Source organism: Schistocerca nitens, chromosome 5, assembly GCF_023898315.1.
Source record: "Schistocerca nitens isolate TAMUIC-IGC-003100 chromosome 5, iqSchNite1.1, whole genome shotgun sequence".
In the NCBI taxonomy this organism is placed as follows: domain Eukaryota; kingdom Metazoa; phylum Arthropoda; class Insecta; order Orthoptera; family Acrididae; genus Schistocerca; species Schistocerca nitens.
In genome coordinates, this window is record NC_064618.1 from 588,561,753 (window position 1) to 588,633,841 (window position 72,089).

Here is a 72,089-nt window from a genome sequence, read left to right on the forward strand (position 1 = left end):
TTCTACTGTATTTCCTTCCCCCATTCTTGTCAATCGTTCCCTAATGATCTCCCTGAAACTCTCAACAACCTCTGGTTATGTCAGTTTATCCAGGTCCCATCTCCTTAAATCCCCAACTGTTTGCAGTTTCTTCAGTGTTAATCTACAGTTAATACTTATTAGATGGTGGTCAGAGTCCACATCTGCCCCTAAAAATGTTTTACAATTTAAAACCTGGTTCCTAAATCTCTGTTACCGTTACATAATCTATCTGAAACCTGTCAGTATCTCCAGGCCTCTTCCATGTATACAACCTTCTTTCATGATTCTTGCACCAAGTGTTAGGTGTGATTAAGTTATGCTGTGTGCAAAATTTTACCAGGTGGCTTTCTGTTTCATTCCTTACCCCCATTCCATATTCACATACTACGTTTCCTTCTCTTTATTTTCCTACTATCGAATTCCACTCACCCATGACTATTAAATTTTCGTTTCCCTTCACTATCTAAATAATTACATTTATCTCATCATACATTTCATCAGTAGCTTCGTCATCTGCGGAGCTAGTGTTGTACAGGCGTGGGCTTCATGTATATCTTGGCCACAAGATTGTCATATGTTATATTGTCATATGTCTTACTTTATTCTGTGATCAAAGTGAGAAGCTGTTTCTAAAGAACGTAAAGTATGTAAAATGCTATGCTGGAAGGTAACTGAGCCATAGTTATCACCGTATTGTATTCCACTACAAGCCATTGCTAAACCTGGTGGTAACGTTTACCTTGTGCCTGATGATAAATAGATTAATAAAATTATAGTTCTTATCCATAATAGGCCTGAGAACCTGGACTAACAAATGCAAAAAATTCATGGTGTAAAATCTCTGGCAAGCATTGATATGAATAACTGCAAATGGAGGTCCTCATAAGAGAGGAATCTCGCAGATACACTGTGTTTATATGTGTAAGTAGCAGTTACCAATTTCGTGTTCTGCCCTTCGGTTATAAACGTCAGTTCGGATGTCTTTATTGCCGCCATAGGCACTGTGCTGGAACCTGAAGTGTTAGAGATAAGGAACCCTGTATGTCAATGATTTACTCATCACAACACCGACGTTAATTTAATAGAAAGAGTATTAAGGGGGTTTATAGAGGCAGAAATTTCTGCAAATCTTCAAAAACCGGAACTTGGTGAGGATGAAATCAAATTTCTTAGACATGTAATTTCACTTACATCCTTAGGGACCCTTTTTTGCTGCACATTGTTCAAAGAAAATTAATGTTTACTGCTACTTTCCTAACATACATACATCTACATCTACGTTATTACTGTTGTATACGCATTAAAGTGCATGGCAAAGGGTTCAAAGAATCATCTTCAGGCTGTCTCTCTACTGTTCCACTCTCGTACGGCGCGCGGGAAAAACGAGCACTTAAATTTTTCTGTGCGAGCCCTTCTTATTTCTCTTATTTTATCGTTATGATCATTTCTATCTGTGTAGCTGGGTGCCAACAGAATGTTTTCCCAATCGGGTGAGACAACTGGTAATTGCCACTCAAATTCAGGTATGATGTCTGTGGCACTATCTCCCCTATTTCGCGATAGTACAAAACGAGCGACCCTTCTTTGAAGTTTTTCTATGTCATCCGTCAGGCCTACCTGATGCGGATCTCACACCGTACAGCAATACTTCAGAACAGGGCGGACAAGTGTGGTGTAAGCAGTCTCTTTAGTAGACCTGTTGCACCTTCTAAGTTTTCTGCCGATGAATCTTAGTCTTTGGTTCGCTCTACCCACAGCGTTATCTATGTGATCGTTCGAATTTAGGTTTTTGTAATTGTAATCCCTAAGTATTTAGTTGAATTTACAGCCCTAAGATTGTGTGACTTATCGCGCAATCGAAATATACCGGATTTGTTTTAGTACTCATGTGAATTGCTTCACACTTTTCTTTATTCAGGGACAATTGCCACTTTTCGCACTATATAGATCTATCTATATCCGAATCCAGCTCCAGCTACTGCCGGGTCTGGGTGCTGATGAGTCCTCTCCATTTGGCTCAGTCCTCCCACCACTTTTCTTCCTCCACTTGCTGCCAGGTCACACCTCTCCTTTCTATAGATATTCTCACTCCCATTTTCCACCGTGTTCTTGGGCGCCCTCTAAGTCTTTACCCATCCATGTTTAGTTCTTCCATAATTTTGGGGAGTCTCTGCCCATGCATCCTCTTAACATGCCCATACCATCTTAATCTCTTTCTTTCAGTTTCTTCTCTCATACTTTCTTGTTTGAGGTCCTTTCTAATCTCTACATTCCTTACTCTGTCCATTCTTGTATTTCCCTTAACTGCTCTGAGAAATTTCAGTTCCCCTGCTTGCAGTCTGCTCCAGTCCCTTTCTGTCATTGTCCATGTTTCTCCACCATAGGTGACAATAGGGATGTAATAATTCTTATACATAAGGAGTTTTGCTCTTTCTGAAACTTCATTATTCCAAATCAGGTGTTTTATTGTTTGGTAGAAAATGCCTCCCTATTAATTTCGTTAGTTATTCTTCCATCCCTAGATATTTCACTCCCTAAATAAGTGAAACTTTCTGCCACTTTGAGGGTAATATTTCCGTTGATTCCTTCCTCTCTTCCAAATACCATTACTTCACTCTCATCTTTATTTATTTTTAATCCATACCTTTTCATTTTTTCCTTCCACGCATCAAGCTGTAACTGTACATCTACCTCTTTATCACCCCATATTACCATATCATCTGCAAAAATCATCTTTTTGTCTTTTTCTTTTACTATATCTTTAACTGCCCTGTTCATTCCCTCCATCACAACATTAAAAAGTGCAGGAGATTATTTCGAAGTATTCAGAGTTCCCCAGTGGTGTTCTAATTCTACAATTGTGTCCTCTGTACATTGTCTTTATAACATTAATGTATCCATCTTCTATATCTGTTTTCTTAATTTCTTCCCAGAGTCTTTCCCTGTCAACTGAGTCATATATCTTTTCTATGTCTATAAAAACCATTATCACCCTTTTGTTATACTCCCAACTTTTTTCCATCAGTTGACAGATAGAAAATATCAGGTCAATCGTGCTTCTTCCTTTCCTAAACCCATGCTGTTCTTCACTCAGCTCCTTTTCTATCTTTTCACTTATTCGATTTAGTAAAATCCTTTCAAAAATCTTGGCTGTATGACTCATAAGGGTTATTCCTCTGTAGTTTTTACAAAGTCTTTTATTGCCTTTCTTGAAGATGGGAACAATGTCTCCTCCAGTCGTCAGGTATTGTACTATTTCTCCACACGCTTGATAGTACTCTATACAGCCACTGCATTCCCACTGGACCTGCTGCTCTTATCATGTCCACTGATACTTCATCAGGTGCTGGGGCTTTCCCACCATTCATCTTCTTCACAGCTTTTTCCATTTCTTTCCGTGTAATTTGTCCTAATTCTGCTTCCTCACTTCTCTCAATTTCTCTATTATTTGTTGTTTCCTCATGTACCTGCTCCTCAGCGTTTAACAGCTTCTTAAAATGTTCTTTCCAGAGATCTTTTATATTCCCTGGATCTTCAATAATGGTACCGTCCTCTGTTTCCATCTTTCCTGGTACTTCAGAAGCCTTCCTTTTATTTTTCATCATTTTATAGAACATTTTCTTATTGCTCTTCACATCTTCATCAAGTTTTTTTGTAAACTCTTCCCATGCCTTTTTCTTTGCTGTTTCCACTATTTCTTTGCACTTCTTCTTTTCTTCTATATATCTTTTATGGTCTTCGTAATTTTTAGTTTTCCACCACTTTCTCCATGCTCCATTTTTTCTTATAACTCCTTGGATTGTGGTATCATCCCACCAACTTCTTTGTTGTATTTATTCGTTTCCAGATGTTCTGCCACATACTTTTTGTGTTGCTTCGACTAAAGTGTCTTTCAATAAACTCAATTCTTTTTCTACATCACAGAAAACTTCTTTTGGAAATTTTTGTGTGATTAATTCTCTGTACTTTTCAGCACATTCACTCTCCTTCAGTTTCCAATCCCGTATCCTCATCACTTTCTTCTGTTTTCTATTTTTCACACACTGGTTCATTTTCCGTTGTCCCACCAGTAATCTATGGTCTCCATCTGCACTCACACTTGGAATTACCTATACATTTGTTACTTTCTCTTCCCATTCCCTATCTACTAGAATATAATCAATTACAATCTTGGTTCTTCCATCCCAACTGTATGTGGTGATAACATGACTTTCTCTCTTCATAAACCAGCTGTTTGCTATTTTCATTCCATTCCTCTGGCACAAATCCAGGAGTCTTTCCCCTTCTTCATTTCTGTCTCCATATCCAAAACATCCCAATACTTGCTCAAATCCCTTTCTGTCTTTGCCTACCTGTGCATTAAAATCTCCCATCACTATATTAGCACTCTCTATATGGTTTTCTAACACATTTTCAAAGTCCATCTCCTCTTCTTCGCTACATTCCACTTGAGGTGCATAAATCTGGATTACTTTAAGTGTTTCTTTTTGGAATCTCAGGTTTAAGATTATGATCCTGTCTGATATATATCTCACATTTTCAATACAGCTTTGTACATTCTTATTCACCATCACTGCCACACCATTTATTCCAGACCTGTTAGTCCAACTCCAGTACAGTTTTCCTCCTCCTCTCAAATTATTCTCACCTTTTCCCTTCCACTTTGTTTCGCTTAATCCCAATATATCTAACTTCCTCTCTGTTAGTACATCTGCCATTTCTCCCATTTTTGCATTGAGGGTTAATATATTAAGGGTGCCAATATTTAGGCTATTTTTTAGCCCAGTTGGTTTCATCTTCTTGAACTGATGAATATCATCTGGTCTCCCACCATTTGCACTAGTAATTGAAGAAGCAGTGGGGTCAAATCCTGAGTGGTTCGTTCTTAGGTTCGTCTGTGTTTTGAAAGCAATATATGAAGACTTTCCTACTGACTTGCTAGGCCTAACGCAAGAAAGGATTTTCTGTTGGGGTGGTCTCCTTTAGCCTTTTGAGTTTCTCCTGCACCACAAGGCAGTGGTTCCCTTCTCATTTAATCCCCAGAAAGGAGGGTTGCCTCATCTGCCAGCTACGCCGTTCCGAAGTCTTCCTTCTCTGCCGTCGCTGCCATTAAGGTCTTCACCCGTAACACTGGGCATGGGTTCCGTGTTATACCCCACGGGATTGGGTCCCTGCCTGAACTCAGCCATCCTAGCACTCCGGTCTACTGAAGTGTAGGATGCCCACCCCCGCGACGTGGACGCGCTAGACAGGAATTACTCCAGTGGAGGAATAGGGAAGGGCACCCTACCTACCTGTAGCCGGGTTAATGATTGTGTATGGTGCCACAATCAAAGGATATATTATCTAAATCATTCTGCAATTAGTTTTGGTCATCTGATGACTTTACAATACAGTAAATGACAGCATCATCAGCAAACAATCTGATAGGGCTCTTCAGATTGTCTGCTTTGCTGTTAATATAGATCAGGAACAATAGAGGGCCTATATCACTTCTTTGGGAAATGCCGGATATTACTTCTGTTTTACTCGATGAATTCCGGCTATTCTGTGAACTGTGACCGTTCTGGCAGGAAATCACGAATCCAGTCGCACAACTGAGGCGATATTCCACAGTCAAGGAGTTTGGTTAGAAGACGCTTATGAGGAACGGTGTCGAGACCCTTTGGAAATCTAAAAATATTGGATTAATCTGACATCCCACATCGATAGCACCCGTTGCATAGACCAGTACAACAACTTTTAAGAACTTGTATGGTCTGTCAGAAGGACAACCATCGAACATGTATCATCAAATGGAACTAAACTGCTTCAGGTCATGTCGTTTGACGTCTCCAGCTACCTGCCTCAGGATCAGGGTGCAATAAAACACTTGGTCACACTTTGCAACATAATTTCCTATAATGTTGGGTTGTACACAATGAACATTACCACAGGAGTAGATATTATTAAAAGCATAACAAATTACTGTGTGCTGTGAACTGGTGAGCCTAACACATTACTGTCAGACAATGCATGTAATTCTATTATTGCAAAGTGGAAAGCACTCGTATGGGAACATCAGATGAAGGAGAGTTTCGTTTCAGGATGTCATTTGGAGGCAAACCCCGTCTCCAGAGTGTTTAGAGAATTTAATCGGATCATTTGTACTCGTGTTGCCATGCAGGAAGCACCCTAGGTTGAGTACTTCAGGCTTTTCGAACAAATAGTCAAAATTTTACTGCACAGCTCTACCAAGTACACACCAGTTGAATTAATGCTTAGGAAATCAGAACGGAACGAGTGGATCGACCCATTTACCCCAATCCGGAGGAAGGAATACTCCTGGGAAGAAAAAATTAACGTTTATTACATAACAGTTAACGCTAGCCAAAGGAAACAGTACAGAGATAGAAAATTGACGCAAACGCAAGAATACCATAAGGGAATAAAACACTTTTGATGACACTCACAAAGCCATCCCATTTAAAGAGGAATAACCAAAAATGGGAACAAATTATTTCACATCCGTTTAACGTTGTGCTATCTATTTGCGTACCCTCAATCAAATAACATTTAGGGATCATGCCCTCACCAGTACTTAAGGAAATATGTACAGTAATATGAAGACTTCACGGGAAGAAGGGCTTAATTCCATTTTATAGATTTTCAGGAGAGCGATTTTAAGGTTGTAAGTGTTACTGTTTTAGTCTTCATTGAAATAAATTTTTGGAAATTATACAGTGCACTCAATAACAGTTCCTTAGTATTCCATAAGAGTATTATAATATTTTCAAAAACTGGGCCTGATATATCTATATGTCTGAATGTGGGTTTTTCTGTTTCTTAGTCTAATCTGCAAATGAAATTACGGAATTCGGCATATGATGTAATACTGAGATCATATTTCACTTATAGCTATCATGAAACTACCAGGAAAAATTTCTGTTCACCTGTGCATCCTGCCATCTTTCATACAATGTGTTCATGAGTAATAGCTTTTTAGGAATAATAATGTTTACAAGTTTTCATTTTTTAGTTTGAATTTACTTGAGTAAACTATCGTCACTAAGAAGTGAATGTGGTAGTTTAGTGTCCCAACTTTTGTATCCTTATTAAATTACCTTGTATGGCACTTCCAATTATCATTAAATTTATGGTTTCAACACGTACAGTAAAAATACAGTTAATGGAAAATTCGTTCAGATATTAAGAATAAACCACAGGTTGAGGTAGTAGTAGAAGTAGTTGGAGGTAGTTGATCTTTTACTGAATCTGTTGTAGGTAGCCCAGGTGAGTTTGACAACCGGAATAAATTAATAGTTGGTACCTACTACCCTTCTATCAACTCCAACTTAGATGATACAGCTGTGGAAAGTTGAAAGTGAACTTCAGGCTCATTTCAAACAGGTACCCCGTAAATACATTTGGTGATGACTTCAATCTACCCTCGATATGTCGACGAAAATTCATGTTTGAAGCCTGTGATGGGCATGAAACTCGTCTCAAACCGTAATAAACGCTTTCTCTGAAGATTAATTTGAGCAGTTTGCTCAGGACACAATTGCCAGTGTAAATGGTTGCGAAAAGAAACTTCACTCATACCAATAAATATTGTTGAGGATATAGGGAGGATCATGAGCGTTGCGGGGATAGTGACCACGAAGTTGTTATACAGAGACTGAAAACCGTAAAACCTGAACTGACCAAAAATACACGCAAAATACATCAATTTAAAAAACAGATAAAAAACCACTTGACGTCTTCCTCACAGTCCCCACTCCTAAACTACGTAAACATAGACGAGTTGTGGATTAAGTTCAAAAAAGTAGTAACGACGGCAACAGAGACACGTATATCAAACCAATTAATAGGAGATGGAAGTCGGCCTTTATGATGCACAAGGGAGGTTAGTACCCTGTTGCAGAAGAAACCAAAAACGCACGCCAAATTTAATAGAACGGAAAATCTCCACGATTGGCGGTGTTTTATACAGGCTCAAAACTTAACGTGGACTTTAGTGCGAGATGCTTCACATGACGAAATTAGATCTCCAGTTCTGCCAGAAAATCCAAAGAGATTCTGATCGTTTGAATGTACGCCAACAGCAAGAAACAATCGGTATCTCCACTGTGCGATAGCAATGGTAACGTTACTGATGACAGTGTATGACAGTACTGCCGATTAATAATAATCAAAACTGGTTTAACCCTGCACAGTATCCTCTGGGAGGATTTTTGAATTTGAACGTGTGTTTCCTAACAGAAAGAGGGTATCGAACACGAAATTAATGAGGGTGGTAGTTGGTAAACAACAGAAAGACTAAAATTTGCTAAGAAATTTCAGTAGCAGATTTAATAAAAATGAAATAATAAAACGGTCGCCAGCTTAATTAGGCATAAGAATGTGTAAACATTATTTTCAACGGATTTGCATATACTCTTGCAGAAGTGACTTTCATAGATTCTTTCTCAGAAAAATCCAATGAACACCTAGAATAACCAGACGAAACTACACAGTGGATAGCAGTAGCACTCAATTGCAAAGACTGGCCTTCGCAGAGACAAAAAAGAGACTTTATCCCTGCTGACTACAATAACTAGTTCAGTCTTTAAATAATTCAGCACAAAAATTGTTCTCAAAGTCTAAAATGAGACTAACTAGCAACTGACCAGCACATAATATCACAAATGCAATAAAATTCACAATACTCACATTTCATATGCATTTCACGTTGAATGTTTCAGGTTCATTCACAGAAACCTACTCTCGGTTTGACTTGTTCTGTTGTTAACTATTATAGTGGAATCCTACAAACTGACCAATCCTTTATCCACAAATAACCACACTTTACAGAAAATCCTTGCATAGTAATAAATGCTGAATTACAACCCCACTTAACATCATTTAGCCCTCAAAGCTTGAAAACAATATACACCAGGAATATTTTTATCTGGATTAGTAAGTTCAAATTAAAGCAAAAATTCAAAAAGTTTTAAGCTTTTGTGTCTCCTTCGTCATTTGTGAAGCAAGTGATTTTAACTGATCACATTTGGATTCATTGGTACTAACCATTTGGCACTATTGAAATATTTCATAGTTAAATTAGAAACTTTTCATCTGATAAATATTATGCGCCCCTTATATTATTCGTGAAGCGAGTGGTTTTCGCTTACAATCTTAATGTTCCTACACATTGAAGAATGACACTTGGAAAGTAGAAACTATTCAGAGTAACTTGGAGCTTTTCATAAATTCAACGGAAAATAAAATGGATTAATATCAGTCTTTCACAAGCAGAATACTCGGACTTTAATACTTTGAGGAAAGGACCCTGCTTGGTTAATTGAAGAGGAAAATTTCATGATTCAAATACCAGATTTTGCAACACTTGAATTATTATTGCAAAATTGAACACACCATCACACTGGTTCATACTGATATACAGTTTTAACCTCCTGAAGTTGTTGGAACAGTGGCGCAATAGCGGTGGCGAGCACGTGGCAGCGACCTGGTCTCTCATCTGGTGGATTATTTCTCTATTTCATTTCTTCTTGACGACGTATATATTAATTTTAGAGCCATTCCCAATGTGAGAGCACCCTTTTATAGCAGTAACCCCATCCGAGGCCGTTCCATCACGGACGAGGGTACCGAACGCCTCACTCAGCAGCTGCGGTGTTGACTCCACAACTGCTGGCCACTGACTCCTCCTGTGCTCTGTCGCTTCCCGCTCGGCCTGAGCGCCAATTCTACCTTTTATCTCGCGCCACACCATTTCCGTAGCGGAGGGGAATCACTATGTCTTTTATATTACATAATACCAAGTCCCTAAGTATGAACCAGTTTTTACATTGCAGTTTCTCATACATAAACAAACGTATTTAATAAAATTCCATTATTTAAACACACTATTACGTTAAACAATTTATACATGATAAAGTAACACCTTCCTCCAATGATCCAAAGAACTTAACTAGTAACGAGTAAAGACTTCTTAAATAAAGTTGCACTGTGTGCTCACAATCGATTGTGATGTTACAAGTGTCACTAATGCAGAGTTACTAAAACAAAACAAAAATTAAATTTCCCAGAATTCGAATAAAGAATAGCTGCCAACATGAGTAACTTAGAAGTAGATATCATCGGTGATGCGAAAAACTAAAATCACTTACTACTGGCGCGTCTTCTGGCCCAAACTGTATACCAGTTACGTTACTTTGGGAGTAATCTGATACAATAGCTCCATGCTTAGCGATCACATACAACCGCTCGCTCCACGAAAGATACGTACATAAAGCCTGGAAAGTAGCACAGGTCAGATCAATAGCCAAGAATGGAAGTCAGAGTAGTAGTTGATTCAACTAAATACCAAGGTTTTACAATTAAGAAGAAATTTAATAGGTACGATCAGATACACTGCACAACAAAATGAAAGGAAAACTTTTTAGAAATCTCGTAAGTGACTCTCGTTCCAACGCATATGTTCGTAATTTGTCTCAAAGGTGCCTACAACTCTTTCTCTGGAATGGGTCAAAAATGTGTCGCTATACGACGCCATCATCGCACTAAACGACGCGAGAAAAGACGTTAATGTGAACTATAAGGTGAGACTGATTATGTCAAATTGGCACCAAATTTCACCAAAACTCTGCCGAGTGCCAATGTGGAAGTGTCACAGGACGGGAAAGTCATCACACCCCCTGTTACACAAATTTCCCCCTCCTTTTGACGCCACTGCGGTGGAGATTAGAAATGCGACGCCCAACGTTGAAATCACGCGGCTTTCTTCCAAGTTGTCGAAGAAAACATTCCAAACCACCAGCACTCAGAATCGCTATGAAAATGCCTCAAGGGGTGTCATAAACAGATTCAGTAAAATGATCCATTCCCTTGGGGCGATGTTTCCCACAACTTTCACCGTCGAAAACTACAGTATGCAGTGCGGTGAGCAACAGGACCACGTTCTTGACAACATCCGACACGGCTGCCACCCCTTGGGCTTTTTCAGCCCTATGATAGGGCTCAGTAGGGCTGGCTGCATACCATTGAACATGATCTGACTGCCTTTGAAGTGTGTACTGAGACTGCAGTTTTTACTCTGGTATACAGGGTGGACCAGCTACTAACCGTTCAAGGTCATTCGACAAAGTTTGAACGTAATGCGAAGCAACAAAGGACGTCTTTTCCACCTCCTCCAGTGGAGTTATCGGTGTGGGAGAGAGGAGAGGGGAGGGGGTACTACTTTATAGTTTTCGACGGGAAGGTAAACTCCAATCTTCTTATTTTTCTCTGGTTCTCTGGACGGTTGAATCTAAAATGAATAAAGTTTTGCTTTTTGAATAATTCAGATTATAATTTGAAATTATAAGAGTATATCTAAACAAAGATGAAAAATATGAAAGTTTGTGTAATATCAGAAGAGGATAATATTGTGCTTTGCGTGGCTCGTGTTCCTGCCATTATATATTTTACACCCTGTTTTTTAGCGTACTTCCATCTCACTACGTTTATTTAAATTACTACTGTCACTGAGTTGCTGCTTTGCCTGACCGTGAGCGGGGTTAGCAGCGCGTATCGATATATCCCCTCTCGTAGTATCTTTGCTCCACTGTTATTACTTCCCGCTCTTTGTTGTAAGTTAGTTGGTCGCAGTTCGGGTGTGTCAGTCAATTGGAACGCATCTGGAGCGCAGCCCAGACCTGCTAGTCGGGGAGTTGCAATGCGGCACTAGTGCTGTCGGGTTGGAGCTGTGAGGTCTGCGTCGACATGGCTCACACGACATTTTGCGTCACGCATCACTTGCGCCGGGCAACGGTCTTTGTGGATCGTCGGTCGGTCGTCCAACCGGACGACGCGTTTTGGCTCGCCTATCGTTCAAGAGTCGGCTGTGTTTGTTTGTGTATCGAGTCCCGATTTGTCTTCATGTTGTCGGCATACTGAGAGGAGTCGGTCTGTTGTTGCGGACGAGGGAAATTCTCCGCGCGGTGCAGTTGGCTGGGGCCACTGGCAGTCCCTGCGCAGTGTCGGAGCGTGTGTGGAGCTACGAGCTTCGTGGTTCGCCGACTCAGAACGTCAACGTTGAGTAGTGGTTTCAACTACCCAAGCCACGTCTATTCTTGTTGTGGTGGTTCGCTTCAGTGGTTTGCTGTTGTGGAGGTTTTCTGGTGAGCAACACCAAGTGGTTCTACTGCTGGGATTTAGTCGCCATGCAGTGTAATTAACTATGTTGGTCGACTACGATTTGAGTGCAGCAGTGGAATTTTGTCTTGTGGCCGTTAGTGTTCAGGTTATCTGTCCTGGGCACTGACGTAAATTCAGCCAGTGTTCTTTTGAGCGAGTTAACTATTACCGTATTTCAAATTCAAGTGTACCAGCGGAGTTTTCTGCCTAGTGGCCGTTAGTGTTCTGGTTACCAGCCCTGGCCACTAACATAACTTCAGGCAACGTCCTTTCCTCACATGTTGTCGCTGTCCAATATGGTGTGTAATTTTGACAGCTAATACGTACTCCATTGTGGATTATCACGTTTGTAACATTGCCAGTTGGTGTTCTCATGTACTGATTGACGGGAAGCAAGTTGTTGTGTCGGTCGGTCCGTGGCTGCCCCCTGGTTGGGTTCTGACCAAGTATAGTTGGGCTCACCACCTGTCTCACGTAAGTGAACGAGGGCAGAGCGACCTCTCTGGAGGCCTTCTGAGTGCCACCATTGTTTAATTGTCTGTTGTCAGCGTTTTCAAATTTTAGGCTTATGGTTATTGTTGTTTCCAAAAATTTTGCAAAATTAATTTTTAAATTTACCTTTCAAGCTTAAACACTGTGGCATTCTGCCTTTAAAGATTGTCGTAATATATTTTGAAATTTTGAAGTTTGATTGTGGCCCTCAGCCATTTGTGTTGCACCTTGTATATGTTGCCTTTTGGGTTTTAAATTATATTATTGCTATCTTAGTTGGATTTTTGAATATTTTAAAAGATTTCTTGTTGGCCTTCTGCCTTTAAAGGTCTATGGTAATAAATTCTAAAAATTTTGAAATTGTGGCCCTCAAACATTTGTATTGCACTTTGCGTATGTTTTTTTTAATTATTTTTTTTTTTTTTTTTGCTATCTTAGTTGGATTTTTATCTTGTTAAGATTTCTTGTTGGAGGCCTTCAGCCGAGGAGGAGTTGATAAATTACAGTAAATGACAATTAGAAGCAGAAACTGACTTCAACCCTTGGCCCTTTCCACAATCCTATTACCTGTTCTGCCCAGAGGGTTCAGCGGGGGTTTCAAACATGAACTGGAAATTCTCTGAGAGAGTGAAAAATGGTTTAAGGAAGGCGTCAGCAGCTGTTCAGTACAACATTCTTATAATTAAGGCAAGACAAGACACTCTTGGTATAGTCTAAGCAGCGGGGAAAAATCCAAGGATGAGTCAGGAACTGCGTTAGCTCACGAATGGATTAAAAAAAATTAACTTCAAAAGTTGGAGTACGGCAGTACTGGCTGATTAAGAATGCAGTTAGTAGGAAATGAAAACAAGGTATACCATAACGAATGAGAGAAACATGTGAATATCTTGATACGGTTGTAGAAAATACAGTGTTCTAGAAAATTAAGAATAGCTTCAGAGAAGTAAAAGTATTAATTTACGAGGTCGAATAATTGTAATAAATACAGAGACAAAGAAGACAGAGAGCGTAAGTACTTTGAAGATCAGTATAACGAAGAGGGACTGTTCCGAAGTGTGACAGAAGAGGAAAAGAAAATATATATGAAAAACGAGGTAATCCAGTAATGCGGACAGTTTAACAGAATACTGAATGATAAGAGCTGAAAGAAAGTCAGCAGTAGCCGAAGATATACTTTGGTGTCCAAAATTAAAACAACAAACGGAAATTTTACAAAGTTGCTTTTATTTAGCTTCGAAGTAAATATTTGACAGTAAAATAGTAACAATGTAACGAATATATAACACAAACAACTGGAACTTGCAAAACGGTACACAAAAATGTTCTTAGTTTTTCCCAACTTACCAAATTTGCACACACATTCCAGCAACTGGTTAATGTGCTCAGTATTGGGTGTGACTACCTCTGGCAGCAATATGGGCGTAAAACGACGGGCAATACTGTGAATGATGTCATCAGTCCCATGTCGATGCAATAATGCCCATTATCTCTACAGAGCTGCTCGTGATTCTAGAAGAGTGGTTGGTAAATGCTGACGTGTTGCAACCCTTAGGGCATCACGACGTGTTCTATGTGATTCAAATCGGGAGCGTGAGCATGCAACGCCATGCGTGCAATAACTTCCATTTACAGGAAAACAACCATCTATGCTCTATGAATACGAGCATTATCGTCCGTCATTATGGAGTCTGGGTCCACAGTACCCAGCAACAACCGCTCTTGAGTTCTCAAGATCACCTCAGGATACTCGACAGCAGTTAAATCTTGCCGAATCACCTGTAGAATTTCAAGAAGACGCGTTAGAATGGTCAATATAATCTCTGTCCACTCTGTTAGGGATACTCCTCGAAATCGGTCTCTTTCCACAATGTTTCGATTCCGAATTCGTATTCTACGTTCCCTCCAGATACGAATCGGAAGAGAATTACCCTCCAGATCAAATCGCTACTCATCTGTGAGAACTTTGGCCTACAGTTCGAACGTCCAGGTGGCATGTTGATGACTGTACTCGAGACATTCCCTTCTGTGAATACGCGTCAGAGCTACGCCTGTAGCAGGTTTCTGATAATAAAGGGTACCCTTCCAAAGCCTTCGGTACGTCATTTGCCTCGATGAAACACGTCCAGTGGATGCTGCGAGGTCAGATGCCAGTGAACGTGCAGTGCTAAGGCGGTACCATCGCGCCCTTCCATCTAAATAACGGTCCCCTGTTTCTGACGTCACGCGTGGTCGGCCCTGCCGTCGTCTTCGGAATGTAGTTTCACTTTTTACAGACTGTCGCCACCGCCTTACTGCACCGTCTGTGGCTGTGTACACGGCGATCACGGATGTGTGGCTACCCGGCAAACCCTACCATTTTTGATCGGTGCCATGACATCATCGTTGGCGTGATTGTCCGTCAACGGGCATCATCTTTGCAGAACGCACATCTGTTGACAGTTTGTATGATTATATCGTAAATAAGACACTGGACGGGGAAACAGCAGTTTGTTGCTTTAATTTTGGACACCACTGGCAGGGGGAGAAGTAGGAATTACGTTATTGGAGTTGATAAAGAAATCTATTTACCAATAGGTTAAAAACAGCTATTATTATCATATTACCAAACAAGGAACGTGCGATTATTGTGAAATCTAGGGGACATTTAGTCGGAATAGTTATCCTAGCGAACAGCTGATGCGAATGAATAAAAAGATAAATTCAAGGCACACTAGATCTTTATTCAAATGAAGTGTTGAGTGCTGTTGACAAGGGATTTCAGATCGATTCCGTACTTCTGCATTTCCGGAAGGCTATTGACACTGTACCACACAAGCGGCTCGTAGTGAAATTGCGTGCTTGTGATATATCGTCTCAGTTATGTGACTGGATTTGTGATTTACTGTCAGAGAGGTCACAGTTCGTAGTAATTGACGGAAAGCAATCGAGTAAAACAGAACTGGCGTTCCCCAAGGTAGTGTTATAGGTCCTTTGCTGTTGCTTATCTATATAAACGATTTGGGAGACAATCTGAGCAGCCATCTTCGGTTGTTTGCAGATGATGCTGTCGTTTATCGACTAATAAAGTCATCAGAAGATCAAAACAAACTGAAAAACGATTTAGAACAGATATCTTAATGGCGAATAAAGTGGCAGTTGACCCTAAATAACGAAAAGTGTGAGGTCATCCATATAGTGCTAAAAGGCACTCGTTAAACTTCGGTTGCATGATAATTCAGTCTTACATAAAAGCCGTAAATTCAACTTAATACCTAGGTATTACAATTACGAACAACTTAAATGGGAAGGAACACACAGAAAATGTTGTGGGGATGGCTAACCAAAGACTGCGTTTTATTGGCAGGACACTCAGAAAATAAAGGATATGGGCTGGACATCATTAAAAGAAAAGCTTTTTCCGTTGCGACGGAATCTTCTCACGAAATTCCAATCACCAACTTTCTCCTCCGAATACGGAGGTATTTTGTTGACACCGACCTAAATAGGGAGGAACGATCACCACGATAAAATAAGGTAAATCAGAGCTCGTACGCAAAAAATATATGTGTTCATTCTTTCCGCGCGCTATAAGAGATTGGAATAATAGAGAAATGTGAAGGTGGTTCTATGAACCCTCTGCCAGGCACTTAAATGTGATTTGCAGGGTACCCATGTAGATGTAGAAAATCATATTGGTTTCAGGAAGAAAAAAGTCATTCTGACACTACGCTAATAACGGCAGGTAGATGAAGTAAAGGAAATGATCTCTGTTTAGCATTCGTGGATCTACACTAATCTTCGACAATGAAATAAGGAATAATATTCTTACAAGCAATAAAAGATTGGAGCTTAAGTACACAGACTTCCAAATATTATACGTCTACAAATGTAGATGTTGAAGAAAGAAAACTTAGCATTAGGAAGGGTGAAAAGTAGATTGTCGACTACCATGATTGTTAACTTGGTACTTAGAAGAAGGAGCGAACGATGTGAAACTAATTTCGGAAAAAGAAGAAGAAAAGTGCAAGAGGAGCAGTTACTGATGCAAAGGTTTGCAGAACATACGTTTATTTTGGCCACGTGCAATACTTGGTAGACGATGAAACTGATGTAGAACATAGCACAGAATGTGGCTCAAGGATAGGCAAATGAAGGGCGAAGGCACTGAAGAGCAGTAGGAAGCAGTAGCAAGCTTAGTAACAAAATGGGGAACAACACAGGAATGGGAAAAAGTGAAGGAATTTTACGTTCTAGGAAGCAAGATTAAGCAGGCGAACCGAAGGAAGGAAAATGTCAGAAACAGATTGTTAAAATGGTGCAAACACGTAATTCTCTCTTGTATAAAAGACTCTACTGCAATCAGATATTCAAATAGGAAGTATAGGAAGCGGGAATAATTTACTTAAAGAGTGCGCCTCCAGTATAACATCGTTTGTGTATGTGAGTGTGAGTGTGTGTGTGTGTGTGTGTGTGTGTGTGTGTGCACGAATTGTGAGGCGATAATGTATTTGAACGGTAGCGTCAACGAAAAATATAATCAATTAAGTAACCTCCTGGCAGATTAAAACTGTGTGTCGGACCGAGACTCGAACTCGGAACTTTTGCCTTTCGCGAGCCTCTACCAACTGAGCTATCCAAGCACGACTCACGTCCCCTCCTCACAGCTTAAAATCTGCCAGTACCCTGTCTCCTACCTTGCAAACTTCACAGAAGCTCTTCTGCGAATGTTGCACAACTAGCTCTCCCGGAAGAAAAGATATTGTGGCTAAGACATGACTCTACATGTCTTAGCCACAGCTTGTGGAATGTTTCCAGAACGCGATTTTCACTCTGCAGCGTAGTTTGCGCTGATATGAAACGTACTGGTAGATTAAAACAGTGCGTGGGACCGACACTCGAACTCGGGACCTTTGCCTCGGTCCAGCGCACACTCCGCTGCAGAGTGAAAACCTCCTTCTGGAATCAATTAAAAAGATAGTTAAACCACGAAATGAGTAAGACCAATAGCAGTCGGAGAGACATATTAGGGAGACAATTGTGACGTCATCAGCACTAGTTGAATTGACTCTGGACGGAAAGCAGAGAGGGGAAACAGTGGAAGCAGGCAAATATTGAAATATCTACAACAGATTATAACTGATGTTGAGTAAGACGAAGAAATTTGGACAAGGGAGGAAACAGGGAAAACATGAAAGCAGTGAAAACACCTGACTTCAAAAGAAAATAAAGTCAATATGTCGAGAGCGAACGACATCGCAATGGTATAACAGCCGATATCATACGTACGCTACATTCAAAAGCTCCTGCCGTAGATAGATGCGACGGAATGGAGCTACTGGATGGTATGCGCTTAGTACTGCTTGATAATTCTGACATATAACCTTAAAACACTTTTAGTTTGTATTCCTGCAATATTCTTGTGACGGTTACGTGAACTTTTCGGACAGTACGTACATAAAAAACGCGTACAGTTGTTATCACTCACGCCTTCCACCGTCATCATTTCAGAACGAATAAAATGTTTCTCAAAGGCATTGATAAGGTGTTCACAAAATGTCTTTTGCAGTTCCGATTGTCTCATCGTAATACACAATCATGTTCTTTTTAATTAGGTATTGTTGAAGGAACTAACAGCCTTGCCGCAGTTGTAACAACGGTTCCCGTCAGATCATCGAACGGCTTTTCCAGCACTTGTATGGGTCACCTTCTGGCACTGCCAAGCACTGTTGCCAGGCGGGGTGCACTCAACCCTTATGAGCTAATAAACTACTTGATTTAGAGGTAGCGGTTCGGTCAGAAAAACTGACAACGGCCGGGAAGTGGAGTGCTGAACACATTCCTCTCCATATCGCATCCAGTGACACTTATTGTCTGAGGATGACACGGAGGTCGGTCGGTTCCACTGGGCCTTCCGAGGCCCGTTCGGGCGGAGATTGACTGTTGAAGAATGCACAGCTTCTTCTAAGGGGCTTTATTTTACTGCCATGACTGGCTTCAGATTATAGTGGCCATCCTTAGATGGCTGTAATTGCATAATGGTGTTCTGTCTCGTTTTGGTTCTTATGCATTTATGGATAACTCTGCAGAGTGTTAAAGTATAAATAACACACACGTATTACGCAATCAGTTATTGCACACAAACATTTCTCAGTACCATTCACGTCAGTTGCTGCTTCACACACGTGTTTTACAAAAACATAATCCTTAGCCCAACGACATCCAGCATTGATGAAATTAAATCGTTTAAAGTTTTTCGCCTGTATTTGAGGATAGTGGTATGGGGTACTGGCAGTCATAATGTGACGTCTCTCCTTTAATTCTGTTGCTAGTCAAGATTTTAACCGCGCGGGGTAGCCGAGCGGTCTAAGGCACTTTGTCACGATCCGCGAGGCTCCCCCCGTCGGAGGTTCGAGTCCTCCCTCGGGCATGGGTGTGTGGTCCTTAGCGTAAGTTAGTTTAAGTTAGATCAAGTAGTGTGTAAGATTAGGGACCGATGACCTCAGCAGTTTCGTCCCATAAGACCTTACCACAAATTTCCAAATTTTTCCAAGATCTTCCAGCTTATGCTGGCACATTTGCTACCAGTGCTATACAGCTATCCTAGAATACATTTGAACGGTGCCGTTATGATGCTTAGTTGCGAAGTCTGAAATTCGTTTTATTTAATGGAAGCTGTCAGTAATTTGCAAATGCGCGTTACTTTGGGAGAGATAATGAAGAGATAAAATCAGAGAACAGCTTTTAGGTTTGAATGGCTTGTCACTGAGCTGCAGATCTTTTGAACGCGCTGTCGCTGTGAATGGGGCCCATCACGCCTCGGCAGCCAGTGTTTTTGGGGCTGAGTTATGACGCGCCAGCCGCTCTCCGGCATGTAAATGGGTGCGTCATATGCGGGCGACATTTGCGCGGTTGTAGCCGGGATGCGGCGACTAATCCATCGCAGCGCGGCGTTAGCGGAATGAGCCATTAAGGTGCCCACTGGAGCGTCGCTAATGCGCCGGCTTTGTCGCGCCTCGGATCGCATCGCTGCCCTCTTAGCTGCATTTTCCCGTCGCATTCCCGCCGCCAAGTATTTGCTCTCATCTGTTAGGAGGCCGAGTTACTCAGTGGAAGTCATCGACGACTGTAGACTGCGTGCCGGTGCGTGATGAGGGAGAGCCGCCAACTTTCTGAAGAGTGGTTGATTAGTTCCTCTTTCTGGTTGTCGTTAGCTGTTATGTGGTCTAAACTAATGAATAGTCAGTTTTTTACGCTGCCTGAAAAAAAAAGGTAATCACCGAGAAGATTCGATCGGATGTCAATGTAAAGTACACGTACACGCCATCGGCTGATGTATGTGTAGATCAGAGCCATAATTTTCATGACAGGTAGAACAGCTACCGGAATCCATCAATGTTGTTCGTGTTAGGTGTTGTAGCCTGGCATGATACGAGGTACAAAGGAGACGAATTGCGTCCCATGTTGAGAGGCGACTGAGAAGCACATGGAAATGGCACGTACTCATATGAGATAGCATTATCAGCACCTGATTGCGTTGGAAAGACACTTCAATTTGCATCTCTAATTGGCTGACTGGTCGAATCGTACGATATCCATATTTGTGTGGGATTTGAATGTGACAGTGGCCCGACGCTGGACTGTTTGGGAATACGTAGACAGCCAAAGTAGTACCCGTGGTCTAGGGCAGCCGGCGCGGTAACTCAGCGTGTTCGGTCAGAGGGCCAGCTGCCCTCTGTAATAAAAGAACTGAGTTAATGGATCAACAACGAACTGAAACGGGTGTCTTTCGACGTCCGCCTAGAGCAGATACAACGAACGAAAACTAACAAAATGAGATTTTTAAAAAAATGGGGTAGCGTCTTTGATTCATAATCAGAACGTCTTCGGTCCCGGGTTCGATCCCCGCCACTGCCTAAATTTTGATAAATAATCAGCATTGGCGGCCGAAGACTTCCGGCATAAGAAGTCAGCCTCATTCTGCCAACGGCCTTGTCAAAGAGGGCGGAGGAGCGGATAGGGGCTCAGGGCACACTCTTGTCCTAGGGGTGGGAAATTGCCCCTAAAGGCGGAAGAATCAGCAAAGATCAACGACATGAGGATGCAGAAGGCAATGGAAACCACTGCATTAAAGACACGTAACGTGTATCCACAGGACATGTGGCCTGTAATTGAAGAAGTATCATGATGATCTCTCCATTGGCAAAAGATTCCGGAATAGTCCCCCATTCGGATATCCGCGAGGGGACTGCCAAGGGGGAGGTTACCATGAGAAAAAAATTGAATAATCAACGAAAGGATAACGTTCTACGAGTCAGGGCGTGGAATGTCAGAAGCTTGAACGTGGTAGAGAAACTAGAAAATCTGAAAAGGGAAATTCAAAGGCTCAATCTAGATATAGTTGGGGTCAGTGAAGTGAAGTGGAAGGAAGACAAGGATTTCTGGTCAGATGAGTATCGGGTAATATCAACAGCAGCAGAAAATGGTATCACAGGTTATGAATAGGAAGGTAGGGCAGAGGGTGTGGTACTGTGAACAGTTCAGTGACCGGGTTGTTCTAATCCGAATCGACAGCAGACCAACACCGACAACGATAGTTCAGGTATACATGCCGACGTCGCAAGCTGAAGATGAACAGATAGAGAAAGTGTATGAGGATATTGAAAGGGTAATGCAATATGTAAAGGGGGACTAAAATCTAATAGTCAGGGGCGACTGGAATGCAGTTGTAGGGGAAGGAGTAGAAGAAAAGGTTACAGGAGAATATGGGCTTGGGACAAGGAATGAAAGAGGAGAAAGACTAATTGAGTTCTGTAACAAGTTTCAGCTAGTAATAGCGAATACCCTGTTCAAGAATCACAAGAGGAGGAGGTATACTTGGAAAAGGCCGGGAGATACGGGAAGATTTCAATTAGATTACATCATGGTCAGACAGAGATTCCGAAATCAGATACTGGATTGTAAGGCGTACCCAGGAGCAGATATAGACTCAGATCACAATATAGTAGTGATGAAGAGTAGGCTGAAGTTCAATACATTAGTCAGGAAGAATCAATAAGCAAAGAAGTGGGATACGGAAGTACTAAGGAATGACGAGATACGTCTGAAGTTCTATAACGCTATGGATACAGCAATAAGGAATAGCGCAGTAGGCAGTACAGTTGAAGAGGAATGTACGTCTCTAAAAAGGTCCATCACAGTTGGGAAGGAAAACATAGGTATAAAGAAGGTAGCTGCGAAGAAACCATGGGTAACAGAAGAAATACTTCAGTTGATTGATGAAAGGAGGAAGTACAAACATGTTCCGGGAACATCAGGAATACAGAAATACAAGTCGCTGAGGAATGAAATAAATAGGAAGTGCAGGGAAGCTAAGACGAAATGGCTGCAGGAAAAATGTGAAGACATCGAAAAAGATATGACTGTCGGAAGGACAGACTCAGCATACAGGAAAGTCAAAACAACCTTTGGTGACATTAAAAGCAACGGTGGTAACATTAAGAGTGCAACGGGAATTCCACTGTTAAATGCAGAGGAGAGAGCAGATAGGTGGAAAGTATACATTGAAATCCTCTATGTGGGTGAAGATTTGTCTGATGTGATAGAAGAAGAAACAGGAGTCGATTTAGAAGAGATAGGGGATCCAGTATTAGAACCGGAATTTAAAATAGCTTTGGAGGACTTACGGTCAAATAAGGCAGAAGGGATAGATAACATTCCATCAGAATTTCTAAAATCATTGGGGGAAGTGGCAACAGAACGACTATTCACGTTGGTGTGTAGAATATATGAGTCTGGCGACATACCATCCGACTTTCGGAAAAGCATCATCCACAAAATTCCGAAGACGGCAAGAGCTGACAAGTGCGAGAATTATCGCACAATCAGCTTAACAGCTCATGCATCGAAGCTGCTTACAAGAATAATATACAGAAGAATGGAAAAGAAAATTGAGAATGCGCTAGGTGACGATCAGTTTGGCTTTAGGAAAAGTAAAGGGACGAGAGAGGCAATTCTGACGTTACGGCTAATAATGGAAGCAAGGACAAAGAAAAATCAAGACACCTTCATAGGATTTGTCGACCTGGAAACGGCGTTCGACAATATAAAATGGTGCAAGCTGTTCGAGATTCTGAAAAAAGTAGGGGTAAGCTATAGGGAGAGACGGGTCATATACAATATGTACAACAACCAAGAGGGAATAATAAGAGTGGACGATCAAGAAAGAAGTGCTCGTATTAAGAAGGGTGTAAGACAAGGCTGTAGCCTTTCGCCCCTACTCTTCAATCTGTACATCGAGGAAGCAATGATGGAAATAAAAGAAAGGTTCAGGAGTGGAATTAAAATACAAGGTGAAAGGATAACAATGATACGATTCGCTGATGATATTGCTATCCTGAGTGAAAGTGAAGAAGAATTAAATGATCTGCTGAACGGAATGAACAGTCTAATGAGTACACAGTATGGGTTGAGAGTAAATCGGAGAAAGACGAAGGTAATGAGAAGTAGTAGAAATGAAAACAGCGAGAAACTTAACATCAGGATTGATGGTCACGAAGTCAATGAAGTTAAGGAATTCTGCTACCTATGCAGTAAAATAACCAATGACGGACGGAGCAAGGAGGACATCGAAAGGAGACTCGCTATGGCAAAAAAGGCATTTCTGGCCAAGAGAAGTCTACTAATATCAAATACCGGCCTTAATTTGAGGAAGAAATTTCTGAGGATGTACGCCTGGAGTACAGCATTGTATGGTAGTGAAACATGGACTGTGGGAGAACCGGAACAGATGAGAATCGAAGCATTGAGATGTGGTGCTATAGACGAATGTTGAAAATAAGGTGGACTGATAAGGTAAGGAATGAGGAGGTTCTACGCAGAATCGGAAAGAAATATGTGGAAAACACTGATAAGGAGAAGGGACAGGATGATAGGACATCTGCTAAGACATAAGGGAATGACTTCCATGGTACTAGAGGGAGCTGTAGAGGGCAAAAACTGTAGAGGAAGACAGAGATTGGAATACGTCAAGCAAATAATTGAGGACGTAGGTTGCAAGTGCTACTCTGAGATGAAGAGGTTAGCACCGGAAAGGAATTCGTAGCAGGCCGCACCAAACCAACCAGTCAGTAGACTGATGACCAAAAAAAAAAAAAAAAAAAAAAAAAACACAGCCAAACTCCTCATGAAGGTTCTGATCGACCGCGTGTGACCAACACAAGGGTGCTTGCATACAGGTGTTAAAATTTCTTAAATGTAAAGTTGATTGAATAGTACAGTAGTCCGCTACATCTGTATTTGTTTATGTAAATTAAAGAAGCACAACCAATTTCACAACTTTTAAGCTACATCGTCTGGTGTGTATCACGCTATGTCATGTGGCATAGGGAGGAGCTACAGAATGACGCAGAATAATAGTTGGCGTGGCTAGACAAAGCTGTTTGCCTTCTTCATTCGGTAAAAACGGGCATTAATGATGAATATCTAGTCTGCGTTACACTCACAATGAATTTTCATCATCTAGCTGAGTAAAATATGTTACAGTGTTCCTATGTTTGATGTAGGCCCACTAGAACGCATTTTAATCGGACAGGTGATGGCAGTTCATATTGATTTTAACACAGACTGGACATTCATCATTGATGACCGTTTTTAGTGACTGACCAAAACTGAGGACTTTGCCTAGCCACACCAACTGTTACTGTGCGCCATTCTGTAATATCTCCCTATATCATATGACATAGCATTATGTACACCAGAAGACACAACTTAAAAGCTGCGATACCGGTTACGTGAGTCTCTAATCGATGCAGCTATCGCGGAATATTGGCCTTTTCATCCAGTTTTATATTCCCATAGATTTAACAGCTGTATTTAAACATATATATCATAGTGTATGAATGATCAATCATGATTAATTTAGTTGTGATTGCCCTAGTTTTAAAATTATCTCTAACACAAAGGAGAATCATATTATGAATATCGTACAACAAACACATCGTAGACCCTTCACATTTGCGCTTGCTATCCGAGAAAAATAAGGGCTCCCTGCACCACTCTGTATCACCGTACACTAGTGGTTGGAGAGTAGCAGCAGCCGATCCAGGGGACTGGAGTCCCATGCACAGGCTCATGTTAACACAATACCTCAAACGGATGCATTTGAAATTGTGTCGCGGCCAGCCTGGACTACTGATGAATGTCGTCGGACTGTGTTCAGCGAGAAGATGCCGTTTTGCACTAGTCCTGATGATCAACGCCGGCGAATATTGCTGTGGCTTGTAAAGGCTTGGAGTAGCGTAGCGCGATTACTGCTAGGGCCAATGTGTGGGGAGCCGTAGGGTACGTCTGCAGGTCACGGTTTGTAGTGATTTTGGGGTCTCTGATGACACATCGGTACGTCACGGACACTCTGAATCCTTATGTGGTACCATTTATCAATAGGACAATTCTTGTCCGCAAACTGAACAAGTCTCTATAAATTGTCTGTATGATGGTGAGTTACTCCGTGGCCAGTAAGATTGCCATGCTTGCTCCCTGGGGAACACGGACGTGTTTCCCTCCGGGTTGCAGTATGCGGGTTATGAGACCAGTTACAAAAGTTGCGGACCATCTTCTCTCAGCAGAGCATACAGAAGTTTTACAACACCCTTCCTAACCGATCAGTACCTACATCAGACTAGAGAGTGTGCAACGTCATACTGATAAATGAGCACATACTGCCAAGTTATTTGTAAATTTGACTCGATTTTATAATTACCGAAATAACATCGCAACCATCTCAAACCATACAATTTCATTTCGGTTGCACCTCCTTCTTTGACTGCTTCAGCGTTTTATGTCATGCAGTGTGTTTATCTAGGCATTTATGCCTAGTAGGTTGGCAGCGTTCTTGAAATATAGACGTGTTTAGATGCGTGCGTTTGGAAATAATAGGCGAAAAATTTTATCCATCTCGAGAATATATACAGTCTATATTTTCACGCTGCGTTTCACTTCCGTCTGACGTTTCAGTGTGATTTAGTTACGTATTGTGGTATACAGAGTGAAATTTAAACGGATTTTTGAAGAAGGAATCATTCGTATCATAAATAACGCGTTTTGCGATTCAGCATTAAACTTTATCAGTTACATTATTTATAGTTCATTTCATTATATGCTTTATAAGGAATGATTGCGTTTGATAGAAACAGATAGGGAAATGAGCAATGTATCCCTATCACCAACATCTGCGTGATGTGTTAAACTATCAGCTGAAAATCGCATTTCTTTGACGTTTATTTTACGATAATTTTATCAGTGTGTTTGTATGTACAAATCTCGTGCAGACAGTAATAATTCAGTTAAGTACGCTGTAGGTAGCAGGTACTAACAAAAAAAGTATTAGCGCACTTACTGACAAATAAACACGATATTTCAGTATTTTCTACATTTAAATCTACATGCTTACTCTGCAATTCACATTTAAGCGAGCAGTAGAGGGTTTACCGAACCACCTTGAAGCTATTTCCGTCCCTCTCCACTCTCGGACGGCGCTCAGGAAAAACCTGCAAGTAAATCTTTCTGTACGAGCTTTGATTTCTCTTACTATGTGATGATGACCATTTCTGCCTATGCAGATGGGCGCCAACAGAAAATTTTCCACAATCAGATGAGAGAGTTTGTGACTGAAATTTAGTGAGAAGATACTGCCGCGACGAATAACGTTTTTGTTTTAATGATTGCCATCCCAGTTCATGTAACATGCCCGTGGCATTTCGTGATAATATGAAATGAACTGCCTTCTTTGAACTTTTTCCCTGTCCTCCATCAGTCCAATCTGATGCGGAATCCACACCACCCAGCAATAGTCCAGAAGAGGGCGGACAAGCGTGGTGCAAGCAGTCTCTTTAGTTGCGTTTCCTACCTGTTCTGACAGTAAATGGCAGTCTTTGGTTTGCTTGTACCCCATTATTTGTGAAAAAGTTTCCAGTTGTTATTTTTAACTGTAATCCGTTAAGTATTTAGTTGAATTTCCAGTCCTTAGATGCGTGTGATATATCGTTTAATCGAAATTTAGCGGCTTTCTTTTAATACTCTTGTGGAAGGCTTCTCGTTTTTTATTATTTAGAATCAACTGGCACTTTTAGCAGCATCATATACCTTCTTTGAATTATCTTCAATTTGTTTTGATCATCTGATGACTGCATCATCTGCAAACAATCTAAGAGGGCTGGCCTATAACACTTTGTTGAGGAACGCCAGATGTTACTTCTGGTTTACTTGATGACCCTCCGTTGCTACAAAGTGTGACCTATCTGACAGGAAATAACGAACCCAGCCATACAACTGAGCCTTCTGAAAGTCTAAAAATATGGAATCAATTTGACATCCCCCGTCGATAGAATTAATTACTTCGTGAAAATAAAGAACTGGATGTGTTTCACAAAAAACGATATTTTCTCAGTCAGTGCTGGCTATTTGTCAATAAATCGTTTTATATTTTTCGAGGTAATTTGTAATTTTCGAACAGAGTATATGTTCCAAAATTCTGCTTCAAATCGACGTTAATGTTATGGGTCTGTAATTCAACGGATTAGTCCTATTCCCTTTCTTCGGTATTGGTATGACTTGTAAAATTTCACAGAATTTAGGAGCGGAACTTCCGAAGGGCAAGTGATTTTATATGATCGTTAAGTATGGAGATATTGTATCAGCATAACCCGAAAGGAGCCTGACTCCTTATAGAATCTGGACCGGAGGCCTCGTCTTTATTAAGTGATTTAAGCTGCTTCGCTACACCGAGAATATCTACTTCTACATTACTGATGATGGCAGTTATCTAGAATACAATTCTGGAGTACCTGCTTCGTCTTCTTTGGTCCAGGAGTTCCGGTTAACCGTGTTTAGTAACTCAGACATAGTTGCACTGTCATCAGTGACTTCACCATTGTTAACGTGCATGAAGGTGTTGACTGCGTCTTGCACATGGGGTACTTCTCATACGACCACAATATTATCGGGTTCTCTGCCAAAGGAAAATGTTTCGTTGTGGAAACTACTTTCTACTTTCATTTAAGCAAGCACGAATTTTTACAAAAAATTAGGAAAACGGAAAAGAACATCTAGAACGAGTGGATGACGAACGTATTCAGAAACAGCTGCTACACTGCATCCCTGAAGGGAGAAGAAACGTTTTTAGACTTAAGATAAGATGGGTGGATGAAGAAGTCGCTACGGAACAACTGACCTAAAGCTTCAGGAAGACGAAGAGGAATAATAATAAGGAATTGTGCTCCGTTTCTCCACCATTTCCCTTTATATAAAACTGATGTAAGTTCCCGATCTCTTCTTTGTCGTCTTCTTCTTGCTGTTCTCGCGTCCTTTCTAGGGAGAATAACACAGAATACCTTTTCGCAGATGAGCACTCGCTTTTAATTAAAGGCTGCCCTCTCCCTTGAGGACTTTCATATATCGTAAAACGGAGGCCTGTCGGACTCATTCGCCTTTATGGCCTACAGATACGAACAAAACTTGGCCGCCCCTGACGCACAAGGTGACCTTTGCCGTGAGGGACAACTTCCGCCAAGTTCCCCGCGTGCTGCGGCTTCTGCCCGCCTACGCAGTTGATACCGCTAATGACGTTCGCCTCCGGCCGATCCCCAGGGCCTGGCCTGTAATAAGCGCGCGAGACACTGCGATCGCAAAGGGCCGACACGCCGCCCCACACTTTATTGCGACAGCCAAGGAGCGCGGCCTAACTTTAATTCACCAGGGGGCCCCTCCCACGTAAGTCGCCTTCTCTCTGTCTGGCCGCGTCCAGTCCTCGCCGCCGTGTCGCTTCGGCACCACCCACCACCCGTCCGACCGGCAAATCAACCGTTAACAGTGGGCGTAAACTTTCCTGCAGCGTCGATCGAAGAGACAGAGGCATGAATTACTTACATGTGTATACCCTCACCACCACTCGCGCAAGTAAACAAACACGTGGAAACATCCTACTTGCGCACTGTCATGTCAGCTTACGCGTAAGTTACGAAAATTAAAAGGCGTTTAACTTTCCAGCAGGAAGTCGGCTCTTCTACTGTCGGCTGATCAAATGCCACTAGGTGGATCTGCTCTCATTCTACTCTCGTTCGACGGACAGTACACGTCCCAGGTTTATGCACGTGAAAGCGTCATGATAAAATATTGCGCTTAATACTTTCTGCTCTACACTGTAGCATTATTTCCGAATAAGGTCCGAGATCCATCGAGCTATTCTACTTGGCAGTGAAGCATCATGCGAAAGTTACATCTTTACGTTCTGACACCAGTTCCATAATCAGTCAATATACAGATTGCCGGCCTTGCTTTAACTCGCGAGAAACAGTTAAAAATTGTAAAGACTCCTAATCAATGTTGTCAGGCTTACCAACTGTCCAGCTTGACACGTCAAACATCTGGATGTAGCGATACAGAGCGATATGAGGTGGAACGACCATGTGAAAACTGTGGTAGGGAAGACAAACGGTCGACTTCGAATTTTAGGAAAGAATGGTTCACTTGTAAAGGAGACTGCAAACAGAACGCTGATGCGACCTGTTCTTGAGTGCTGCTCGAGTGTTTGGGATCCGTACAAGGTCACATTAGAGGAAGACATCGAAGCAATTCAGAGGAGGGCTGCTAGATTTGTATCGGTAGGTTCGAACAAAACTTAAGTGCCACGGAGATGCTTCGGGAACTCAAATGGGAATGCGGAAGTTCGAGTCCTCCCTCGGGCATGGGTGTGTGTGTTTGTCCTTAGGATAATTTACGTTAAGTAGTGTGTAAGCTTAGGGACTGATGACCTTAGCAGTTAAGTCCCATAAGATTTCACACAAATTTGAATTTGAAAAATGGGAATGCCTTGAGGGAAGGCGGTGTTCTTTTCGGGAAACACTATTGAGAAAATTTAGAGAACCGGCATTTGAAGCTGTTGCCGAACGATTCTGCTCCCGCTAGCATACATCGCGCGCAAGAAGCACGAAGATAAGATACGAGAAATTAGGGCTCATGTGGAGGCGTACAGAAAGTCGTTTTTCCCCTCGCTCACTTGGCGAGTGGAATAGGAGGGGAAATGACAAGTAGCGGTATGGGGTATTCTCCGCCACGCACCTTACGGTGGCTTGGGGAGTATTTGTGTAGATGTAGACTGGGTTGGGAAAAGAGCATTGCACCGTCACTGCACCGTCACCGACACATCTGCAGTCTCCGCTATAAATTACATCATGTTCATTCTAAAGTCAAAAGGGTAAGGACGGACAGGAGAAGTACACACCTCTAACTTCCATTGGAGCAAAACCAATTAGCTCATTTTTTATGAATCTCAGCAAGTCCTTTTGATTCATTAAAACACGCCCCCAGCTAGCTAATGACTCCACGCTCTGCTACGCCACCACTTCATACAGAGTGACTGCACGCCGCTAGATGGCAACACTCACCTTGAAAACAAGCAGACTACTATGTCATTAACTATGCTAGCGCACAGCAATGTAACCACGAACAATAAGAGATTTTCCGCACCTGGAGGACACTTCACTGATTCACCAATCACCAACTTCTAAAATACGTTCGGCAACACTATATGCACCACAGAGGACACGAAACCTAGCCTCGTGCACCACACGAAGGCTGCCAGCAGACTCCCCAAATTTTCAAGCCTCCGAAAGGTTCAAGAATTCAGGCATTCTAGCCCATCAGAATCAGAAATGGAGAGTAGACATTTTCATCGCTCACTTCCCTTCGACGCTAATGGATCTTGTGTAAGGTGTTGCTCCCTGGCTTGAATTTTCCAAGTTTCACTGCAACGAACGTTCGAAAGTATTGGATATGGTGAGAAAGCGTTAACCTCAGAGTGAGGTGTGTAGCCTCAGGACACAACTCATTTAGGAAGGTTAGAGAAAGACTATCCCACTGCGTACAGGCCGCGAATACATCCTTGCCCCAGATACTGGCTCAAGTGGAGCCATTTGGCGAGAACCCAACCAGTTCAGTTACGAAGAGATTCCACTAGTTGCTCCAGGTACCCCGTATCCAGCTGAATACCCTCGCTACTAACAGTTAGATCCCTTTCACTGTTACGCTTCAGCCACTGCTCTAAACAGTAGTTACACTTTTACACTTTTTATGCATTTAAGTTCGAGTGATTTACCGAGCCACTCTGTAGGGTGCTTGAATGTTCTACATCTACATTTATACTCCGCAAGCCACCTAACGGTGTGTAGCGGGGGGCACTTTACGTGCCACTGTCATTACCTCCATTTCCTGTTCCAGTTGCGTATGGTTCGGGGTAGGAACGACTGCCGGAAAGCCTCCGTGCTCGCTCGAATCTCTCTGATTTTACATTCGTGTTCCCCTCGGGAGGTATAATTAGGGGGAAGCAATATATTCGATACCTCATCAATAAACGCACCTTCTCGAAACCTGGACAGCAAGCTACACCGCGATGCAGAGCGCCTCTCTTGAAGAGTCTGCCACATGAATTTACTAAACATCTCCGTAACGCTATCACGCTTACCAAATAGCCCTGTGACGAAACGCGCCGATATTATTTGCATCTTCTCTGTCAACCCGACCTAGTACGACTCCCACACTGATGAGCAATACTCAAGTATAGTTCGAACGAGTGTTTTCTAAGCCACCTCCTTTGTTGATGGACTACATTTTCTAAGGACTCTCCCAATGAATCTCAACATGGCACCCGCCTTACCAACAATTAATTTTGTATGGTCATTCCACTTCAAATCCTTCCGTACGCATACGCCCAGATATTTTACAGAAGTAACTTCTAGCAGTGTTTGTTCCGCTATCACATAATCATACAATACAGGATCCTTCTTTCTATGTATTCGCAATACAATACATTTGTCTAGGTTAAGGGTCAGTTGCCACTCCTTGCACCAAGTGCCTATCCGCTGCAGATCTTCCTGCATTTCGCTGCAATTTTCTAATCCTGCAACTTCTCTGTATACTACAGCATCATCCGCGAATAGCCGCATGGAACTTCCGACACTATCCTTTATACATATTGTGAAAAGCAATGGTCCCATAACACTCCCCTGTGGCACGCCAGAGGTTACTTTAACGTCTGCAGACGTCTCTCCATTGAGAACAAAATGCTGTGTTCTGTTTGCTAAAAAGTCTTCAATCGAGCCACACAGCTGATCTGATATTCCGTAGGCTCTTACTCTGTTTATCAGGCGACAGTGCGGAACTGTATCGAACGCTTTCCGGAAGTCAAGGAAAATGGCACCTACCTGGGAGCCTGTATCTAATATTTTCTGGATCTCATGAACAAATAAAGCGAGTTGGGTCTTACGCGATCGCTGTTTTCGGAATCCATATTGATTCCTACAGAGTAGATTCTGGGTTTCCAGAAATGTCATGATACGCGAGCAAAAAACATGTTCAAAAATTCTACAATAGATCGATGTCAGAGATATGGGCCTATAGTTTTGCGCACCTGCTCGACGACCCTTCTTGAAAACTGGAACTACCTGTGCTCTTTTCACAATCATTCGTAACTTTCCGTTCCTCTAGAGACTTGTGGTACACGGCTGTTAGAAAGGGGGGGGGGGCAAGTTCTTTCGCGTACTCTGTGTAGAATGGAATTGGTACCCCGTCAGGTCCAGTGGACTTTCCTCTGTTGAGTGATTTGAGTTGCTTTTCTATTCCTTGGAAACTTGTTTTGATGTCAGAAATTTTTTCGCTGGCGCGAGGATTTAGAGAAGGAACTGCAGTGCGGTCTTCCTCTGTGAAACAGCTTTGGAAAAAGGTGTTTAGTATTTCAGCTTTACGCGTGTCATCCTCTGTGTCAATGCCATTATCATCACAGAGTGTCTAGATTTGCTGTTTCGATCCACTTACTGATTTAATAAGTCACAGCTGCAAAATGCTAACGCGAATTCTTTACAGACGAATGGAAAAACTAATAGAAGCTGACCTTGGGGAAGATCAGTTTGGATTCCATAGAAATGTTGGAACAAGTGAGGCAATACTGACCCTACGACTTATCTTAGAAGAAAGATTCAGGAAAGGCAAACCTACGTTTGTAGCATTTGTAGACTTAGAGAAAGCTTTTGACAATGTTTATTTGAATACTCTCTTTCAAATTCTGAAGGTGGCAGGGATAAAATACAAGCAGCGAAAGGCTATTTACAATTTGTACAGAAAGCAGATGGCAGTCATACGAGTCGAGTGGTATGAAAGGGAAGCAGTGGTTGGGAAGGGAGTGAGACAGGGTTGTAGCCTCTCCCCGATGTTATTCAATCTGTATATTGAGCAAGCGGTAACGGAAACAAAAGAAAACTTCGGAGTAGGTATTAAAATCCATGGAGAAGAAATAAAAACTTTGAGGTTCGTCGATGACATTGTAATTCTGTTGGAGACAGCAAATGACTTGGAATTGGAGTTGAACGGAATGGATAGTGTCTTAAAAGGAGGATATAAGATGAACATCAACAAAAGCAAAACGAGGATAATGGAATGTAGTCGAATTAAGTCGGGTGATGCAGAGGGAATTAGATTAGGAAATGAGACACTTAAAGTAGTAAAGGAGTTTTGCTATTTGGGGAGCAAAATAACTGATAATGGTCGAAGTAGAGAGGATATAAAATGTAGACTGGCAATGGCAAGGAAAGCGTTTCTGAAGAAGAGAAATTTGTTAACATCGAGTATAGATTTAAGTGTCAGGAAGTCGTTTCTGAAAGTATTTGTATGGAGTGTAGCCATGTATGGAAGTGAAACGTGGACAATAAATACTTTAGACAAGAAGAGAATAGAAGCTTTCGAAATGTGGTGCTACAGAAGAATACTGAAGATTAGATGGGTAGATCACATAACTAATGAGGAGGTATTGAATAGAATTGGGGAGAAGAGAAGTTTGTGGCACAACTTGACTAGAAGAAGGGATCGGTTGGTAGGACATGTTCTGAGACATCGAGAGATCACCAATTTAGTATTGGAGGGCAACGTGGAGGGTAAAAATCGTAGAGGGAGACCAAGAGATGAACACACTAAGCAGATTCAGAAGGATGTAGGCTGCAGTAGGTACTGGGAGATGAAGAAGCTTGCACAGGATAGAGTAGCATGGAGAGCTGCATCAAACCAGTCTCAGAACTGAAGACCACATCAACAACAACATACTGATTTAACGTAAGACCAGAACTTCCTAGGATATTCTGTTAAGTCGGTACATAGAACTTTACTTTCGAATTCACTGAACGCTTCAAGCACAGCCCTCCTTACGCTAACTCTGACATCGTTTGGCTTCTGTTTGTCTGAGAGGTTTTGGCTGCGTTTAAATTTGCAGTAGTTTCCTAACTTTGTTGTTGAACCACGGTGGGTTTTTCCTGTCTCTCACAGTTTTACTCAGCACGTACCTGTCTAAAACGCATTTGACGATTGCCTTGAACTTTTTCCATAAACACTCAACATTGTCAGTGTCGGAACAGAAATTTTCGTTTTGCTCTGTTAGGTTTGCTTGAAACTCTGTGAACCCGGCTGTAGTCATCTTGAAAGACGGATGTGTCCACAGCATACTTATCATAAATGCACACATGGTGGATAAAAATATGGAAACACGGAAACATAACATATTACCACAATTTGCATAATTTCATAATGCCTAATACGGTGTAGATAACCCTTCGGATTCAAAACAGCTTCCAGTCGTCCCGGAGTGGATAAATCCCTGTACGGTTTTCAAGCGAATCTCATACCTTTCTCCCAGAAAAATAGTGACAAGTACAGGTAGCGATGACGGAGGTGGACAGCAATCACTCATTCTTCTCTCCAAAGTAGACTCAATAGTATTAAGATCTTGTGACTGTGGTTGCAGGAGAGATGGTGCTGATATAACAAGTCCTGGGCGATGGGAGCTGTGTGGACAGGGGACCTTTCGTCTTGAAACAAAGTATCCCTAGTCGAGAAAAAGTATTGCACCACGGTATGGAACTGATCATCCACAATTGTTGCCATTAATGCGGCCTTGCAAAGTAACCATAGGTCCCAAGGAATACCACGACATTACTGCTAAAATCATCATGGAATGCCCATCATGTGTCACTCAGTTTGACGTAAACTTGACCAGAAGGTGGAAAGAGTGAGAACAAATGAATCTCTTCCATTGCTCTATAGTCCAGGTTTCACAGCTTTGGACCACATCTTTCTGCTATGATCTTCTACATCACGGATGAGTGGTTTTGGAATTCCAACTCGCAGTTCTCTGCTTATGGAGCTGTTAGCTGCCTTAGTGTTGTTTTGGTGCTGGCAGTGTTCGCGAGTGTGACGTCCAGTTCTGAAGTGATTTTTGCAGAAGACGTCCTCCTATTTTTCGTCACACTCCTCTCCATTGACCATCTGCCTAGATAAGTCAACATACACTTTCATTGACTTAATGGCGAATGGCGGTTTTTCGCTTTCGCTGTATGCCGTATAAATCTATGATAAGGTGCCTCTTGAAACAGCAAACACTTTGGCTCCCTTCGTAACTCTCACTGTACGAGCACCAACGAATTTCTCACGTTCTAATTCACTTGGTCAGATACTATTGTAGTCACAACTACACAGGAAAATTTTTCGACTGCGACTGACACTTGAAACGTATTGAGGGCATTCCACAGCTGTCGTTCGTGATCAAATACAACAGCGCAACATGCAGGTTTGTCTAGCATCTGCATTTATTATGTTCAATCACGCGTTTCTCGTGGTTTTCCTACTTTTTTGTCCAATCCCTGTACGTTAAAGTTGAACAGTGATGTTGTGACACACTAATGCCCGTCATGACATTTGCATATAACACAGCAAAGCGAGACACTATAGGTTTCAGCCTGATTTTGCTGTACCACTGTCATGAGGCCAGTATGGCAATGGAAACACTGGACCATACTCAGGATGACTACGTGAATCACTTTACCATCAGGGCCAAAGAAGCGAGGCAACTGGCTCGCATATGACTTTTGTCGCCCGTGAAAAGAACCAAGAGCGTTATAACACGTGGACACACGAAATGATGAAATAAACTTCCTGGTTCATCTTCACGTAACGTGTATGATTGGACCATTTCATGGTATGAACAACACCCACAAAACATCATAGAATTACCCACCGTCCTCACACTTCAGGTTAAGTCACTGTTTGCGTCAGTACGCGCCACGTCTTGTATAATTTGAAAAGAGAGAAACCACACTACCGCCTCCAGTGAGCTACTGTCTAACCTCTGTATCGATTACACTACTAAAAACGTGCAGCCTTACGTACTACAGTGATGTACCACATGCATCCAATGTCATCAGTCAGTTTTGTACATATTTCAGCATTGGACTTCCCATATTTTTTTACCTTCTACAACTCCCTTTACCACCATTGAAGTTGTTACCTGATATCTTAACATATGTCCAATAATCCTGGTCGTTCTTCTTCTCCGAGTTTCTCTTATGTTCCTTTATTCAGCGACTCTGTGGGCAACTTCCTCATTACTTATCATATAGTTTCACATAATTTTCTTCACCCTTCTATAGCATCAAATCTCAAACACATCTGTTCTCTTTATTTCTACTCTTTCCCCATCCACAATTCACCACCATACAATGCTATGCTCCAGATGTACATTCTATTAAATTTCTTCCTAAGGTTTGATACTAGTAGATTGATTTTGTCCATTAATGTCCTCTTTTCCTGTGCTAGTCTTCTTTTTATGTCATCCTTGCTTCACCCGTTGTGCATCATATTCTTTCCAAGTTAGAATAATTCCTTAGCTTAAGCGACTTCTTTTTGATAAGTTTATCTTCAATCTCATTTCTGCTACTCGTCTTTACTCCTGTCTTTTCTCAGTTTACTCAAATACATTACTAATGTTCATTCTGTTCAACAGGAAATTCGTCTTCATTTTCACCGCGAATAGCAACGTCATCAGCGAATCTTATTATTGGTATTCTGTCCACCTGACTTTTAATCCCACTACTGAATCTTTTTTATTTTTATGTCACTGTTGATGTGTTGGCAGAAGAGCCAACACCGTGTTGCTAGAGGAGGCCGAAATGCACGCGTTTAAGCTCACGCAGACTGTCGTGAGGTCTGGAACAGTTAAAGGAGTTATAGTAGCCAAAAATAGTACATAGCTTCTGGAATACTTAACTTTAATCCATAATTGGAGAACATCGCTCTTGATGATACATTAATTACAATCTCAATATAAACTGGTAATGGCGCCTTGCTAGGTCGTAGCAAATGATGTAGGTGTAGGCTATGCTAACTATCGTCTCGGCAAATGAGAGCGTATTTGTCATTGATCCATCTCTGGCAAAGTCTGCTGTACAACTGGGGCGAGTGCTAGGACGTCTCTCTAGACCTGCCGTGTGGCGGCGCTCGGTCTGCAATCACTGACAGTGGCGACACGCGGGTCCGACGTATACTAACGGACCGCGGCCGATTTAAAGGCTACCACCTAGCAAGTGTGGTGTCTGGCGGTGACACCACAACTGTTTCATTGATGGATAGATAGAACAGTAGCGGCGAAAGACCACATTCTTGTCTCAGACCCCTGTATGACGTAGTATCCAACCAAAAGAATGTAGAAAGTAGTACTGTGGTTTACCATTTCCCTGTTTTTGTATGTATGCTTCGACTGATTACAGTACTACTTTCATCAGCAAAAACAACTTTTTTTGCGTATTAGACGGAAGATTGATTACATTTATGGGGATCAATAGTCGACCTAAGACGACTGAGCCTTGGGGAACACCATATGCTGTAAGACTGAGCCTTGGGGAACACCATATGCTGTTTCTGCCCAATCATAATTACATACACATATTATATTGTTTGAATTACTTTGACTGGTTATCTGTGAATGGTCTCTCCCTCAGTTTTAAAGACGCAGCGTATTTAATTCTGCACATACAGTGGTACTACACCAATGTTAAGCGTAACAAATTGTGAGGAAATAATAAATAGGATGGAAACTTGAAGATTGTTAAGTGTCCGTATTCATGGGAATTTAAAACGGAGAGTCCGCAGCTCGTGGTCGTGCGGTAGCGTTCTCGCTTCCCACGCCCGGGTTCCCGGGTTCGATTCCCGGCGGGGTCAGAGATTTTCTCTGCCTCGAGATGACTGGGTGTTGTGTGATGTCGTTAGGTTTGAGTAGTTCTAAGTTCTAGGGGACTGATGACCATAGATGTTAAGTCCCATAGTGCTCAGAGCCATTTGAACCATTTTTTTTTTTTTTAAACGGGGAAAGTGTACGTTTTGGAACTCCTTAAACAACTTATTTCAGCCACATTTGGACTTAGATTGATTGAAAATCTGGGGAGAGGCATCTCATTAAGTTGACGATTTTGCATATTTTCACTCAATAATCACATATGAAATAAAATTCTGGGTAACTCATATTTATAAAAGAAAGTCTTCATTGTTCAAAAAGGTGCTGTAAGAATAGTCATCATCATCTTGTAGACAAATCAAAGGAGTTGGATATTCTGATTATTGCTTTACAATATTTTTATTCCCTCAAGTAGTTTATTGTAAATAGTCCACTACAATTAAAAAGGAAGAATGATGCACATATTTACAACAACAAAAGGAAAAATGGCATACATTACTACACGTTAAGGTTGTATTTAGCACAAGAAGGGGTGTACAATGTTGCAACTAAACTTTTCGATCACTTAACCAGAGATATAAAAGGTCTGAGACTATCGCAAAATAAAATTTGAAAACAAACTGAAAAAGTTTCTCCTTGACAATTCCTATACCGTAGAAGAATTTCTATTATTCTAATTTGTAAGTGATGGTGGATAGGAATTTCTTAACTCGCATCTGGGTATTAAAAAAAAATCTGTCATGTCTCCACGTAGACCGACATTACCGCTCTTATTTCGTACAGTCGACTGAGCCATACACGCTACTTCACTGCTATGCCTTACGTCAGCGGTGGAGGGCAGCATGGTCGTCTGGTGCTATTCTACACCATCTACAACTATGGAAAGAGACCAGTGTGATCTTTAGAGTGCATGACTAATACTTTTTCTGGTGAGCTTTTATAAGTAACAGTACACAAGTATGTTTCGGAGTGTTTGGTTCTATCGTATGGTGTTTTGGTTCTGCATTTGCACTTTCATGTGGTTTTTCACACTGTAACTGTGTAATAGGTATCTGGTCTTGCCACTAACATAGTCAGCGCCCATATTTCACGTTTAGTTTACGATTTTTCATGAGTATGTTTATTGAAAACAACTTTCATTTGCTCAACGTTAGTTTAGAAACCACACGAGAAATAAAATTCGAAATGAAAAGATCGGGTAATAAGTTAGGTTTCTTTAGAGTTGGGAGATGTAAGTAATCTTTTCAAACTGTTACTTGATCATAAAATAGGTAGTTTACACAATGATGTAATGATCCACGTATTTGGGCGAACTGATCGGCCACCCAGGGTTGCTACGAGGTGATGTGTGTTTGACGTACGGTTGAACGCAAGCGGATACAGGGCACAGGGCGCGCCGCTGCCAACCTGGCTAGTTGACCATTTCCGTCCCAGGAGAGTTCAGGTGTAGAGACAGTATGCGCGTCTTAGAAAACGGGTAGATCCCGGAGCTGGGAATTTGGATGGCTAATGTTCGCATTGCCTTTGTGAAGAATAAGCTCCAGGAAATGCCGGTGTGACAGACACACATAAATATGGCCAAGTTACAGTTCTTTGAGATTCGACAATGAATCACATTAAATATTAATGCAAATCTGTATAATAAATTTGGGTTCTCAATAAATGAGTTGCATCCAGTGACGCAAGAACATTTCAATATCTTTGAAACTGTAGAGGTTAGTAATGCAGAATGAATAAACATTTTGACTATGAACCTCTGAATTAACAACTGTTAATCGCTTCATGCGAGTTCAACAAACGCCATCTCAGTTCACAGCATTGCATTGTAGCTATCATCCCTGAAAGCTATGCATCTGCCTCTATTTTATTTCTTGATTAATTATGTCTTTGACGACAGCTGTGGCCGAGCGGTTCAAGGCGCTTCAGTCCGGAACTGCGCTGCTGCTACCGTCGCAGGTTCGAATCTTGCCTTGAGTATGGATGTGTGTGATGTTCTTAGGTTAGTTAGGTTTAAGTAGTTCTAAGTCTATGGGACTAATGACCTCAGATGTTAAGTCTCATAGTGCTTAGAGCCATTTGGACCATTTTTCATTACGGAAATGTTTGTTACAACATCATATTCTCTACATTTACACAGCAAATGAACACAGCACGAATACCTGATATTTTTCATACTTGTGTATTTATTTAAAGAACTGTTTACCATTTTGCCAATAACTTTATTTAATTGTTGAAAATGTTGTCACTTGCCTCGGCTGACACGTCTATTGTAAACCGTGCAAAATGCTTCTGTCAAGCAGGCATAAATAATTGTTTAAACAACAGTTAACAATAATCTGTAGTTATTTAACGTGAGAGCACTTGTGAAAGACCACTGGTTTATTGATTTGTGAACCTACTATTACTTGTATTTATATCGTAAATGATCTGAGTGTAACAGAATGTTTCATTATTTAAAGATTGTTGTAATATGTTACTTTAGTCCGGGAAGCGGTCAAGATGAGTCAGATCATGTCTGTAGCTCGTAAGAACTATGTATTGTTTGTGGCGACGGTCTTCAGGCCAATAACAGTTGGACAGTGGCAAAACACTACTGGACTGAAGTGGAGCATAGGACTTCCCGATTTCCCGAATGAAGTACTCAGGGGAGCAGTCTGGAAAACTTTTACGCTGGTTTTGGACGAAGGCAGACCTGTCTAGAGTAACGTGCCCGATTCAGTGGTTTAAGTGATTGATTCTGGGTGGTGAACGGCCGCTACCTTACTTTAACTTCTGGACGGACTTTATATTTCGAGAGGTTTGAATGCGCTCCAAAGTAGAACTTTAACTTTTGCCGCTTGATTTAAGGAATTGAGAATAGAGTATGAGTTACTGTTCTTTGTATCGCATGTGCTAATTTGTGAGTCACCATGTTTAACCCTTAACTGTTTTGAACTGGAGAATATTTCTTGTATTGGGATCACGAAATGTTTTCGGTGATTCTGGCATTCAGATGAGAATTATGAGATGCCAAAATAGGTGTAGAAGATGGAGCTAGTGGTAGTACCCACCTCCATCCTTTTAATGAATGGCATCAGATTAGAAACACCATACTGCATTTACAATACTCGGTGTATGCTGATGCCTTTGAGGAGCGAATCTCATCCATCAGGATCGTGAATCCAGAGAGTCCTTGCAGGGTTTGTGAAAACGTACCTTCCTGTTCTGGAAACGGAGATCCTCAAGATTGTTAATGATTCGCGGTGTCCCGTCATTAAATACCGCGATTTGTTGTGCACCACACATTCTAGTAGCGCCCGTGACTTCAGATCATGGCGCTGTTACTTAATATCTCAGGGCACACAGACATTAATCTTCATCATAAAACCGCAGTTGGATCAATACTGCTAAAACCGGGAGCCTACGGATCTTCTTGCTCACGTTCGCTTGATACGTGACCGTGCACTACTACCGACCACACACGAGTATCTGTAGGGGCTACACACAACTTCAAAATGTGGTGCAATACACGTAACGACCTCTATTAAGCTTATCGTAACCATATGTTTCCTCTAACAGTACATAATTCAACACTGTGAATAATCGCTCTACTAAAATGCAACAGAGGACTGGATCATCGCCAACTGCTGATAAACGCTGTAGGAAAATACATCTGGAAGTACTCTCAACACGCTGCTTCACCGAGTGAAGCGTTTCAAGTAAACGGGCAAAACCTTTTTGACCACCTGATTAATTACGCCTTTGCCAAACGTTGGAACGCAATACAGCATTGATCTAGCGTGGCGTGGTAGATTTTCGTCGGTACGTTCCACCAGATGTCTAGGTACAGGTCGGGTGGTACAATACTTTTAGGCTGGTAGTTTGTAGGCGCGAAGCTGACACCCGGTAGTGTCCGATGTTTCCCATTGAGCTCAGGTGAGGTTAATTTGATGACCAAGACCAGAACTTGGGATCAGTGTCGTGCTTCTGAAACCGCTGTGGCATCGGTGTGGCCTTCTGAACTGAACAGCTACCCGCAAGCGTTTTCAGGTTGTCTACAGCTATCACGATGCCTTCCATTAGTGGTTAACGTCCCACAGAATCCCAGTTGAATGCCTACATAGAATAATACTGTCTCCATCGACAAGTGTTTGTGCCCCAGTGCATCTTTGGAGCAGCCGTATCTGGAATATCCGGAAATGATCAACGATCTCGTGTATTTAAAAATTTTATTTCATTGCCCAGATGACACGTTTGCTTTGATTCACGGTCCTATCTCGATAACCGCGCGTCCATGGCAATCAAAATTGACGGTATCAAAGGGTCACCATGGGAACACACAGCAATCGCCTGCCGCTGGTCCAGCAGTTACAGTGTGAACTGGACGGTGTGTTCAGAGGCACTTGAGCCTGACCAGCATAGTACTATGTCATTAGATCTGTCACAGATAGTCACCTGTCTTGCATTACAGAGCGAGCGAGCCTCCAACTTCCCCATTCCGTGACAAGGCTGGATGTCCATCATCTCTTAACTTGCTTGTAGTTTCTCTGTTTTTCAAGCTCACAAAAGAATCACACAAACAACCAACCACTATAGTCATTTCCGAGACGCCATGCCACAACAACGGCTATATGTCAAAAACTCTTACATCGTTAGATTTCTCTGCTTGTAACTCATATTGTCGCCAGGATGATTCCCATCTCCGTCCCACTTATATATTTTTCGTACAGATTCATGCGCCTGCACCACCACCAGGCAGCTCTCAATTTCACGTTCACCAGTGGTCCACTAGTGCATATATAACGTAATTACTCGTATAATTAAACTTCCGCTACTTGAGAGGGCTCCTATGACACACGAGTTATCGTAGGACAATGAAATGTGGCTGCCCATAGGCCTGCCGTCAGCAATGCAAAGTCCGTACATAACATCATCTCATTCGTCAGGAAAGGCCAGGGTCAACAGAGTGCGACCTTTTGGCTTCACCGAGCCGCGACGAAGCATACGAAAAGATTGAATAGAGCCTTCTTTATTGTGAGAAAATGTTTTCACGTCGCCACGAGCACTCAGCCCGTCGAGTACGACTGCACTCTTCTGTACGAAGAATGACTCGTGATAAACTTCCGCATCATCTCTGATTTCTTTGATTTTCTCATCGTGGTTATTTCACGAGACAGTAACAGAAGTTGCAAGGAAAAACATAGGTACAGTCGTGGACAAAACGGGCGAGACCCCTCGCCTTTTCGTTATGCTGATCCGCACGGCTATAAAGTCTGCTACACAGCATAACAGGCAAGGCGACGAAGTGCTACCAACATACTATGCACAGGCGTGAAATTTACAAACTATCTGAACTTTTTTAGACTGTTTTCAATAATTTGTAAGACTATATTAATGCTGATAAATGTGTTAAATACAACACGTAAATATAAGACAGAACTGAAATAAGAAACGCTAATTGGTATGAAACTGACCAATAAAAATGAATTTCAACTTATCCAGATAACATAACTGTTTCAGTAAGACAAAGAACCCCAGACCGTTACGAATTAGCAAAATATTATCCGCATTTAGACCAGTCATACTGGATTACAATTGCTGACCTACCATGAAAGTGTCCAAATTTAGCAATGCGTGAAGATTCATAACGAAATTCACTTAAAAATCATTCAGTGCCACACTTAAGTCAATTCCATTATTGACAGAAGCGGAAAAAGGAGGCAGTAAGATGTATGAAATTCTACAAGAGTGTCATATTGACATCCACAGGACGCCAGTACAGAATAAAGGTAGCGATAAAACGTATTGGGGGGCGAGAGAATTTCTTAAAATTGCTTTACTGATATTCTACCTGCCTCCATAGAGATTAGAACCGAAAACAAACCAGACCTTCCTTTCACTATGCTAGCAGACAACCCAGGCAAACAGCCCTCTATTATTACCCCAGACATGAACAAGCCGGCAATTTCGCAATGAAAATCTGCAGTTTCTGTTGCATAGAGCTTTCTGGACTCAAAAACATGAATTTTCTTCCTTTATGTCACCGCTTATGTGACAATCATTCGAGATGTTTATCGAAATAACAAATTACTGTTATTAGAGAGTAAATTTTGTAGGATAATTTTGCACCACCCCAGGAAATAAACGGCTACATAGCTGCCAAACATATTCTACACTGTTTCGAATTCTCCACTAGACTCGCCACAGCCAGAAAACGTTCATTAGCCGAAGTGTTTCTTAAGCTAGCTATCAATGGGAATGTTCGCACTTCTAAAACGCGGTGGCATTAATACTGGGATGTGAATTACCACGTGTATAGGCAAATGGATTCTATTTGCATTCCTGTAAACGTGATTTGGATCTAAAGCGTAGCTACGATTAATATGCTGATGTATCGACTGCAACTAGAACATTTCGAATAAAGAGTAGCGGGTGTTATTTATGCGGCCGTCATCTTCAGTAGCTGTCGTAGCTGATTTCGTTGTTAGGATTTCGTCACCTAAACCGGTAAAAACGGAACCCTACTAGTCTCACTTTCTTGACCGTCTATCGGTCTACCCAACCCTTAAAACCCGTTTACCTCCAGAACGGGTGGACATAATAAGCGAAAATGTATCACACTTCTTGCGGTAACCGGTCCCTTGGTGGTGTAAAAAAGTGAGCTTCTATGTCAACGCAATCTAAAGATACGACCGTTTATGTAAAGACAATTTACGCGAAAGGTCAAAAAATGGCTTCAAGAACTATGCGACCTAACTGCTTAGGTCATCAGCCCCTAGACCTAGAACTACTTAAACCTAGCTAGCCTAAGGGCATCACAGACATCTATGCCCGAGGTAGGATTCCAACCTGCGACTGAAGCAGCCGTGCGGTTCGTGACTGAAGCGCCTGGAACCGCTCGGTCACCCCACCCGGCGAAACCCTATTCACCTCATGTATAATGATAATATATACTGTCTAGTGAGGATAAACTGTATTCGCCAGCAACTCAGATCGTTTGAACTCGGAACTTTTACGAAGCTACATTCAAACTTTGTTAGAAGTCGTTTGCAATATCCATTTATAAACACCCTAGGAACGTCGTATGCGATATCCACTTCTGAAGACAATGGCAGATACTGCAGTACTATAACAAGTAGGTGGGAATTTATTGTTATTGGTCCATGCATGACACTTTATTTCAATATCAATTTAACGCGCCTAGGTGTTCGTATATGGCTGAAACTAATGAACAAAAAGTAAATAAACAGCAAACAACGTCGATGTTCAAATCAAATGAAAGTCACATGTCGTAATTACAACATAATTTCGATGTTACATCTACATGACTACATCAACAGGATTTCTTTGCAATCCGGACTTACGTGCCTGGCAGAAGGTCCAGGTTATTTCTCTACCGTCCCACTCATTAACAGTGTGTGGGAAAAAGGACCATTTAAATCTTTTCTTGCGAGCCTTGAATTACATTATTACTAAGGCTTCTTCCTGTGTAAGTTCCCGAGGAAATACCCTGATCTTGCTGAAACTTCGCTCAGTGAAAGAGGGGTCAAAAGAAGCGAACCCGTGTCTCGGCTTATCTGCTTACACTCTACCGCTTCTGAGAAAACGACGGTCAAAGTGTTCAATGCGTTGTTGCTATAGTGTAGATACCTCTTAGCGGGTAAGGATTCAACCGAAGCGGTGGCTCTGCGGCTACCATAGCGACTTCGGAACTTTGCGCTGCGAGTTCGGAACCCGGTTTTTCCTTTTATCCCCCACTCACTCTCTGAATTATCTACGAATGTTTATTCCAATTTATGTTGAAACACCGTTGTCGTTATTCGTCAGTTAATTTACTGTGTAAAGAAATAAGTTACAAAGGGAACACACAGTGCGTAGTGGGGCGATCACTCTGTTGTTGAAATAATTCAGAAGCCGAGATCGCTTAAACACTGTCTACTGAATAACCGGTTTCAACAAACTAAAGGTGCCATTATCGGATCTGTATGTAGATAAAAATTTATAAACTATTTGGATATAACGATACATGAGGCAGACCAGATGATTTTAGATCAGCTTGTCTCAATCGTTTATTATTTTTTTAATTCATTAATTACACATAAAGTTAACTGGCGAATAATGACAACATTATTTCAACATAAATTAGAAAAAAACATTCGTAGATAATTCTGATAGAGAGGCACGAAAAAAAATAATAAAAAACCCAATATGGTCTCGAACACGGGAATCAAAGTTAAGAAGGAACGACGATGGCCACTGAGCCAACGCTTCAATTGCGTTCTCGGCTGCAGAAGGTATCTACACTAGAGCAACAGCGCGTTGATAATTTTGACCGTCGTTTTCTCGGAAACGGTCGAGTGTCTGGAGATAAGCCGAAACACATGTTCGCTTCTTTTGTCCTCTCCTTCACTGAGCAAAGTTTCCGGACAGTTAGCCTAAGACACCTGGCGAGTTCCCCTCGTTAGTCGAGTCGCTTTTTACGCCCGGCAAGAATGATGTATGCCTCAGGGTAAAGTGCGCCACTTGGAAACACGGCGAGCGGGGATAAACTCGTTTTCCTTCTTGTAATGCAATCTTTTACAGCTAAAATTTACGAAGTGTTCTTCAGGTTGCCTCAGATATTTCAGAAATGTTTCTTGCGTTAGGCCTGCCGCATATGCAAATCGTAAACATTTCATTTCATGTAACATTTATCCGGATAAGACATGACAAGAGTGCACCAGTCCCTTCTGAGAAAAATTACAGATTCTAAGTTGCTCCACTATGGAATGTCACGGGTACGGGCTTGCGATCTCTCGTTTATGCCATCGATTTCCGTGTTACACATACTTGGCCACTGCGTTGTGGCTGCCATCGTGGAGGAGGCAGTCTGTTTCCTGCCATTGCTGTTTCCGCAGCCGATATTAACCGCGACCAATCATTCAGTCAACGCTAAATGGCCCATCTGGCTGAGGCAGACAAGGGCGCTATAATAGAACTCCATACAGAGGGATTTTCAAATGGCTATATAGCAAGAACTATGGGTCTTCACAAGTCGACGGTAGCCAGCTGGGTCAGACGAAAGGAAGAGAGTGGTAACCTGAATGGGAGGCCTCATGGCCGTCGCCGCAAAACAGCAGCAGCTCAGGATCAGCAGATAGGCCGTTTCAGTGAGAACCACCCATTTGTCAACGCACGACAAATTCAGCAAACTTTGGGTCTCAATGTTAGCTTTAAGACCCTCACTCGTCGTGTAAGGGAAGGTGGACTAAGAGCAAGAAGCGCTGCTGTGAAAGAGACATTGACTGTTTCCCAAAGAGAAGCTTGCATTGCTTTTGCTACTGAAAATGGCGACAAACCTCTCCAGTTTTGGGGCACGTGATTTTCACGCACGAAGAAGTTCGGAAAAGAACTTGTTTACCGGCCTAAAGGTGCTAGGTATAATCGAAAATTTATTTACAGTTGCCGAAGGAATGGCAGGTAGTCGGTAACGGTATGGGCATGGATATCGGCCGAAGGGTGTGGGCTCCTGTGGGAAGTGGAAGGAAGATTCGATACGCGCAATTACATATCAATTCTGTAGAACGTGATGTTGGCTGCTGTGGCAGCAAGATTTGGCGATGATCAGATCATGTTCCAACATGATCGCTCGCCTATTCATATGACACGTGTGGTTAAGAGGTGGTTCGACGACCATACTAATATTACTGAAATGGAATGGCCACCTAAAGGAGCTGACATGAATCCCATTGAGAATATTTGGGCAGAAATAGTCAGAGTAATACGAGAAAAGTGGCAGTCACCGTCGACTCGCCGACAACTTTCTGATGTGATTCATGACGCTTGGAATGAGTTACTGGAATCTCCTAGTTATGTGGCTCGAGTTGTGGGCTCAATGCCCAACAGACTTCGAGCTGTTGTGGAAGCCAAAGGAATGTTTTTTCAGCTCTTCACCAATCAGTTGTTTCAAGATTTTTTTTTTCTTTTTTTTTTTTTACTTACAGACGTATATTTCGTATAATTTCAAGCAAACGAAGTAAGTGGAATGTAGACTGATTTTTGAGGCTTCATTTTGTGACGGCTAAACAGTGCTGCATCATGGGACCCGCTATTTGTCCTCATGTGGCTGAACATCAGAGGTGTAAAACATTTTGAGAGGTGCGGAAGTTCTCTGGAAGAGTAACGTGTTTTATACAAGGAGATGATTTTTAGTTCATTTCATTTTAACCATTCACACTATGCTTTGACATCTAATCTTTTATTTCATTTTATTATTATGTATCTTTTCTTCAGTGAAAGTCAACGGTAGTAAGTTTCAAGATATGAAGAACAACTGGATTTTTTAATTTGTGGAATAGCGTATTTAACAGTTAATATTTTCAACAAATCTGTAGCTATAGGACATATTAAGAAGCAAGTCAAAAATGGCATTGTGGAAAGATCAGGTTGGTCTCTAAAGGGTAACGACGGTAAAATAGCAAATACGAAACTATGGGTAACAACTATTGTTGATGGTTAGGAGCCATAATCGATATGCCACTTTTCTGTAATTGTATTTCTGAAGTTTATCAGTCAATCCTACGACTGAAAGCGATACTCTGTTTTACGTAAAGAATACAACCTTCAAAATTTATTTAGCAGCGCAGAATATTAAATCACAGTTTATAGATCAGGAACCTAATCCAACTGCCTTTAATTTTATTCTCACGGATGACATTGAGACAGTAAGTAACAAGAGAAATAACAAAACTCTCAGAATCAATATAGAGAATTCAAATATCAAGTGGATTCAAAAGTTTTCTATAATAGCGAATAATTGCTTTTAGAGACTCCTTCATGCCTACATTTTCTGTCAGACAATGTTTGAAACTGGGACTAACAAGGTAAACAATTTTTCCACAGATTGTCAAATTGGAAGTCTGAGAGCCAGTTACATAAATTACGATGACAACAAACGTTTTTCAAGTAACTGATCACAGGAGGCATCCAACGCATTTATTGTGTGTTACATGCACAGTATGTAAACTGGCAACGGCACCAACACACAATACCACTAACAGGGGAACATCCCTATCGCACCGCCCTCAGATGTAGTTATAAGTTGGCACAGTGGATAGGCCTTGAAAAACTGAACACAGATCAATCGAGAAAACAGGAAGAAGTTGTGTGGAACTATGAAAAAAATAAGCAAAATGTACAAACTGAGTAGTCCATGCACAAGATAGGCAACATCAAGGACAGTGTGCGCTCGGGAGCGCCGTGATCCCGTGCTTAGCGTGAACAGCTCCGGAACGAGAGGCCCTTCATTCAGATCTTCCCTGGAGTGAAAGGTTTAATTTTTTATTTTCAGACAATTATTATCTGTCCGTCCGTCCGTCCGATACGAGGCAACTGCGACGTAGTATGATGACGCTACATCCAAACAAACATCGAAACACATGACGTCAGTCGACTACAGCGCACGGAAGAGAGAGTATTCCTGCTAACGAGGCTCCCTGGCTGGCACTTGACTGTTCGCTACTTTGGACGAGAGTGCATTAAATATGTGAGATGCATTGCGTGGGCAATATGAATCCAGCAAATACAGCTCGTGACTTCAATAACAATGTCAATGAATATTTTCCCAACTGTAAGGTATCGGAAAGTTTCTTAAGGGGTCGAACGATTGTCGAACATTTGTATGATTATTTCCTACATTTGTTGACAAACAGTACGTGTGGTGATGATTGTCAGAAAATAAAAAATCAAACTACTCACTCGAGGGAAGACTTGAACGGAGGACCTCTCGTTCGGCTACTGTTCTCTCTAACCACGCGACCACGGCGCTCCCGAGCGCACACTGTCCTTGATGTTGCTTATCATGCGCATGGACTACTCAGTTTGTATATTTTGCTTATTTGTTTCATAGTTCCACACAACTTCTTCCTGTTTTCTCGATTGATCTATGTTCAGTTTTTCAAGGCCTATCCACTGTGCCAACTTATAACTAAATCTGAGGAGGGTGCGATGGGGAGGTTCCCTTGTTAGTTATGAAACAACTGTAGCAAAACGGAGCATCCTCGTTATCCATGTGATGGATAAGACGACTAATTCGCAACATAAATGTCAATGCAAGCATCAGTTTCTGTTGGAACATGCTTCCTGGAGCAAATAACATACATTTCCTACGTCTTCAATGCGAATCATGTAGCAAATGTAATTTACTAACATAATTATGAACCACTCACAAACATAAATCGATGGTCACATAGTTGTCAAAACTGTTCTACAGTATTGCCATTGTCCACTGGACTAGCAGCAGGATGAAAACGTTCGCTCAGCTGTGCTGAGATATCTTGCACTGACGAAGCTCGCACTTCGAAGACGCCACAGCATCGTCTGCCACCATTTTATGGGAAACGAAATATCTCAAGTGTACAGTCTTAGACATAAAAACTGACCGCCGGCCGGCCGCCACAGAGACTAAGTCCGAGTCGTTCACTTAACGTGGCTAATGAAACTCTAAGTCCGGCCATCTGCACAATCTGGCAACACTGTTAGATGCGAAAGTGTTAGGAGGAATTGTTGTTTACTTCCGAGATGTTCTCGGATTGTGTGAGCCCATGGTCTAGTGGCAGAGCGGTCCCCCTATTTGTGAGCACATTACCCAAACTATGGCACCGCCATCCGGACAGTCTGACGAGTTTGTTAATAGAAGAACTAGCACCACCCTCCCTGTTGCCAACTGTGCCGATACACCACGTCCCCTCCTCGCTCTTCTACATCGGTGTCTTTTACCTCGAACTCAGTTACGTTCGACTTGCCTTACCAGCGACCCAACTGGCGTTGGCAAAGACGGTTTATCGGGTCCTGCAACGTGGACGACCCGATAACGTCGTGGAGAGGAAGCACCCGAACGTCAACTGGCGAGTAGTGTGGAGGACAATTCATCACGTAACGTTGGACACTGACGTCACGGCGATGTGGTATATCACTGTCAACGGTAAGCAGGCGACCAGATCAAGGCTACATGCGATCCACTTGGTAGACTCACCCACGTGCACGAGCTGTGGCGTTCAAGACGACGATGAACACCGTCTTAGCTGTGGTGAGTCGGCGGCAGTGTGGCACTTAGTGAGGCAAATGTCAGCATACTTCCTTCCAGTAACGCCGAATCATATCGGCCCCAAGAGTATCTTATTCACGGATAAGACGTATTACCCACGCACTAAAACTAATTCAATGACGTGGCTTCGTGGACATGCATTGCATTATTTGTTTCAAGACTGCACTAAGGATACTTTAGGCTTTTGGGACTATTTGCAGGAACGACATTGCAAGATCCTTCGTAACCCAAAGTATCGACAATATTATTCCAGTTATTTGTGGAGTGCGTTCCACGACCCTCCACGTAGCTGGAACATCACGGGTAAGAGAAGCTAAAATTACACTACACGGTACAACGTGGGATCTACCTTGGTCATTATGAGAAGTCATACCTGGATGATACAGCAGATGGAGAGTTTCGTCGTGAACCCTCACACTCTGTAGCAGTATTTGCCCCATTTACTCTTTTTGTCGCCGGTGTGATAAAGGTTTTCGCAGTTTTTGTTTCCCATGCAGTGCAAGATGTAGCATTGGTTAATGGTGGCATGGATTGCACCCTTCAGTTTTGTTTCATGGTTTCCTTAGCCACGCACTTTGTTCTCTTTCTTTATGCCTTTTTCTCCAACCATTAGCATGTTTTTAGTATTGTGCGTCCCTAGCTCGACGCAACGAGTGCACTTACTACTTTTCAGTTCCTTACTGTTAAAAAAAAAAGTGGTAATCTTCGTGCATTCTAAACTTATGGTCGCCTGTTCGCGTCCGACTGTCTTTTTTTTTTTTACCACACTTCGGTCTAAAGTTATGAGTCTGATTGAGCATCGAAGATAATTCGCTAAACATTCTACCCACCAGCAATAACAAGTATTCCAGAAACAACTCCGCAGGACAGCTCGTGGATGCGTCGCGATCATAACAGCTTACGCTCGAGCGTTTCCTCGCGCTGCAGCGGCTACCGGCCACCGGCCAGACGCCACCCGCCGACTGAAATCCGGGGCCGCCCATGTGAATGCGGCGCCACGCTTTCAGTGTATGTATCAACTGTCATTTTCGAATTTGAAGTTCTAGTTATCAACTTGCATACTTGACAATCATGAAATACAGTTAAGCATTGTAAAATTGAGTCGCAAGTGGTAGTAGGTGTAGCATCTGCAACACAACGTTTACTTTTGGTATAACAGAGGGGTGAATGCAGAGGAGGCAGCTAGAAAGATTTGAACTGTGTTTGGAGTGAGTGCTTTTGAGAAAAATACGCCAGAAAAAGATATTCGTGTTTTAACAAAGATCGTTCTGGAATGAATGGTGTTCCACATTAAGGAAGTCTCGACTACTGATATATGTGATAGATTACCATTTTACCATCATGCGACATTTGCATTCAACAGGCAAAGTTCAGAAGTCTGGTGTAGGAGTACTGCATGCTCTAATTCGAAACAACAAAAATCAACGGAGTGACTATTATTGAACGTCATCAGGTCACTCATCGAGCATTCCTCTGCAGTACTGTTACTGGTGACGTGTTATGATGCCTTTATCGTTAACTTCCTAAGAAGAAATGAAAGGCTGAGCCCCACCAAAAGACGTAAACTCGAGGAAAGAGTAGGGTGAACATAATATTTTACATCTGGTAAATCCAAAAGTGTGTTTTGGGCTACGAATTCTGCCCCCAAGGTGTGTGCAACACAGCTGGAATTTGTTGCCAACAACTGAGACACCTTTCGCTCACAGTGTAAGAAAATCGAGCACCAAAACTACATCACCTTTGCTACTGCATGATAACGCACTATGTTGATTTGAGAAACAAAACTATCTAGGAGATTGATAGGAAAGTCGTCTCTCAGACACTTGTATTGATAGGGAGGTCCTCTCTTAAGAACTTGTCCCACTCGTCATATATTTGTAAAATTTTACCTTTCCCGCTCTTGATCGATCAACCGTCAAGGCAATTCATTTCTAGACGAAAATACTCTTAAAACTACTCTGGTTTAAAGACATCGTTAGAAACAGTAGGTTTCTACAGGCGTAGAATTTGTAAACAACTTTAGCATTGTCATATCGTTTTAGATATCGTGAAAGAAAATTCTGCAGTTAATTAATTTCTCTACGATAATTACTGTTGCGTTTAGTAAACTAATGGAAAATGCAATTAAAATATTCACTGTACTAATAAAAATTAAATTCAGCTTACTACAGAAACAATACGATGGCAGTCTACCTTAATAAAGCATTAAGTTTCTGTGAGACGATTGAGCCTATTTTGACACGAATTAGTAGGATATTACCGACTTTTGACTTCGAAAAGATCTGTATTTATTTCATTTCCTGTACCAATCGTAAGTATTATGAAAATGTGACATTTCATAGATAAAATTATGTATTCACAACAACAACAAATATGTCGGCAGAAAACAAAAGTGGCACTATGAATCTGGCAGTACCGTAAGGTTTTCACTCTGACACTGTTACTGAAAGTAGCAAGACGAATTTTGCTCGAGCGTTGTCTTACGAGTCCCTTATTGAGTTTCACTGGACTCGTATTCGGGAGGACGACGGTTCAATCCCGCGTCCGGCCATCCTGATTTAGGTTTTCCGTGATTTCCCTAAATCACTCCAGGCAAATGCCGGGATGGGTCCTCTGAAAGGGCACGGCCGACTTCCTTCCCCATCCTTCCTTAATCCGATGAGACCGATGACCACGCTGTCTAATCTCCTTCCCCAAAACCAACCAACCTTATTGAGTTTTTATCTGCCTGCTTGTAGCTGTGCTACAAAAGAATTAAAACTCTGGCTTTCAACAAGTCTCGAAAGGCGAACGAAAGCAGCTTGCACCTGGTAACTAAGCATGTTACCTGGGAACTGGTTTTTTCCTAAAGTGGGAAGACACCCTTTTGTGGTTGAATTGGAAAATGTCAGTCAGACGTGTGCCGTTGGTCTAAGCGTTTCGGTGTGTTTAATTTGTACCAATGATTTTTCTACAGATTTTTTATGTCCCAAACAGAGAGTTGAAGACTCCCATTAGTATTTTCACGTCATCTTGGTGAATTTTGCTCATAGTATTTTCGAGTGTGTTCCAGAATTTTTCGACATTGTTTTTCTTATTTTCGATGTTGGTGGGGACACGTGCATTGATGAGTGTATATTTTTTACTTTGACTCTGGCCATAGTCATAAGTCGCTTGTTGATGGGCCGGCCGCAGTGGCCGAGCGTTTCTAGGCTCTTCAGTCCGGAACCGCGCCACTGCTACGGTCGCAGATTCGAATCCAGCCTCGGGCATGAATTTGTGTGATGTCCTTAGGTTAGTTAGGTATAAGTAGTTCTAAGTTCTAGTGGACTGATGACCTCCGCTGTTAAGTCCCATAGTGCTCAGAGCCATTGGAACCTTTTGATTGTTGATGGGTGTGATTTCTTTGACAGAGTTGATAGATCTGTGTTCGAGAAATGCAATGCCGAAGTTGGTACGCCTTTCGCTACCTTTTCTTGTATTTGCTCTTCAAGATGCAATGGTTTCCCTAATGCAAGGTTTCATTGTCAGTTAGTCGTGGTTCTTGAAGAGCAAGGATGAGATTTTTTGTCGGTCGATTTCTTTTGTGAGATTATTTAGTTTTCGTGTTTAGATCAAGGTATCGATGTTTACTTAAAAATGCATGTATTTTGCTTGCAGGGAAATTTACCAGAGATCTTCGATATTCTCTGTCGTGCTAACCTGGACTCCCCAGAATCCGAAAATCCAACTGCCGCCTGTCGACAGCCGGGTTGTGTACCACCTGGGATAAAGTTGACTTTGCTTGCATAGTTCATGTTTGCTTGTGTTTCATTGGTTGTGCTTGGGTGATACCAGTACCGGACTGGACCGGAGGGTGTTGAAACCTTTGAAAGCAAATATTTTCAGCCAAGCTCATTGAGCTAACAGACGGTGACCAGAGTAGCGGTGATTTTCACTCAGACGTGTCTGGATTTTGGGTTCAACGGATTGAGTAGCCGTTCAGGATTGTGTTAGTATTTGGTTCACCCCTAGTATTTGATTTCCTCGGTACCACCCATATGGGGGAGGGTTTGCCCTATCCGCCACACGCGATTATTATTATTATTATTATTATTGTCATTATGTCTCAGCCACTGAAATAGATGTGTATTGTTCGATTCAGTATTTCCATCACATAAATGTGGGTTATAATTACGTTACATTGCTACTAGTAGACATATTTCTCACTTTTTCTTAGACAGTTGCTACCTGTTACTCCATCATAGGAATTTATGTGCGGAGCATTGTTGCAATACAGACGTTCAAATTATCCGATTTCTGCAATTTCATTTCGATACCAGATCGTTCTAATCGGATTCAGCCAGGTAGTCTTAATGTGGATATCCGACTACGACTCTCATCATATGATAGACTGGGTAAACTACATTCTTAATCGGACTGTTGAATATAGATCACTTATCTATGACAGGGCCTGAATTCTTAAACACTGTGGAAAATAATAATCCAATGTGCTTATTACAAATACGTTATTCAATATAAATATATGAACTAACGAGATAACAGTATATTTACAGGAGCAGAACAAATGTTCAAATGTTCAAATGTGTGTGAAATCGTATGGGACTTAACCGCTAAGGTCAGCAGTACCTAAGGTTACACACTACGTAACCTAAATTATCCTAAGGACAAACACACACATCCATGCTCGAGGGAGGACTCGAACCTCCGCCGGGATCAGCCACGCAGCCCATGACTGCAGCACCCCTGACCGCTCGGCTAATCCCGCGCGGCTACTGTAAGTATACTCGTCCACAAAACCCATGTGGGCAATTATCTGATAATCGGTCAAGCTTTGCTTTGTCGCAGCTCTTTAGGATACAAGCCCATTTACTTTCAGGCTCCTCCTTACAATTCTTGCAATGCAAGGTAATTGAAAAAACTCATCCACTCGACGCCAACTGAGGACTGACTGGTGCATGTGTTGTTCAACACACAATAGTTGTCACCCTCACTGGAATCAATGACTGTGTGCGTGCGTGTGTGTGTGTGTGTGTGTGTGTGTGTGTGTGTGTGAGTGAGTCTTCGTGTTCATGCACAATCAGAATCAATACTACTAACATTAGAGAGACAACCGGCAATAAATATTGCATCAAATATGACTGTAAAGTATGTTAATGCGATGGGAAGTTACAAACTGAATTTTCACCGAACCCACGTCCTGCATATTACGTTAAGTAAGATGTATTAACTCCATAGTATCGTTAGCAGAGACAGGGCGCTCTTGTCGAGGCTCGCGACAAGCGCAGCGATCAGCAGTGCCCACTGCCGCCGCGATTTGTCTATGTTGGCCGAGCGTGGACACTGCAGCGGACGCTTCGCCATAAACAGAAAGAAATCACCTTGGCTCTGACTGCGGTGAGCGGATATCACTGCCTGCGTGTTCTTATAGTAACCAACGTGAGACTCTACTCACAGGTGCCATGGAGCAATTGCAACGGGTATCATGTCATTAGTCATCAGAATATTAACCAGTGATGAAATGTCCACTCTCTTTTAATCCCAAGAATATAGGAACCTTCTCACAGAGGAATGTGAGTTGATATCAAAATTCATCCAACATACAAAAATTAACTGCAGGTCTTTCATGTATGCAGTAGTAGCACACAAAAATGGCTCTGAGCACTATGGGACTCAACTGCTGTGGTCATAAGTCCCCTAGAACTTAGAACTACTTAAACCTAACTAACCTAAGGACAGCACACAACACCCAGCCATCACGAGGCAGAGAAAATCCCTGACCCCGCCGGGAATCGAACCCGGGAACCCGGGCGTGGGAAGCGAGAACGCTACCGCACGACCACGAGATGCGGGCAGTAGCACACAAGGAAATATTATAGAATGAAGTGAGAAAATTAACACGAAAAACTTAAGTTCCTAAGAAGCATATAAGTCATTTCCTCTTCCCATTCATAGCTTTTGTTTTAGTATGAGGTAAAAAAACAAACAGTTTAGGGTTCTGAAACATAATATGACACCAGATTCTTATCGTAGGCGCTATCGGAAACGCAAAAAGCAGGGAGCTGTCCATTATTTTTTCCAAAAGTCTGTTTCTTTTCATGCATTACTCACGCTAGGAGATTCTTATTTAAGGACTTGTGGGCATCAAGTTCTTCAGCAGAAGAAGCCTTATGTTATTGTGCTAATTACAGTATGGAAAAAATGTAACAAATACGAGTTCCCCTAGAGCAGTGATGATATTTGCACATGTCTGTATTCAGCAATGACTGCCAGCTGCCACAACACTTCACATAATACTTGCGGCAGGCAACATAACTGTGCGTTCACTTCAGACTTCATTCAGTAACACGTCAGGAGATGGTTGGAAACGTCAAATTGACGTTGCTTTCCGAGTCGTATTCAATCCAGAATGAGGTGTTATTAAAGTAGTTGAACGTTCTAGCAATTACACTTCTATAATTCCTATATGAGTATTCCGATAGCCAAAAGAACCCGTCAGTATGAAACCATCTGGAACTGCATTAACATCAAACTGCAAGAACTTGAGACAATATGTGGACTCTTCTCTTCGCTAGGTGACCTATTACTGATATTAAGGATTCTCTCCGTCCTAGGCGTAATGGAAATGGAACTTCAGAGGCGCTTTCCGCTATTCTAGACAAACATGAGAAACTTGTAATCACTGCGAGTTACAACTGCGTGATGATATAGGTTCAGGTTCTCAGTAGTTGTGGTGGTGTTATGCTGTAAAACTGCTTACAGCAACGTTAATGGTGGCGCACATAATTTAGCGCTGACTACCTACATAAGTAAAGATAGTGTTGTGGCGTCGTCGCTTGACTTTATTTGGCCTCAGCTTGAGTAATCCGATTTAACGAACATAGTACTACATTCGCGGGCTGCTAATGATACAGTATGACTATAGAGATCATCGTGCGGATATTACATTAATTCTGCAATGAATTGCTTAAACAATATTACCTTCAGCTATGCAGTTGGGATGACTCATTACACAGGTACTATATGTTTCACTTGGTTAAGTGATCAGTTCGCTGCAATCCTGCCTCTACTGTTTGTAAATACTTGTATACTTCAAAAATGGTTCAAATGGCTCTGGGCGCTATGGGACTTAACGTCTGAGGTCATCAGCGCCTAGAACCACTCGGCCACCCTGGCCGGCATACTTATTTACTGACCATTCGTTATTTGACTAAATATGAACTACAACCAAATTCGCATGTATATGACATGGGTTAGCGCCGCCACAAAGGTATGACTAAGGATTGGATGCCGTTGGAGTCCCGTTATTTTGCTGGCAAGACAAGTGTTCGCAAATCACCTCTATCGCCTCAAAAAACAATTGCATCTTAAATATCGAAGGACCGATGTCCACACTGTCACAGCGCGTTTAAATACAGCAACGACGGCAGATGAAAATTTGTGACTGACTGAGCTTCGAACCTAGACCTCCTGCTTACTAGACAGACGTGCTGACCACTGCACTATTCTTTTTTTTTAAGTTTGAGAAAACTTTCAGCACCAGGTAGGCGGAGGCAAAGAGGGCAGGGGTCAAAAATCCGAGGCCAGGCCACAATGCCTCCCCCATACCTGTCACTGAGCAGCTGCATTATTCACATGTATTCCATGTTTGCACTCATATATTGCTTTAAATTGTATAACAAAATTGAAGTAGTAATTAAGGTAAAATAAATTACAGATTGTCGCATCCAATGGTGTGCGTTCCTTGTGGAACATAACTTATAACAGTGAACAGGGTGACGGAAAAATAAATAACAAACATTCATTCAGAAATATATTCACAATTTAAGTTATTATGCACTGGATGCATTTGAGGTCTGTAACGAAGCCTTTTATTTTTCAACAAATGGAAGAAGTTTCGGAGCCGGAGGGGTTATGCCAAATTAGAACAGTTCTGATTTTAGAACCAACGTAAAAGAATATTCCAGGAATGAAAAAAAGTGGAAGAATAGTATTCTGCTTCTGATCAATAAAACTGTCCTCATCTTTGTAGTCCACACAAAGCAATCGACAAAAAAATTTTAAACCATTCCTTTTATTTGTTATTCTTCTTCAGCTTATAATGTTCTTCTGCAATATAAAACATGCACTCTTGTAAGTTCTAAGTTTTGTTTATTCCGACGTAAAACACAAACTGTCCCAGGAGCCACAAATAACTGTTATTCTTTGCGGACGGGTAACATTTTCGGGTTGTAAAGCTTCAGTTATCGGTATATGACTTTCTGCGGTTCTGTTGACAGTGCTTATTTCTTCTTAGTCCAGTTCCAAATTCTGAGTCTATTTTCACATCAGAAGGTGTGCGCTACAGTTTCTACAAGCCCACATTTGTCGCAGTATGGAGATGGTCTCAATTTGATTTTTCATAATCGTTCCGCTGTGGGTATGGTTTCGTTTACAACGTCGCACCATACGGCTCTGACTCTAGTTGGTATAATTTTATTGTTGATATTTTTCCAGACGTTCCTCCAGTTTTTTGTAGGTTAATGTAGACAATGTCTGGCAATATAATCATAGACGGTTCTAGTGTTGGTTTGTGGTGGTGGAAGTCTTATACAGCTCCAATCGCCATAGTACTTTCGGACGTAATCTAGGCTGGCGTGCTACATTAACTGGGGCGTTCCTATCCCCAGGATCTAACGAGAGGAACAGAAGTTTCGTGATGCCTGTCTTAGTGGCGTGTATTACTTTAATAGCATTTCTTTAATTCTAAATCCTCTGTCTTGCCTCTGCAAAGTCGCCGTGTGGAAGGATACTTTGAAGATATTTTGTTTCCAGACATACCAAGAGGCAACAGCAAATATTTTATGTGTAGTGACCTGCAGTATCGGTAAGACTGCTGGGACGTGACAAATTTTGCTAAGTATGTATATACAGGGCTATTACAAATGATTGAAGCGATTTCATAAATTCACGTAGCTCCATTCATTGACATATGGTCACGACACTCTACGGATACGTAGAAAATCTCATAACGTTTTTTTCGGCTGAAGCCGCACTTCAGGTTTCTGCCGCCAGAGCGCTCGAGAGCGCAGTGAGACAAAATGGCGTATGTTGTGGTTGAAATGCACTCACATCAGTCAGTCATAACAGTGCAACGACACTTCAGGACGAAGTTCAACAAAGATCCACCAACTGCTAACTCCATTCGGCGATGGTATGCGCAGTTTAAAGCTTCTGGATGCCTCTGTAGGGGAAATCAACGGGTCGGCCTGCAGTGAGCGAAGAAACGGTTGAACGCGTGCGGGCAAGTTTCACGCGTAGCCCGCGGAAGTCGACGAATAAAGCAAGCAGGGAGCTAAACGTATCACAGCCGACGGTTTGGAAAATCTTACGGAAAAGGCTAAAGCAGAAGCCTTACCGTTTACAATTGCTACAAGCCCTGACACCCGATGACAAAGTCAAACGCTTTGAATTTTCGGCGCGGTTGCATCAGCTCATGGAAGAGGATGCGTTCAGTGCGAAACTTGTTTTCAGTGATGAAGCAACATTTTTTCTTTATGGTGAAGTGAACAGACACAATGTGCGAATGTGGGCGGTAGAGAATCCTCACGCATTCGTGCAACAAATTCGCAATTCACCAAAAGTTAACGTGTTTTGTGCAATCTCAGGTTTAAAGTTTACGGCCCCTTTTTCTTCTGCGAAAAAAACGTTACAGGACACGTGTATCTGGACATGCTGGAAAATTGGCTCATTCCACAACTGGAAACCGACAGAGCCGACTTCATCTTTCAACAGGATGGTGCTCCACCGCACTTCCATCATGATGTTCGGCATTTCTTAAACAGGGGATTGGAAAACCGATGGATCGGTCGTGGTGGAGATCATGATCAGCAATTCATGTCATGGCCTCCACGCTCTCCCGACTTAACCCCATGCGATTTCTTTCTGTGGGATTATGTGAAAGATTCAGTGTTTAAACCTCCTCTACCAAGAAACGTGCCAGAGCTTCGAGCTCGCATCAACGATGCTTTCGAACTCATTGATGGGGACATGCTGCGCCGAGTGTGGGAGGAACTTGATTATCGGCTTGATGTCTGCCGAATCACTAAAGGGGCACATATCGAACATTTGTGAATGCCTAAAAAAACTTTTTGAGTTTTTGTATGTGTGTGCAAAGCATTGTGAAAATATCTCAAATAATAAAGTTATTGTAGAGCTGTGAAATCGCTTCAATCATTTGTAATAACCCTGTATTTATAAACTGAACTTTCTGCAGTCAGTCTAACGATCGCATGTCATGGGCCTTCAACAAGCTTCCGATGACATTAAGTTTCCGCTCCCAATTGTTCGTGGCCAAGCGGTTGGGGTTCGCCCTTAATCACAATCCGAGTTGGAGTGTCTCTTCAGTTACATCTAACCAATGCGCACCTATTGCACTATTGTAAGAACCGAGATGCAGTAATATGGATTTAAAATTTTGTAAATTTGTGATAAGAACTTATGAGAAGGAGCCCCCACACTGTATTCCCGCTTGGGTTCGGACGATATCGTGCGTCTAGCACGGAAAACTTTAGATGAGCCGCCGAGATCCAAATAATTATACAGGATGTTTCAGGAGAAATAGTAAATATTGTAGGAGGTGGTAGTATAGAAAAATTGCAGCAGAAATGCCAGATAACGTGTCCAATTTTTATTTCGTACATACAGCTGGGTTTCAATTCATTTCCGCTTCGTATGTTGGTCCTTACAGGACCCAGTTGTTTACACTTCCTTGAAAATGACTTCCAGCGTTATTGGAAGAGGTTCATTTGGCTACAGGAATGCCTATGTTCCTCCAGCATGACGGGGCTCCTGCAAATTCTAGTCGTCAGGTGACACATTATCCAAACCTAACATTTTCTGGAAGATGGATCATTAAATATGGGCACTTTTCTTGGCCTTCAAGGTCCCTGGACGTTCTCTCTTTGCATTTTTGCCTGCGGGGATGGTTAAAGGCGAAGTCTACTAAGAAAAAGTAAACCCAAGAGCCGATTTGATCGTTCGGATTATGAATAGTGCAGCCCTCATAAAAGAACGCAAAGACGACCTCAGAAGAGCTACACGTGGTGTTATCAAGAGAAGTCAAATGTGCATTGAAGTTGGTGGGGGAATTTTTGAAAATCAACTTTGAACATCCTCATTTGCCTTTGATTTGAGTTTGTTAGGGTTACGTACTAACAGCTGTATCTCTGTCCTCAATAAAAAGTGGACTCATTTATATGGAATTTTTTATGCAATTCGTCTGTACTACCACCTGCTAAAATATCTACTATTCCTCCTGAAACACCCTGTATATGGATATATGTGTGGTATCTGTTCTTTCGGACATGTCCGAAAGAAAATGCTTCATGGCATTCTGCAACGACTTTCGATCTAGTTGTACGGGCTGATGGAGATTTCAGAGCTGCTTGGCTGTCTGAATAAAAGTAGATGCTACGACTTTTGTGGGGTCTACTCTAATTCTCCTCCGTGCACATGCTGGTAGAAGATGCCATGTAATACTGAGCCATCTTCCCTAAAGAGATTCTAGGCAGTACACCAGACCCGGTACTTTCATCTGTTTTCGACCTGTCAGTAAACCACTATATTATGTCTCCTGCACGGTGTAGTGGTTCGTTCTTCCACTGCTCCCTGCTTCCAACTGTTACATGGCAAGGTTTATTGAAACAGCTAGAAGTTATTGTATAGTTAGTCGGCATTTCCCGAGCCATCGCCATATTGATTTGGGATTACGTATATTGTAACTATATCCAGCTATTTCCAATTTTTAGCCTGTATATCCCTGCCGCTGCTTCCATTTTAAGCCACAGGTGTAAGGCGGGCATGTCTAGCGTAACATCTATCCCAAGAGTGGATGTCCTGCTAATTCCATCTGTTTGTCAAAGCAGATCAGTCTCTGCACTTTGCCAGACTCCCTAGCAGCCACCTTCTGTTCGACTTTGTTCATATTATAGGCCTGTAAATTACCAATGGTCTTTTTGCAGAGGTGTATATCCATTAAGTACTGGGTTTAGGCCCCAGTGTACTCTACAGCAGCTTCTAGTGCTTATAAGATTGTCTTTGGCAGTGGAAAACATTCTTTATGTGAGGTGTTCATAATATTTTCCATCCAGGGCTGCCTCTACATACACTACAACCCAGCTATATGTATGTTCAATAAAAATTCGACACATGTTATATGTCACTGTTTCTGCAGTTTGTCTGTACTACCATATCCTCCAATATTAACTATTTCTCCAGAAATATCCTGTATAATTATTTGGGTCTGGACGGGTAATCTAAAGTTTTCAGTGCTAGACGCACGACATCATCCGAACCCTCGCGGGAATACAGTGTGGGCGCAGCGAGTGGAATAATGGCGGGGTGGTGGTGGGGGAGGGGGGTACCGCGCAAGTGGTATGCGGCAAAGATGGTAATTCGCGTCTGATGAGGAGCGTGTGTAGATAGGTGCTGTAGAGAGGATGGTTGCTGTGTCCCGACAGTGCCCAACGTCGGAGCTTCGACTTCTCCCTCCGGCATGGGTGTGTGTGTTGTCCATAGTTTAAGTTAGATTAAGTAGTGTGTAAGCTTAGGGACCGATGACATAAGCAACTTGGTCCCATAAGCTCTTACCACAAATTTACCAAATTTTAAATCCAAAATACTGCATCTCGGTTCCAACAATAGTGCAAAAGGTGCGCACTGGTTAGATGTAACTGAAGAGAGTCTCCAACTCGGATTGTGGTTAAGGGCGAATCCCAACCACATTGCCACGAACAATTGGGAGCGGAAACGTAATGTCATCGGAACCTTGTTGAAGGACCATGACTTGCGATCGTTAGACTGACGGCAGAAAGTTCAGTTTATAAATACATACATACTTAGCAAAATTTATCATGTCGCAGCGGTCGTACCGATACTGCAGATCACTGCACATAAAATATTAGCTTTAGCCTCTTGGTATGTGTGGAAACAAAATATCTTCAAAGTATCCTTCCAAACGGCGACTTTGCAGAGGCAAAACAGAGGACTTGGAATTAAAGACGTGCCTTTAAACTAGTACATGCCACTAAGACAAGCATCACGAAACTTCTGTTCCTCTCGTTAGATCCTGGGGATAGGAACGCTCCGGTTAATGTAGCACGCCAGCCTAGATTACGTCCGAAAGTACTATGGCGATTGGAGCTGTATAAGACTTCCACCACCACAAAGCAACACTAGAACCGTCTATGATTATATTACCAGACATCGTCTATACAAATCAACTCCGGTAAATTAAGCTACAAAAAACTGGAGGAACGTCTGGAAAAATATCAACAGTAAAATTATACCAACTAGAGTCAGTGCCGTATGGTGCGACGTTGTAAACGAAACCATACCCATAGCGGAACGATTATGAAAAATCAAATTGAGACCATCTCCATACTGCTACAAATGTGGGCTTGTAGAAACTGTAGCGCACACCTTCTGATGTGAAAATAGACTCAGAATTTGGAACTGGACTAAGAAGAAATAAGCACTGTCAACAGAACCGCAGAAAGTCATATACCGATAACTGAAGCTTTACAACCCGAAAATGTTACCCGTCCGCAAAGAATAACAGTTATTTGTGGCTCCTGGGACAGTTTGTGTTTTACGTCGGAATAAACAAAACTTAGAACTTACAAGAGTGCATGTTTTATATTGCAGAAGAACATTATAAGCTGAAGAAGAATAACAAATAAAAGGAATGGTTTAAAATTTTTTTGTCGATTGCTTTGTGTGGACTACAAAGATGAGGACAGTTTTATTGATCAGAAGCAGAATACTATTCTTCCACTTTTTTTCATTCCTGGAATATTCTTTTACGTTGGTTCTAAAATCAGAACTGTTCTAATTTGGCATAACCCCTCCGGCTCCGAAACTTCTTCCATTTGTTGAAAAATAAAAGGCTTCGTTACAGACCTCAAATGCATCCAGTGCATAATAACTTAAATTGTGAATATATTTCTGAATGAATGTTTGTTATTTATTTTTCCGTCACCCTGTTCACTGTTATAAGTTATGTTCCACAAGGAACGCACACCATTGGATGCGACAATCTGTAATTTATTTTACCTTAATTACTACTTCAATTTTGTTATACAATTTAAAGCAATATATGAGTGCAAACATGGAATACATGTGAATAATGCAGCTGCTCAGTGACAGGTATGGGGGAGGCATTGTGGCCTGGCCTCGGATTTTTGACCCCTGCCCTCTTTGCCTCCGCCTACCTGGTGCTGAAAGTTTTCTCAAACTTAAAAAAAAGAATAGTGCAGTGGTCAGCACGTCTGTCTAGTAAGCAGGAGGTCTAGGTTCGAAGCTCAGTCAGTCACAAATTTTCATCTGCCGTCGTTGCTGTATTTAAACGCGCTGTGACAGTGTGGACATCGGTCCTTCGATATTTAAGATGCAATTGTTTTTTGAGGCGATAGAGGTGATTTGGGAACACTTGTCTTGCCATCAAAATGACGGGACTCCAACGGCATCCAATCATTAGTCATACCTTTGTGAAGGCGCTAACCCATGTCATATACATGCGAATTAGATTGTAGTTCATATTTAGTCAAATAACGAATGGTCAGTATACAAGTATGCCGGCCAGGGTGGCCGAGTGGTTCTACGCGCTACAGTCTGGAACCGCGCGACAGCTACGGTCTCAGGTTCGACTCCAGTCTCGGGCATGGATGTGTCTGATATCCTTAGGTTAGTTAGGTTTAAGTAGTTCCAAGTTCTAACGGACTGACGACCTCAGACGTTAAGGCCCATAGCGCCCAGAGCCATTTGAACCATTTTGAAGTATACAAGTATTTACAAACAGTAGAAGTAGGATTGCAGCGAACTGATCGCTTAACCAAGTGAAACATATAGTACCTGTGTAGTGAGTCATTCCAGCTGCATAGCTGAGGGTAATATTTTTTAAGCAATTCATTGCAGAATTAATGTAATATCCACACGATGATCTCTATAGTCATACTGTATCATTAGCAGCCCGCGAATGTAGTACTATGTTCGTTAAATCGGATTACTCAAGCTGAGGCCAAATAAAGTCAAGCGACGACGCCACAACACTATCTTTACTTATGTAGGTAGTCAGCGCTAAATTATGTGCGCCACCATTAACGTTGCTGTAAGCAGTTTTACAGCATAACACCACCACAACTACTGACAATCTGAAACATTATCATCTCACGCAGTTGTAACTCGCAGTGATTACAAGTTTCTCATGTTTGTCAAGAATAGCGGAAAGCGCCTCTGAAATTCCATTTCCATTACGCCTAGGACGGAGAGAATCCTAAATATCAGTAATAGGTCACCTAGCGAAGTGAAGAGTCCACGTATTGTATCAAGTTCTTGCAGTTTGATGTTAATGCAGTTCCAGATGGTTTCACACTAGCGGGTTCTTTTGGCTATCGGAATACTCATATGGGAATCATAGAAGTGTAATTGCTAGAACGTTCAACTACTTTAATAACACCTCATTCTGGATTGAATACGACTCGGAAAGGAACGTCAATTTGACGTTTCCAACCATCTCCTGACGTGTTACTGAATGAAGTCTGAAGTGAACGCACAGTTATGTTGCCTGCCGCAAGTATTATGTGAAGTGTTGTGGCAGCTGGCAGTCATTGCTGAATACAGACATGTGCAAATATCATCACTGCTCTAGGGGAACTCGTATTTGTTACATTTTTTCCATACTGTAATTAGCACAATAACATAAGGCTTCTTCTGCTGAAGAACTTGATGCCCACAAGTCCTTAAATAAGAATCTCCTAGCGTGAGTAATGCATGAAAAGAAACAGACTTTTGGAAAAAATAATGGACAGCTCCCTGCTTTTTGCGTTTCCGATAGCGCCTACGATAAGATCTGGTGTCATATTATGTTTCAGAACCCTAAACTGTTTGTTTTTTTACCTCATACTAAAACAAAAGCTATGAATGGGAAGAGGAAATGACTTATATGCTTCTTAGGAACTTAAGTTTTTCGTGTTAATTTTCTCACTTCATTCTATAATATTTCCTTGTGTGCTACTACTGCATACATGAAAGACCTGCAGTTAATTTTTGTATGTTGGATGAATTTTGATATCAACTCACTTTCCTTTGTGAGAAGGTTCCTATATTCTTGGGATTAAAAGAGAGTGGACATTTCATCACTGGTTAATATTCTGATGACAAATGACATGATACCCGTTGCAATTGCTCCATGGCACCTGTGAGCAGAGTCTCACGTTGGTTACTATAAGAACATGCAGGCAGTGATATCCGCTCACCGCAGTCAGAGCCAAGGTGATTTCTTTCTGTTTATGGCGAAGCGTCCGCTGCAGTGTCCACGCTCAGCCAACATAAACAAATCGTGGCGGCAGTGGGCACTGCTGATCGCTGCGCTTGTCGCGAGCCTCGACAAGAGCGCCCTGTCTCTGCTAACGATACTATGGAGTTAATACATCTTACTTAACGTAATATGCAGGACGTGGGTTCGGTGAAAATTCAGTTTGTAACTTCCCATCGCATTAACATACTTTACAGTCATATTTGATGCAATATTTATTGCCGGTTGTCTCTCTAATGTTAGTAGTATTGATTCTGATTGTGCATGAACACGAAGACTCACTCACACACACACACACACACACACACACGCACACAGTCATTGATTCCAGTGAGGGTGACAACTATTGTGTGTTGAACAACACATGCACCAGTCAGTCCTCAGTTGGCGTCGAGTGGATGAGTTTTTTCAATTACCTTGCATTGCAAGAATTGTAAGGAGGAGCCTGAAAGTAAATGGGCTTGTATCCTAAAGAGCTGCAACAAAGCAAAGCTTGACCGATTATCAGATAATTGCCCACATGGGTTTTGTGGACGAGTATACTTACAGTAGCCGCGCGGGATTAGCCGAGCGGTCAGGGGTGCTGCAGTCATGGGCTGCGTGGCTGATCCCGGCGGAGGTTCGAGTCCTCCCTCGAGCATGGATGTGTGTGTTTGTCCTTAGGATAATTTAGGTTACGTAGTGTGTAACCTTAGGTACTGCTGACCTTAGCGGTTAAGTCCCATACGATTTCACACACATTTGAACATTTGAACATTTGTTCTGCTCCTGTAAATATACTGTTATCTCGTTAGTTCATATATTTATATTGAATAACGTATTTGTAATAAGCACATCGGATTATTATTTTCCACAGTGTTTCAGAATTCAGGCCCTGTCATAGATAAGTGATCTATATTCAACAGTCCGATTAAGAATGTAGTTTACCCAGTCTATCATATGATGAGAGTCGTAGTCGGATATCCACATTAAGACTACCTGGCTGAATCCGATTAGAACGATCTGGTATCGAAATGAAATTGCAGAAATCGGATAATTTGAACGTCTGTATTGCAACAATGCTCCGCACATAAATTCCTATGATGGAGTAACAGGTAGCAACTGTCTAAGAAAAAGTGAGAAATATGTCTACTAGTAGCAATGTAACGTAATTATAACCCACATTTATGTGATGGAAATACTGAATCGAACAATACACATCTATTTCAGTGGCTGAGACATAATGACAATAATAATAATAATAATAATAATAATCGCGTGTGGCGGATAGGGCAAACCCTCCCCCATATGGGTGGTACCGAGGAAATCAAATACTAGGGGTGAACCAAATACTAACACAATCCTGAACGGCTACTCAATCCGTTGAACCCAAAATCCAGACACGTCTGAGTGAAAATCACCGCTACTCTGGTCACCGTCTGTTAGCTCAATGAGCTTGGCTGAAAATATTTGCTTTCAAAGGTTTCAACACCCTCCGGTCCAGTCCGGTACTGGTATCACCCAAGCACAACCAATGAAACACAAGCAAACATGAACTATGCAAGCAAAGTCAACTTTATCCCAGGTGGTACACAACCCGGCTGTCGACAGGCGGCAGTTGGATTTTCGGATTCTGGGGAGTCCAGGTTAGCACGACAGAGAATATCGAAGATCTCTGGTAAATTTCCCTACAAGGAAAATACATGCATTTTTAAGTAAACATCGATACCTTGATCTATACACGAAAACTAAATAATCTCACAAAAGAAATCGACCGACAAAAAATTCTCATCCTTGCTCTTCAAGAACCACGACTAAGTGACTATGAAACCTTGCATTAGGGAAACCATTGCATCTTGAAGAGCAAATACAAGAAAAGGTAGCGAAAGGCGTACCAACTTCGGCATTGCATTTCTCGAACACAGATCTATCAACTCTGTCAAAGAAATCACACCCATCAACAATCAAAAGGTTCCAATGGCTCTGAGCACTATGGGACTTAACAGCGGAGGTCATCAGTCCACTAGAACTTAGAACTACTTATACCTAACTAACCTAAGGACATCACACAAATTCATGCCCGAGGCTGGATTCGAATCTGCGACCGTAGCAGTGGCGCGGTTCCGGACTGAAGAGCCTAGAAACGCTCGGCCACTGCGGCCGGCCCATCAACAAGCGACTTATGACTATGGCCAGAGTCAAAGTAAAAAATATACACTCATCAATGCACGTGTCCCCACCAACATCGAAAATAAGAAAAACAATGTCGAAAAATTCTGGAACACACTCGAAAATACTATGAGCAAAATTCACCAAGATGACGTGAAAATACTAATGGGAGTCTTCAACTCTCTGTTTGGGACATAAAAAATCTGTAGAAAAATCATTGGTACAAATTAAACACACCGAAACGCTTAGACCAACGGCACACGTCTGACTGACATTTTCCAATTCAACCACAAAAGGGTGTCTTCCCACTTTAGGAAAAAACCAGTTCCCAGGTAACATGCTTAGTTACCAGGTGCAAGCTGCTTTCGTTCGCCTTTCGAGACTTGTTGAAAGCCAGAGTTTTAATTCTTTTGTAGCACAGCTACAAGCAGGCAGATAAAAACTCAATAAGGTTGGTTGGTTTTGGGGAAGGAGATTAGACAGCGTGGTCATCGGTCTCATCGGATTAAGGAAGGATGGGGAAGGAAGTCGGCCGTGCCCTTTCAGAGGACCCATCCCGGCATTTGCCTGGAGTGATTTAGGGAAATCACGGAAAACCTAAATCAGGATGGCCGGACGCGGGATTGAACCGTCGTCCTCCCGAATACGAGTCCAGTGAAACTCAATAAGGGACTCGTAAGACAACGCTCGAGCAAAATTCGTCTTGCTACTTTCAGTAACAGTGTCAGAGTGAAAACCTTACGGTACTGCCAGATTCATAGTGCCACTTTTGTTTTCTGCCGACATATTTGTTGTTGTTGTGAATACATAATTTTATCTATGAAATGTCACATTTTCATAATACTTACGATTGGTACAGGAAATGAAATAAATACAGATCTTTTCGAAGTCAAAAGTCGGTAATATCCTACTAATTCGTGTCAAAATAGGCTCAATCGTCTCACAGAAACTTAATGCTTTATTAAGATAGACTGCCGTCGTGATGTTTCTGTAGTAAGCTGAATTTAATTCTTATTAGTACAGTGAATATTTTAATTGCATTTTCCATTAGTTTACTAAACGCAACAGTAGTTATCAAAGAGAAATTAAGTAGCAGCAGAATTTTCTTTCACGATATCTAAAACGATATGACAATGCTAAAGTTGTTTACAAATTCTACGCCTGTAGAAACCTACTGGTTCTAACAATGTCATTAAACGAGAGTAGTCTTAAGAGTTTTTTCGTCTAGAAATTGCCTTGACGGTTGATCGATCAAGAGTGGGAGAGGTAAAATTTTAAAAATATTTGACGAGAGGGACAAGTGCTTGAGAGAGGATTTCCCTATCAATACAAGTGCCTGAGAGACGACTTTCCTATCAATCTCCTAGATAGTTTTGTTTCTCAAATCAACATAGCGCGTTATCATGCAGTAGCACAGGTGATGTAGTTTTGTTGCTTGATTTTCTTTCACTGTGACCGAAAGGTGTCTCAGTTGTTTTGCAACAAATTCCAGCTGTGTTGCACACACCTTGGGGGCAGAAATCGTAGGCCAAAACACACTTTTGGATTTACCAGATGTAAAATATTATGTTCACAATACTCTCTCCTCGAGTTTACGTGTTTTGGTGGGGCTCAGCCTTTCATTTCTTCTTACGAACGATAAAGGCATCATAGCACGTCAACAGTAACAGTACTGCATAGGAATGCTCGATGAGTGACCTGATTACGTTCAATAATAGTCACTCCGTTGATTTTTGTTGTTTCGAATTAGAGCATGCAGTACTCCTACACCAGACTTCTGAACATTGCCTGTTGAATGCAAATTCAAGTGGTTCCTAATTATGTTAGTAAATTCACTCGATATTTTTATGTTAGAGTGAACAGTTGCCGAACGTGAGGTCCTTCGTTCAAGTCTTCCCTCGAGTGAGTAGTTTGATTTTTTATTTTCAGACAATCACCACACGTACTGTTTATCAACAAATGTAGGAAATAATCATACAAATATTCGACAATCGTTCGACCCCTTAAGAAACTTTCCGATGCCTTACAGTTGGGAAAATATTCATTGACATTGTTATTGAAGTCACGAGCTATATTTGCTGGATTCATATTGCCCACGCAATGCATCTCACATATTTAATGCACTCTCGTCCAAAGTAGCGAACAGTCAACTGCCAGCCAGGGAGCCTCGTTAGCAGGAATACTCTCTCTTCCGTGCGCTGTAGTACACTGACGTCATGTGTTTCGATGTTTGTTTCGATGTGGCGTCATCATACTACGGCGCAGTTACCTCGTATCGGACGGACGGACGGACAGATAATAATTGTCTGAAAATAAAGAATTAAACCTTTCACTCCAGGGAAGATCTGAATGAAGGGCCTCTCGTTCCGGAGCTGTTCACGCTAAGCACGGGATCACGGCGCTCCTGAGCTCACCCTATCCTTGATGTTGCCTATCTTGTGCATGGACTACTCAGTTTGTATATTTTGATTATTTTTTCATAGTTCCACACAACTTCTTCCTGGTTTCTCGATTGATCTGTGTTCAGTTTTTCAAGGCCTATCCACTGTGCCAACTTATAACTACATCTGAGGGCGGTGCGATAGGGATAATCCCCTGTTAGTGGTATTGTGTGTTGGTGCCGTTGCCAGTTTACATACTGTGCATGTAACACACAATAAATGCGTTGGATGCCTCCTGTGATCAGTTACTTGAAAAACGTTTGTTGTCATCGTAATTTATGTAACTGGCTCTCAGACTTCCAATTTGACAATCTGTGGAAAAATTGTTTACCTTGGTAGTCCTAGTTTCAAACA